This window comes from Eublepharis macularius, chromosome 12 (assembly GCF_028583425.1).
Source record: "Eublepharis macularius isolate TG4126 chromosome 12, MPM_Emac_v1.0, whole genome shotgun sequence".
NCBI classification, from domain to species: Eukaryota; Metazoa; Chordata; class Lepidosauria; order Squamata; family Eublepharidae; genus Eublepharis; species Eublepharis macularius.
In genome coordinates this window covers 2,896,213-2,957,160 of record NC_072801.1, presented here as the reverse complement: position 1 = coordinate 2,957,160, position 60,948 = coordinate 2,896,213, and the positions used below count along the sequence as shown (strand labels likewise).

At 48.6% G+C, this 60,948-nt stretch overlaps 3 protein-coding genes across 3 annotated transcripts; 1 reads left to right on the top strand and 2 right to left on the bottom strand.

Moving 5' to 3' along the window:
- Positions 1-1,826: 1,826 nt before the first annotated feature.
- Positions 1,827-10,161, bottom strand: RPUSD1 (RNA pseudouridine synthase domain containing 1). The gene is made up of 6 exons (XM_054992286.1): positions 9,905-10,161; positions 8,497-8,690; positions 7,923-8,046; positions 6,505-6,607; positions 5,815-5,916; positions 1,827-4,819 (listed from the first exon to the last, which is right to left on the bottom strand). The coding sequence occupies exons 1-6, from the start codon at positions 9,905-9,907 to the stop codon at positions 4,422-4,424; spliced, it is 924 nt and encodes a 307-aa protein (XP_054848261.1). The 5' UTR covers positions 9,908-10,161; the 3' UTR covers positions 1,827-4,421.
- Positions 10,162-10,313: 152 nt separating this feature from the next.
- CHTF18 (chromosome transmission fidelity factor 18) lies at positions 10,314-35,777 on the top strand. The gene is made up of 22 exons (XM_054993489.1): positions 10,314-10,523; positions 11,113-11,379; positions 12,013-12,157; positions 12,568-12,757; positions 12,901-12,990; positions 13,866-13,918; positions 15,395-15,542; positions 16,008-16,223; positions 16,920-17,017; positions 18,968-19,091; positions 20,021-20,166; positions 20,307-20,400; positions 20,522-20,620; positions 20,818-20,948; positions 21,266-21,434; positions 21,870-22,094; positions 23,447-23,596; positions 23,830-23,960; positions 32,283-32,427; positions 33,924-34,049; positions 34,971-35,028; positions 35,564-35,777. Exons 1-22 carry the CDS (start codon positions 10,433-10,435, stop codon positions 35,698-35,700), a joined length of 3,033 nt encoding a protein of 1,010 aa, XP_054849464.1. The 5' UTR covers positions 10,314-10,432; the 3' UTR covers positions 35,701-35,777.
- A 386-nt stretch (positions 35,778-36,163) lies between these two features.
- Positions 36,164-44,359, bottom strand: GNG13 (G protein subunit gamma 13). The gene is made up of 2 exons (XM_054995446.1): positions 44,257-44,359; positions 36,164-36,806 (listed from the first exon to the last, which is right to left on the bottom strand). Exons 1-2 carry the CDS (start codon positions 44,352-44,354, stop codon positions 36,701-36,703), a joined length of 204 nt encoding a protein of 67 aa, XP_054851421.1. The 5' UTR covers positions 44,355-44,359; the 3' UTR covers positions 36,164-36,700.
- Positions 44,360-60,948: the final 16,589 nt, after the last annotated feature.

The following is a 60,948-nucleotide window of genomic DNA, read 5'->3' as shown; positions in this document are numbered from 1 at the left end:
TGCAGCTGCAGCCGCCGGGATGGGGAGGACGGCCAGGCTCGTCTCTGCCCTCGAATCCCGCCCTTCCGTGGGGCTGAGGGCTGCCTCTGCGGGTCGCCCTCCTCTCCCAGACCTACGGCCCGAGCCCTCCGAATGCGCCGGCTGCCCCAGCGCCTCTCCCCAGGAGTCGCAAGAACCCCCGCCGGCGCCCCTCGCTGGCCGGGCAAAGCAGGCCGGCCCTGCTCACTCGGCCCCTTCTGCACGGCATGTTTTCCACACCATTTGACCAGGCACGGGGGCTCCAGGCCTGCTGCGAATGCTCGGCTGGGCTGGGCTGGGCGAGGAGGGTTCAGAGACCTTTTCTCCCCACTAGAAGGGGCACCCAATGAAGTTAGATTCAGGACAGACGAAAGGAAATACTTCTTTATTCCAAGAGCAATCGCCTTGTGGAACTCACTGCCCCAGTATGTTGTGATGGCCCAGAGTTTAGAGGGATCTGAAAGAGCATCTGGCACATCCGTGAAGGTCAGCTCTGCAAACAGGTTTTAGGGCCTGGTGGGTCCGTTTGGAAACCCCCAAATCCTCCACAATCCCATGTGGAGATTGTTATCCCTGTAAACTCAAGAGGGGTAACCAGTCTAAGGAATCACATGCTCCAACAAACTACTGATCTCAACAGCCGTGTTTCTCCTGTGTTTTATTTCAATAATGCCCACAAAATGTGAAACAATGACTAGAAAGATTTCAAAATCTTACAAAGTGACACAAACACACCACATCACATCTTAAAATGCACAAACCAAACTGAGATGGCCAGCAAACAAACAACTGTAAACTAGAAGAGCAAGCATGGCGGATTGTATATGGCAGGAAGAGACGGCGTGCAATGGTTACAAAGGGGCATTGGCCAACCTCAACGTCTTTACCATAAAATAGATTTTTCCATCCTGCAATTCATAAAATTTCAGTTTAAGGAAAATATATATATTTCTGATCCTTGAAGGATTACACTCGAGCACAAAAAATATAAACCAAACACTCCGGAACATACTATGAGGTCCAACGGAGAACGTCTTCCATTCAAAAGAAGTCACGTTCACCCAACTCCAGAAAAACAGCCACTCCTTGTTCCAGCATGCAACCCTCACATGATGGCTCCTGTTTTCCACGGTCATCACAGCTGGGCTCAAGCTGACATGAAGCTTGGTTGAAATTGCTCCCCCTGTGCTCCGGTGAAGGGAAATCATTGATGAAAAAGCCCAGGGCTTTTTTTTCAGGGGGAACGCGGGGGAATGGAGTTCCGGAACCTCTTGAAAATGGTCACATGGCTGGTGGCCCCGCCCCCTGATCTCCAGACAGAGGGGAGTTGAGATGGCCCTCCGCGCCACTGAGCGGCGCGGAGGGTCATCTCAACTCCCCTCTGTCTGGAGATCAGGGGGCGGGGCCACCAGCCATGTGACCATTTTCTCCAAGGGCAACCCACTGAGTTCCGCCACCTCTTTTCCCAGAAAAAAAGCCCTGAAAAAGCCCTTTTCTAACGGTGGTAACACTGTCAGCCAAAATTGTACTGTTCAATATGAATTTTATTTGGACCTTTGGTAAATAAACATACACTTTTACATCTCAGTGATTCAGATCGGATTAGCCTTTCCTTCTAGTTAGAACAGTAAGACACAGACTATAGAAGTACGGCAAGTTTTATATAAATAGCAGGATTTGAGTCCAGTGGCACCTTGGAGACCAACCAGATTTTCAGGCTGTAAGCTTTTGAGTGCCAAAACACTCTTCTTCAGGTACAGGAAAGCTCCTGTATCTGAAGAAGGGAGCTTTGACTCTTGAAAGCATGCACCCTGAAAATCTGGTTGGTCTCTAAGGTGCCACTGGACTCAAATCCTGCTGTTCTGCCAGATGGCAGAACCAGATGGCTATCTACCTGAAATTTTTTTATATAAATGTAACTGTTGTGGTTTCTTTCCAAAATTCCTAGGAATTGTTTCACAAGTGGTGTGTGTGTTGTGTTTACAGATCCATCACTTTCCTCAGAGAACTACAGGTCCAACGGTTCCCAGCAGAGAGAGAACAACTCTTAAACCAATTTGCGTGTGTAGTGTCACGTTGGAATGTAGTGACCTTCAGAGAAAGCCGCATTCACAGAAAAACAAGACAACGTCAAGCAGCCTACACAAAATGGCACCTGTAGTCCACCTAACCCCCTGGCAAAGAACATCAGAATGTCTCCCACGGAGCTATAAGACATTGCAAAGGACTCTAGGAAATACCAAAAGCCGAGCAATACAGAGGAGGCCCTTCCTCTTGCAGAGATTTGCGTGATCATCCTGGTAGGAGAGGCCAAGCTGGTTCACCATTACTGATTTTCTCATTAAGGAACCGTAACAATTTCCGAAGGAACCCAAAACTTGCAGCATCCATGCTGTGTGACGGACGCGGGTCTCAGGATGCCACCGGGATTACGAGGAATGACAGGAGTGCTTGCAAAACGCAAAGTCCTTTACTGAAGCGGCTGGTGAGATTTATCCACCAAGTAAGCCGCGGGAGTTGCATCTTCTTCCCAGAGGATCACTGTGGTCTCACAATTCCACCAAAGCACTTCAAATTATTGTTCATTATAAACAATGGAATGGATGTTTATCGCATTTCCCAAGGCCATTTTGAGGGCAGCAGGGAAAGGGATGGTATTCAAGTAGCAAAAGCAGAGTTGATGGGGGAAGTCGCAGTTTATACATCCTGAGAATAAACGGGGCAGGCTTCGTTCTGACCACTCTTCCTGCAGTTCCACTTTGGTAGATACGGACCCATCTTCTTGTTCACTAAGGTGCAAGGTGGCCTCAAACCTCTCCTGAGCTCAGGCTGCCGAGATTGTGGGCTGTATCTCAGCAGGGGAGACGCTCTTCTCTGATGCATATGGGAAGAGAGCCCCACCCTTAGCTGAATGGACCTGCACAATCCAGCCAGACAATGTGCTACCGTTTAAATATCTCTGCATGTCTGGCCAATATTTTTAAAAACCCTGGTCATCAAAAAACCCCACCCCAACCTGAACTTGCACCTCTGGACCAAGTCAGACTGCTAGAGCTGAGAAAAGATTTCAAAGATGCAGGACAATTTGGGTAGATGAAAGTGTTCTAAAAACTCTGCAACAACACCAGCTTCAACAAAAAAATCGGTTTCCCATAAATTCTATGTGCAAGACATGTGCATCAGCTTTCACAATATACACGACACTTCGGTGCAACTCCTCTTTTTTTTTTTGGCAAAGATTCAGGTTTCAGGAGACAATTAGTATTATAAGGAGAGGATCTGTACTCTTTGTGGAAATTCTATGTGATCCTGGGAGCTCCCCGCACATTTTTAAAACTCTTTTCTAATCATGACCAGATACTTCTTTTTTTAAAAAATGAAGTAAGAATAAATCTCCACCATTTCTGTGCCGAAATGGGAAGTTCTATGCATCACAACTGTCTGGGTTTCCAGGAACCCACAAAGATCCAAAGAATATGGTCAAATTAGTTCTAAAGTTAATGCTGAAAAATGCCAATAGAGGGGGAACACCCTGAAATGACAGTCTGGTGTGCATCCATTGAACTTCCTAGAGGTCATCCTAAAATCCTACACATACAAAAATGCAGACTGGTGGCCATTCTCTTTTTAAAACGTATTGTGGAACAGGTTACCACAATGCCTTAGAAAAATATTATTATTAAAAAGGTCTGCCGTGGATGAGACTGCAGTGCCGCTTAAAATTTCCACTTTCTCAAACATCCCTAAAAATATAAATTAATTCCTGTTGATTTAAAATAGGCAATAAAATTCTTTCAAAAAGCGAGTGAGGACAGAGGTCTAAATTCTTTCAAAAAGCGAGTGAGGACAGAGGTCTTTTGGCAAGGAGATGGTGAGGAAAAGGAATCCCAAGAAGAAACAGAAGGGAGAGCCTCCTAGCTTTTCAGGTCAATCCACTAGTCTGCTCTTCATTTCAGATGCAAGCGAGAGCCAGTCATCAAACTTCACATTCCCCACCCCACAGCCGAGGAGAGGATTGGTTGATTCTCCTACGGCAGGCAAGTAATTCCCTCGCCTGCTTCAGAGATCCCCTCTTGACAAGTCAGGTACAGCCTCTGCCAGCCTTGATTTCTCAGCCAGGCAGCGCCCCATTAGGTGAGGTTTAGCGCCAACATCACAACACAGCTGCCCCCAGACTCTCCGTGGTGCACGACCTTCCACACCCAGTGACTAGGGCATGCTGGCGTGAAAGACACCAGTTTCGAAAACCTGTCGAGCGCAGAGTCAGCTTCTGGCTAGGAACGCAGCTTTCAGGACTGATGCTGAAGAAGGCTGGGGTCACGAACAAGACAGGGGTTGGCACCGGATCAGGTCTGGTGGAAAGGGACGGCTTTGCTTGCAAGCATGCGAGGGATCCTGGCGTCTCATTCCAAGGCCCACTCAGCCAGCCATTGGTCACAAGCCGTCGGCTGCTCTTCTGCTTCCAGGTGCTCAGTCTGGCATGGGACTTCAGGGCCTGGTTCTTCCAGCAAGCTCTCCTGCCTTTCTTCCTCCACTGCACAGATGCTGGTGCCCTTCAGCTCCTCAATCAGCTCGTCCAGCTGACGTGCCGCATGCTGCGGGGCCCAGTTGCTGTCCAAGGTGGGGACAAAAGGGTCCGGCGCACTCACCTCGATAAGCTCCTGGCTGGTTGGGATGCGCAAGTAATAGGCATGCAGCATCATCCGGTAAGGGCCACTGTCTTGCTTATGGCTGTAAGTGAAGTCTCCGACTATCGGGTGCCCAATAGCACGGCAGTGGACCCGAAGCTGGTGTGTCCTTCCTGCAGAGGAAAGAGAACACCAGTCCTGGAGCACAGGCAAGGGATTCTCAGGCTGCTACTACCAGAGGCATATTGGTTTTAAAGTTGAAATGTTAACGTTTTTTATAATGTATAAGACGTAATCCGCCCTAAGCCCACTGATGTGGGGAGGGCAGAATATAAATCAAATATAAATAAATAAATAATCATAGCTATTGAAATATTTTGTCTATTTTACAAAATACAGATTTTAACAGTTACTGAAGTTAAGCGGTTGTCGATACTATCAGCAAGATATTACCACCCTTGTCATCTCCCCTCCCTGGATTCTCTGGGCTCTCAGCAACTCGAGTGGCTCATTTCTCCCTCCTCCTTTGCCCTTTAACTTACACTCTGCTGCTTTTGTTACCCTGTTTCTCCTAAAACAGGCTCAGTCCTCAGAGGTCTGATATTTATGGATTCTTCTTTTCATTTTGGCTAATATACATGTTTTTCTGCATAACCGGAGACTCACCTAGGTAGCAACAGACCCCCTGCTTGTCTATTGGTGGGTCTATCACGTGGCTGTCCTTGTCCACACAAGCATCAACCAGTTTACTGTAAGAGTGATCTTTAATCATTTTTATTTGAAATAATTTAGAAATCATTAATGCCAGCAGGTAAAACATAATAAAACTCATGCATTAAATACTTCTAAGAATTACTGTCTGAACTAAAGTATGCCCTTTTTCCTTTTACGTGCCATATCAACCATAAAAAGAAAACTATATTTGGGTAAAGTAAAGCAATCTAAGAATGCACACTATTAGGCGCACTTAGTCAGGTGTAAGCCCTATTGCATACAGTGGCACTGACTCCTGAGTAAAGAGGACAGCACTATTCTTTAGGCACCAAAAGTCCCTGAGATGCAGGGTGGCACAGGGCTGACCTCTGTGGGAAATGCTGGCTTGGCTGGTCACTAGGGCTGCAGGCTCGGCATTGCCGGAAAAGGACTGGGGGGAGGGGCATGCCTTTACCAGTAAGAGGCTGCAGGATCACTTTGGTCACTGGGTCTCCGCTGTACAGCCCGTGTTCCAGTACAATCAGCTCTGACTGGCAAGGCTTGGGGTTTTCACAACCTGTTAGAAGAAATTAGAAAACGACATTATGCATGCATCCCACCCCTTTCCCCAAATGTCTGAAGCACTTCACTGGCATCTTGCGAGACTGCAAACGTCTCCGTCGCTACAGCCGCTCAGATCCTGTCCCTCTGCTCAGAGCCTTCGAGCACAGTTGGCAGACAATTTCACAAGTAGACTTCTCTGAAGTGGACCAATGCCTCACCACTGCACACTGCAAATGGGCCAGGTCCACAACTGAAGATGTGGCTCTCTGCACAAATACCCTCTGGCAACTGAGAACCACAACTGTGCTTCTGCAGGGGTCCCAAGCTGCCGCCCTCCTCACTCAGGGCCAACCGATGCCACAGGTTCCACCCTACAGCCTACAACCATGTGCCTGACAGTATTGTATCTAAGTTTGATTCATTCGTTAAAATGAACATCGGTTCGGGTGCACAATGTACGCACTCACCGTGAACTGGCAGAGCAGAGCTCCCTACATTGTAGAAATGTGGATCTCCAGCTTACCGGGAACCAAAGTTTTTGAGAATGCAGTATATTGAGGACAGCCTAGAAAAGAACCCAGACCGTCCTGGGGAGCCTTACCCTCTGTCCCCTCGATGCACATCATGTGGGTGAGCCCCTCCGTCGTATTCTTCCCAATGGCGTATCGGATTGTCATCCTTGGCTCCTGGACGTGCCCTCTCACCTGCCAAGCAGAGAAATTTCCACGGGAAGCACAACACAAAATATCCACCTCCTTTTTTCATTTGTAAAATGGTACCCATTCCACGTTTGGAAAACCTGATATATTAAAATGCAAACTGCCTTTCAAAAACCACTCGTTACATTTTCTGACCTCTTTATTCAAAGCAAGTTCCTCAACCTCGTGGTAGTTTTCAGGAGACCAAAGCTGAAAAAGAAGGGCCTACTACAGTCCTGCAAAGTCTCAAACAGTCACATGATAACTTTTCAATCCCAGGCTGCAAAACAACATGGGGCATCTCGGGGAAAGGCTGGATTAACAACAACAGCAGCATTAGATTTATATTCCGCCCTCCAGGACAACTTAACTCCCACTCGGAGGGGTTTACAAAGTATGTCATTATTATCCCCACAACAAAACACCCTATGAAGTGAGTGGGGCTGAGAGAGCTCGTAGAAGCTGTGACTGACCCAAGGTCACCCAGCTGGCTTCAAGTGGAGGAACGGGGATTCAAACCCAGCTCTCCAGATTAGAGTCCCGCACTCTTAACCACTACACCAAACTGGCTCTCAGATTATTCCCTTTGTTTTCACAGAGCCTGGAAAAATCCAGTTTCTGTTTTGGGGCTAGGATGATTTCATCGGCCGCAGATTAGGCCTGTCTCCTGGAGAGAGTCCACATCTGCCAGGACCCTCCACCCTCCTCCTATCTCGCAGCCTGAGCTGGTTGCTTAATATCCTGCTTTGCAAAGAGCCGTGCTACTTTCGTGCGTGCAGGACTAGGCTGCTGGATGTTTGCTTGTGGGAGGATGGGAGGGCAGAGCGTAATCCGCCCTGAGCCTGCCAGTTTGGGGAGGGCGGAATAGAAACTGAAAGCAAATAAAAATAAGATAAACATATTGCAGGGGCTGCTGCAGACATACACAACGTCTCTACGGGCACCGTCACTCTGCCGGTCCCTAGCCACATTGTGCACGTGGACCAGAAGTTCAGGGGGAGCAGAACACAGAAACACCCTTATACACCTGGAGAAAAACTCAAGGAAGGGAGCGCTCCAGATGCCTGCAGCCTTCCAGGGGCTTGGTGCTGGACATCCACTCTGAAGGAGCCCAGCCTTTTCTAGTCACTGCATGAGCAGAGACACTGTTAAGATGCGTCACTGAAAAAGCTAACAAAATACCTTCCCTGCAGCCTGAGAAGGACCAAGGGGTGGGGGGAGGTGTTCACTGCCTTAAGCTGCCGGGAAGGAGGACAGGATCATAACCAGGTGTATTTTAAACAGACTTCACGGATGCAAGTGGACCTGCGCCGGGGCTCACCAGGGCAAGGTAGGCCTTGGTCACCATCCGCTCCTTGAAACACTTGTAGGCACTGCCGGCGGCTGCTTTGTTGAGTGCCACACAAAGGGCTCCACTGGTGGAGAAGTCCAGCTGGTGGCAGAACCTGGAAGATCAAGAGAGAAAGAAAGAAAGAAAAAGAAAGACTTCTTGTCGCAACTTTCTGTATTCCAGCAGCTGCTTTCGCACAACTAGCATCTGCCATCTCCTTCCATTTGCTACAACCCTCTTGCAGTCCACAGGGACAAACTTCCAGTCACTCTGGACACAATGCCATAAGTTTCTCTTATGTTAAAAGGACAATAATTTGGGAGGGGAGTGCCCCTGCTGCTTGCTTTAAATTGCAAAGCACTTTGCATTCTTCAGTGTACAAGTCCCCACAACAGCCCTGCGAGACAGGGATTTAGAATTCCTGTGCAACAGACGCATGCCTGTCTGAAAGTCGAAGAGATGACTTGGGGTGTTCTCAGATAGGCAACTGTGAGATCCAGATCTCCCCCAGTAATCCCAGGCACAACCACCTTGTCAATGAGAGACTCTCGTCTCCATAACTCACCGGAAGCCATAATAGGTGTCCGGGTCAGCAAGTTCTGGGAACCGGTGCTTGAGCTGGCTCTGCAGGGTAAGTTTCTCATACCACATCTTGCTGTCGATGCGGACATCCCAGTGTTTGTTGACCACAATGAAGTCCGAGCTCTGGTACAGAATGGACAGGTTGTCAATGCTCACTGGCTCCATAGCAGTGGACTCCTTGGGAAGGAAGACGGGCAGAGCTTAGTTCTCAGAAGAGTCACCATCACCTCTGCTACAGGAGGTCTTCAGGCCAATCTTAGGTATTTGGGGGTGATTCAGTGGGAACAGGAAAGCACTCTGAGCGTGTTCAGAGGCACAGTTCACATGCTGTGGCATCAAAACACAGCTTTCAAGCCACAGAAGGAACAGCAAGATAAAAATGTTTTAAGAAATAAATAAGGACTTGGTTCAAAAGATCACTAATAGATGTGGTGGCTAAGGGACTAAGCTAAGGATCAAGGAGTTGTGTTCAAATCTCACCTACCATGACTCACTAGGGAGCCTTGAGTAAGTCTCTTTTTTGGGGCCCTTACTACAATATATCAGGCTACCCCAGAGGGCTGTCGTCATCATATTTACGACAACCCACTAAGGCAGACCAGTATTCTGTAAAGAGAGGACCAAAAGAGAGGCCCGCTTAAAGCTCCCTCGTTATTTATCCACTCAAGTTGTCTTTCCACCCAAATAGGGTCCCCAAGGCCTCATCAGTTCTTTAGATGCTAAGGGCAAATGCGGAAAGGGCCGGTGCTCTGATCTCTCACCCCCATGCATGCGCCACTTCAAATGGTGGAAAAGTTCCCCTTGAAATGGCTCATCACCAGGCTGCCACGTTGAAAACGCATTTCATCAGCTAAAAAATGCTGTCCTTGGCATATTGATGGGAAGCACCATTGAAACCAAGAGGATTGACTGCTGAACAAACAGGCGGGAAGCCTAAATCTCCTCCAGCCCGTGGGGGGGGGGGTTCCCAAGGTCAAACGCGGGAGGCCTGAGCGCTCGGCCGCGCCCACCTTCCCTTCTGGCACCTGATTGGCCGCGTCGAAAACAGGATGCTGCGCTGGCTGGACCAGCATCCGAGCTGCCGCGGCTGCTCTTACGCAACCCGGTTTTCGCAAAAGCATCGAAACCTCCACTCCGTGGCTCGGTTGCAAGCGAGGGGCGATCTCCGGAGCGCAGATCTTGGGACGCGGACAAATCCCAGCCTCCAGCGCTCCCACCCCCTGCGCAAGATCTGCGCTCGTGTCCCTGTTACTTTTCATCCCTTTTCCTTCCCAAACCGTGGCAGGGGAGGGGGAGGTCTGGTCCTCGAGCAGAAGGCGACGACCCCCCCGCGACCCCCCCGTTCAGGAGCCCTGCGCCCCCCCGGCCCCCGCTGCCGCTCGGATCCTCACCATCCGAGCAAGCGAGTGCCTCGGCTCGTGTCGAGGGGCCCGCCAAGCAGGCAGGCGAGTAACCCCACCCCTGCGGGCATCACGGCCTCCCTGGGGCTTGCAAACGTGTAACACGAAGCCGCCGTTCCGCTGCACTTGTGCACCCGCGCCCCCTGCACGCCCCGCTCCCGGGCACGACGGGCGCCGACGGGCACGGGCTGACCCACCGGCAACTTTTTGCAAGGGATCGCCCGAGCCCCGTGCGCCATTCAAGGCGCGCGCCCGTCTGCCCGCCCAGCACCCGTGAGTCGCGCGCGCGCTCAGGCAGCCAATCAGCGCCCCGTAGGGAGAGAGCCTTCACCCGGAACAGGAATGGGCGCGCGCCCGCCCCGTAGAGCGCGCTGGTTTGCAAAAAGAGTGAAAAGGTCCGCCGGTTCGTTGCTGCAGGTTGTAGTTGCAAGGCGAGCAAGCAGCCGTTGCTGATTATTTTTCCCCCTCTTGTATTTTTGCGCCCTCCTCTCTCTGCATCGCAGACAAACGAGAGCGCCGATGGAAGAAGAGGAGGCCGAGCTCTACGGCGTCGAAGATGAGTTCGACGAGCAGTTCGCAGACGAGATGGAAGTCCTGGCCGAGCTGGAAGGTGAGAGGCGGGCGGGGCCCCCCGGCCTGAGAGGCGGGCTCCAGAAGCGGCAGGCGCGTTCCAGAGATTTGACAGTATTGCTCTTAATAATAATAATAATACACTCGTATTTACAGCACTGCTTGACTCGTAGAGTAGTTTCCTTCGGGAGTTCCCTGGCACAAGCTGTAGCGACGGCACTGGCAGTCTCCTTTGGAAGAGATTAGGCAGCTGCATGGAGGAAGGGCAGTCAGTGGCTGTTAGCCACAGCCGCTCCATGTGCACAGGCAGTGCACGTTTGAAAATGCAAACGCGGAGGGAGCGAAGGCTTCCGCCCTGCGGTTTGTTGACAGTCTCTCCTCCGGCGCCCAACCTGGGCAGCTCAGGCAAGATCTCAGAAGCTAAGCAGGGGTGGCCTTGGAATAGTGGTTGGATGGGACACTGCCAGGGAGGACCAGGGTTGCTGTGCAGCGGCTGGCAGCGGCAAATCACTTCTGTTAGTCTCGTGCCTTGAAGACCCCGGCAGGAGTGGCCATAAGCCGGCTATGGCTTGACAGCACTTTCCACCCCCACCACAGCAGTCACTTTCTTTCCTCCCTCTTTCCTCCAGAGAAAGGACCTCCAGCACCATCCTATAAAATCTCTGAATTCCGAAAACACAAGAGAACATTTGAAGAGGCTCTTGCAGCAGGGGATCTGGTGAAGGCCTCCAGTGCTCCATGCCAGGAAAAGGACTCCAGTGCTCCATGCCAGGAAAAGGCCTCCCCCAGGGAGAGTTTGGACGATGCCCATCTGGAGCTAGAAGTTCTCTCCGCGTTCAGCAGGACTGAGGACAGCTCTGGGGCTCTGCTCCCCCAGGAGGCTGAGGGGACTCAGAGTAGGTTTGCAAACCTGTGCTTCTGGGAGGCTTAATCCAGAAAAAAAGGGGGGGGCATTCGCTTCCCTTCTCTCACTCACCTCTTGAGTATGGTTGGATGAGTCCAGGTGTAGTTCTCTTGGCGCCTAAAAAGTAGAAACGGATTGTGTCAGAAGTTGTTCTGAGTGTGGCTGCATCAGCCCAAGTGGGCTATGGATCACAAAGGTTTACGCTGCAGAGAATATGCTGCAGCAGCAACCAGCCAACAGACACTTCAGTAGAAAGAGCGTCTCTCTGCCACCTTCTTCCCCAGTACTTTGGATGCTTTTTCAGACATGTCCAAGACACCAAAGTAATACCCTGAAAAAAGTAGTCTCCAGGGTGCTTCCTATGGGGACTTCCTTTCCCAGCATGCACCTTTGCATCCAGGATGCTGCCAAAATGACAACGGGGGGAGTGGCTTGAAGGGGAAGACTCTGATTCTGTCGAAGAACTGTAGTTCTCCCTTTGGTGTTGAAGGGCAGCATTCCGAAGTTTGGACGCATGTTTTCCAGGCTCAGAAATTGCGATGAAAGAATTCCCCAATGGTTGGAAATTTGGTGTTATGCCTTCCCGTGGTACTGCTTGTAAAAGCTTTCCCCTTGACTCTGACAGCTCCGAGGCCAAAGCGACAGCGTCTCGAAGCCATGAAGAAGCTGGACTTTGGAACGGACGTGGGGACGGCCCTCGAAGACTTGCCAAAGGATGGAATTGCTTTGCCTCTTTCTCCAGGAGCCTGTTCGAAACACCAAGAAGCAAGGTGAGCCATCAGGGGAGGAGAATGCGGGGTGCTGATCTCTTGTTCTCTCCCCAGGCCACTCACAATCTTGGTGTTGGCTGCGCCAGCATTCTTGGGGAGTATTTATAGTTAAACACCCCAAATTAAACAAGTTGTGTGGGCCCAAGAGGCTTTACTGGCTCCTGGACAGTACTCTGCCGAGCTGGAGAGCGTCTAGTGCCTGTGCAGTTCTTAGAGGCTTTCTAAGGACCTTGGGTTGGGCCCCATCCTGTGTTGCAGGGACAGATTAGAGCAGCCTGGCGAATAAATTCACAGGCTTCCTTTGCCCGAAGTCTAAATCACTGCCAGAATGTCTTACAAAACTGAAGCCTGATCTGTTAACTCCAGCAGTGAGGCATTCTCCGTTTGCTTCTCTGGATTTTATCTTGAAGGACCCCGAGGCGCAAGATCCTGGACGTAAGTGACGTGCTTCCACTGCATGTGACGCCTCCAGAGGAGAACACCTCGAAGAGGGTCCTGAAGCGCCCACCCATCTTGGAGGACTACATCAACGTGACTTCAGCCGACGGCACCCGAGTCTTCATGGCCGTGAGGGAGGCTTGCTCTGGCAGGGCGACTGAGGTAGCGTCTGCTCGAGGAGGAGGCTCAGCTCTCCGAGGGCTTGCGGAGGCATCTCTTTTGGAGGCCACTTATTGCCCGAGTGTGGCTGGAAAGTGTTTGTGTACCAGCATCTAACAGTTGGACTTCCTTTCCGGTTTCTGCAGCCTTCCAGTTCTTTTGGGTGGAACGGACACAGGCCCCCTTGTTTATTGGGGGTGCCTTTCTCCTATCTCAAGGAGCAGGTGGCTGAAGAGGTACTGCTCTTTCCCTTCCCTGCTTGATGTTTGGTCCCCAAAACACACTTTTCCTTTTGGATCACCAAATCCACGCAGGGCCAAGCTTGAATGTTTGGGGGAGGGGCAGATTATGGAGTTTGGGCCTTTAATGGCAGCTGGTCCCAGCCCGGCGAGGTGGCCCCCTCTTCCTAGGGCCAAGGAAACGGGCAATTCTGCAGTGGGCTAACAAATTTCCAAAGGATGTGCTTGGAAAAAAACTGCGACTGAGGGGCTGGGAGCGCTCTACTGTTCCTGCCTCTTGCGTGTAGGGAAGGGAAGCCCAAGGGAGGAGCGGCTGGTATGTTTAGGGCTGTTTGGGGGGGGGGGGAGTACAGGACTGACACCAAGAAAGTATCCTTGGCACAATGCATAATGTGTGGTACTCAGTTCCACAAAACAGTCTCTAGCCTACATGGCCTAGATTAAACAGGATTAAACAGATTCCTTCAGGAGAGGCCCCTCCACAAGTGTGAGCTGTGATGGCTGAACGAAATCGCATTCTGAGTCTGTCTCTCTGAGTGGCAGGGGGGGGGCACGGTTGCCTGCCCACCCTGGTTGTGAGCCCTCCTGGGGGAGCTGCCTGACCCTTGTCAGAAGCAGAACTCTAGGCCTGGAGGACCTTTCGTGGGTCTGATCCAGCAGGTCTTCAGTGCAGGTTAGTCATATTCTTCTTCCCCCTCTTTCAAGTAGGCAACTGTGGAGGGAATGTAGAGGAGATTCCGTCTAGGATGACCCAAATGGAAGGCTCTGTGCGTGCGTGCGTGTGAGAGAGAGAGAGAGAGACAGAGACTGTTGTCTAATCCATCCCTTGTTGAGCATCTTGTTCTTGGTTGTGCTCTGTTTTTGTGTTCCAGCGCCGGAGACACGTTCTTGAGACCTCACGACAGCTGACAGAGCTCTTGGACAGGTGGGCCTCTCAGAGTCCTGCTGCTGGAGAATGACTTCTGGCCCGCCGTGCTTTCCTTCCCCTTCGCCCAGACAGCTGGTGGGCGGGCTCTGGGGTGCAGGGGGATGTTGGCTGGTCCTCCGCTGGGTTATATGCTTGGGCCGAAAAGGCTCTGACCCTAGGCAGGGTTGTGAGTGTGCCGCAGGCTGCAGAAACCTGACAGAATTCTGAGAATTTTGCTTTGATGTAGACGACCCAGTTTCTAAACCTGTGAACATGTACTTTTCTTTTTTAAATTTTAATAATTTTATTAATGTTAACAGCTATCATCAAACAAAACAACAATATACTCAAATTAAAACCAAAGATTGATACAAATGTGAACATGTACTTTAGATTGTTTTGGACAACCTCTGTTGAAGCCCAGAAGCCAAAGAGGAGACGAAACGTGATTTCCACAGTTTGAGGCTGGCACGTTTGTGCCCTGCATAGGCCTCCTAGTCTCTCAAGCCCCAAGTAAATTGTGGAAGTTAAATGCAATTGCCCTTAATGCACGTAATTTGGACATGGTGCAGAACAGGGATTTTCTTGCTGCAGAGTTTCTGTTGAGTGGTGGGCCTGCACATCCCAGGAAAGAGCCAGAGGCTTATGGGCCACTGAACCCGCTCTTCTCTCCATGTCTCTCTCTTCCAGGGACTTGTCACGTGCCATTTGAGAGCTTTCAGTCCTGTGGTGGTCTGAATTGACTGACAGCAACATGCCAGTGTGGTTGGAGGGGCACTAGTGAAGCTTCTAGAGGGGTAGCAAAAAAAAAGAGTGTGTGTCTTGTGGCTCCTTAAAGACTACGCTTGGAGATGAGCGCCTCTCTTGCTCAGTCCGTAAAATGCAAACTGCCAGCTGTTCTGAATTGACAGTAGAGGCTCAAAGCGGTCCACGGATTCCTTAGGGGAAAGGATCCGCAGAGTAGCCAGAGGCTGGGTCATGGTCTCAGTCTAGGCGTGTAGCCGCTGGTTCAGCTGGCAAGGCTTTCTCTGCTTAGCTCTGGGCCAAAACATCCTGTGGAGGAGGACATCTGATTGAGCCTGGAGCCTGCAAAGCGTTACACGCGCAGGCGTCGGTAAGGCTCAGTAGCTGGAATACAAGCCGCTAGCCTGGCGTTTTGTGGTTGCTGAGCTGCCTCCTCATGGGCCCGACATTTGTGCCATTCCCAGTGGGTGGGAAAGAGCCCAGGGGACTGGTGGTCCGGCATCTGTCCTTGTGAGGACGGGAGCTGGCTGCCCTGCGGTCTGGCAGGTTGGCAGCAGCATCACCTGGAGCCTTCAGCTAAGGCCCCGGGTTCTGTGCATATCTCTGTGTAAAGTTCCAAAATACATTAAGACATTTGTGACAGTTCTCTTTGGTGGCTTTTGAGTTTCTGCCCCAGTCAGTTTGTGAAAGACCTTCTCCTTGGCCAGGGTGGTTGCAGTGACAAAATGGCACAACTCCTCTTTTTCGCAGCTGTCTCGAAGATGAGAGAACCCAGCCTGCGACTGCAGAGTCCAGGGAAGAAGGTGATGGCGTGGCGGAAGAGGATGAGCTGACTCGGGGGTCCCTGTGGGTGGACCACTTCACTCCCAAGCACTATGTGGAATTACTCAGTGATGATGTAAGCACCTTTGGCCAGCAGCTGTTTCTGTGTGTGCACAACCGTAGCTTCACACAAGGACAGAAAGAGCAACTGACAGCCCAAGATTTATGGAGAGAGTCTGCTGTTTTTTCTTTTAAAAGTTTCTAGTCTGTATAGCTGCAAAATCAGCTCTAAAATGTGCAGGCAGCATGTGATGGAATTTCTGAAACAATCGGGGATTCCATGATGTCAAGGAGAAGAGGTGGGGCAGGGAGCTTGCTGCCTTTCCCCAGGAGACCAGTACTTCTCTGTTCTGTGCCGTTCTTGGAACACAGTTTGCCATGCAACTTGTCAAGCTCGGTGAAAATTGGTAATTTGTCTTCTGCAAGTCCGTATAAAATAGTTAGACTAATTTCTAGTTGGAATGGCTGTGCAGGATTTTGCCAACCAATTTGTTTGTCAGTGAGTTTTGCCTCCAGCTTAACCTCCATCTCTGGCTCCCAGTACACAAACCGCTGCCTTCTGAAGTGGCTCAAGCTGTGGGACGTGGTTGTGTTCGGGAAGGAGAAGCCTGCCAAGAAGGCCAAGCCGAGCGTGGAGGCCCACCCACCCTCCAAATACCCCAAAGAGCGGCAGGGCATGTGGAAGAAGAGCAAAGCCCAAGTGACAGAGGAGGCCCTGGAGGCGGAGTTGGACCAGCACAACCGACCCAAATTCAAGGTGAAGGAGATTGCTTTGAGATCACAGGGCAGGGAACTCTGTACCCAGTGGGCCTTGTGTATGTTTGATCTTGCTTGGTGCTAGTCTAACCGACTTCTCACAAGGTTGTTGTGAGGATAAAATTGGGAAGGGAAAACTGCATATGCCACTCTGTGCTGCTTGGAGGAAGGGAAAGAGAAAAATGTGATGCAGATAAAATATAGCAGCGTTTGAGTCCAGTAGCACCTTAAAGACCAGTACGTTTTTCAGGGTGTACAAGCTTATGAAAATCTTGTTGGGCTTTAAGGTGCGACTGGACTCAAAATATTTCTGTTCTGCTGCAGCCGCACATGACTGCCCAACTGAAACAAAGATATAATAGAGTTGTTCAAAGGTGTGCCTGTGTACCCTTGTTAAGGCAGGCTGTTGTTATGCCCACTTGGAAGAGGTTTCTGGCCTCGACATGCTCTGGGGAGGTCCTAGCAGCAGAAATAAGTTCTGCGCAGTTGTATGGGGGGGTTTCTTCCCAAGTAAGCATGCGTAGGAAAGCATCCCTGCTGCAGAGTTCAGGGGAGGTCGGAATTCACACCAAAACAGAGATTTGCCTGTCCACACCCAAGCGAGAGAGTCTGTTCTAGGAATGAAGAAGCAGGAACGGCTGCTGCTTGTCTGTCTCTGAGGCCCTGGGAGTTTGCCTTTCTGTCATCCTTTCTGCAGGTTGCCCTGCTGTGTGGCCCCCCTGGCTTGGGCAAGACCACCCTGGCACACATCATAGCGAAGCACGCTGGATACAGTGTGGTGGAGATGAATGCCAGGTGAGCTGGCAGGAGGCGCTGAGGGCCTTTCTCTTGATTCATTCTCTTCCGCCATTCTGCTTAGGTGTTTGGGAGTCCGCATTACTGCTGCAAGGCTTAGAAAGCCCCAATTTCTAGCATGATGCACTGGATGCAGCATTGGGTTCGGATGTGCAAGATAAACCAGAATATTTATTTATTTATTTATTTTATTCGATTTATACCCCGCCCTCCCCACAGATGGACTCAGGGCGGCTAACAACATTTTAAAAATACATTTAAAGTCACAAAAACATAAAATCAATAATAATTTTTTAAAAGTCATTAAAATAGTCCAGGAGCAGGCTATATAAACAAATATTGGGGAGTCCGTATACGGGCATAGCAGATGGCCGAGGGCAGCCCCAGAAGAAGTGGTGGTCTTAGATGGAAGAAGGAGGACACCCGCTGGCACTCAGCCGAAGGCCTGGCGGAACATCTCCGTTTTACAGGCCCTGCGAAACTGTTAATTTGTCCTGCAGGGCCCGGATCTCCAGCGGGAGAGCGTTCCACCAAGCCCGGGCCAGGGCAGAAAAAGCTCTGTCAAGCCAGTTGTCCAGCACCCTGCCTCACGAAGTGGCCAGCCACTTGCTCCCAAAAGATCTACAGAGCGTGACATGGAAGCTCACGTTTCCACCTTTTCGTTGCCCCGTCTAGTAGTGCTATTCAGAGAACTGTGTGATCATGGAGGTTACATTTAGTTATTGTGGCTTACTAGTCATCAATGGCCCTCTCCTCTGTTAGTTTGTCTAATCACCTTTTAAAGTTGTCTAAATTAGCGGTGGCTAATTCTACAAAGCTAATCAATCCTTGAGTGAAGAAGTGCATCTTTTTGTTTGTCTAGCATTACGAGTTCAAATCTCTGCCGAGTTCCACAGTTGGGCTTTTGGGGCCATTCCCGCAGTTTGTAAAATGGTTATGACAACGAGGTAACCCACAACGAGGTAACCCACAACGAGGTAACCCTAGCCTCCACCCTGCAGGACTGAAATGAGGAGCCGATAATATTACAGCAAATATCCACAGTTTGGAGAATGTCACTATACCTTTAGGAATGTCACCAATTCCAGTTTTATTTTGTTAACAGCCAGAAACAACAATAAATTTCTTCGTGTTTATGCACACCCGTTAATGGTGACTGTTGGATGCTGGTATATGCCTTGAATTTTCAGATATACACCAACATTCATTTGGAATTACCCATGTTCTCATGCCTATGTCAAAGAGTTCTCCAGATTTAACCATTTGTGACTGCCTGAAAGAGATATTTTAAAAACGAAAGAATTCAATAAGGTCTTTTTAAAAAAAAATCATACTATTAAACAATAGAGTAGGATGAGGAGGTCATTTACAGTGCAATCCCAAGAAGAGTTACTGCAGTCTAAGCCAGTTGATTTCAATGAGCTTAGACTGGAGTAACTCTATTTAGGATTGCACCGTTAGTCCAAGACTCTCGTTCCATCAGCCTGGCAGAATTCACCACAAACCAGCCTCTTCCCCAACAGACATTTATTTATTTAGGAGGGTGTTTCTGTGTCATCTCTTCAGAGTCCTAATCAAAGCACTTACAATTTTAAAAAACACAATATTAAAAAAAAGACATCCAAAAAAGTGATTGGACATCAGCAGCATAAAAAGTATCCATAAAACAGAAGCAGATCATTAAAAAGATGATAAAACTCCTAGTTAAAAGCCCTGATAAAAATATGTGTTTTGGCCTAGAAAGAAAGTGAGGTAGGAGCCAGTTTGGAGGGCTGATTGATAAGTAAAGTTTATGCTCCAAAATAACAGAAAATCTTGTCACCAACAGATTTATTATGGCATGTATGAATTCTGAGCCATGTATGAAGTATAAGGGGAATATTTTCCTCCCCACCCACCCACCCCCTACAAAGAAAGACAAACTTTCTAAACCCAACATTTTTGTTTCAGTGATGACCGTAACCCAGAGGTCTTCAAAACCCGGATTGAAGCTGCCACCCAAATGAAGTCTGTGCTGGGAGCCAACGAGAGGCCGAACTGCCTAATCGTTGATGAGATTGATGGCGCTCCAACAGTAAGAGGGTCTGTCTGGTTGATGGGGAACTCCCCCCACCCCATCTTCTCAGGGCTTGCATACCTGTGCCAGGAGAGCAGGAAAAATCTTATACTTTGACTCATATCTGCCATCTCTGTACTCTCTGAGCCCCCAAAAGAGAAGAATATTACCTGTAGGTGCAGCTGGTAACTACCGTGGAACTCCAGAACACTAAAGATTTGTGCCAATAGCCTGCACAGTTTTAAATACATCTTAGGTGTCATATGGGCTAGAAATGTACCTGTTTTTTTTTAAAGTATGAAAACTGAGATTAGCAGGTTGTGCTTTTGTATATGCATACCTTGTATATGCGTCCCAAGAATATAATTGCCAGATAGATCGCAGTAATGCTTTGCGTCAAAACAAGAATTCTTTCTTCCATAATGGCAAAACTATTCAGCGGGAGGAAAAGTAGGAGAAGCCACAGGAATTAAATTCAGGAACAAGCTGTTTGAGGTCTACATCAACACCCCACCCCATTTTTCTCTGTCTCATAATACTAAAACTAGGGCCCACTCCAAAGAAGCCAACTGTTTTGCCTTGAATAGCTTGCCAAAAAGAAATATGTGCTGTTGTAAACACATAGTTATCGTACAGAATTCAATGCCACGCGTCATGGAGGCAGCCATTAGCTTCAAGAGAGGTTGGGCAAATTAATGAATGCTCAATCGTCTCAAATTCTGTTAGCAGACTAAATAAATAGGACCCCTGTGTGTAGGACTGGAATACCAGATGCAGGGGACAAGAAATTGCAGGGTGGGGATGGGTTGGCTGTTTTTTTGTCCTGCTTGCGAGTATGCAACAAACACAGCCCTGTTTGGAAAGAGGATGCTAGACTAGGTGGACTGGTGGATGTGATCCAGGAGGGCCCTCTTGATACCCCAGTGGGCTCTCCTCCTGTGGCCCAGGCGTCTGTCAATGTGCTGCTGAACATCGTCAACCGGAAGGGTGCTGAGGCAGAATCCGAAGGTGCCTCCAGAGGGGCAAGCGGGAAGAAGAGGCGGCAGGAGGGCAGCCTTCTTTTGCGACCCATCGTCTGCATTTGCAATGACCAGTAAGAGGCTCCATCTGGGGAAGAAAATTTGTGTTTGGGGGGGGGGGTCGCTCCCAGCTTTTGCAGATCCCTCTCCGTTGTTGCCTCCCAAGGCCCACCTTTCTCACCTCTCACCCACCTGATCTCTCTCCGTTTCCTAGGTATGTTCCTTCATTGCGGCAGCTGCGGCAGCAGGCGTTCCTTCTGCACTTCCCCTCAACAGCCCCATCCAGGCTAGTCCAGAGGCTGCAGGAGGTGAATTCCCGTCTCTCCCCGCCCAGCTCCCAGTGACTAATTGAGTAGTGTGACTCCTGTAGGCTTCCTGGCACGGCTACACAGGCAGCGGCTGCAAAGAGGGTTAACTTCTGTGTTTCAGATTGCCATCCAGCAAGGCATGAAAGCTGACACCGGGGCACTGATGGCGTTGTGCGAAAAGGCAGAGAATGACATTCGCTCTTGTATCAACACTCTGCAGGTATGTAGGCGCGCGAGCCACCGGAGAAATGCCAAACCCGTAAACGCTGCTATCTCATTGTGCTGCACGTGCCGCCTCTCGGGGTCTTGATGAATGTACTCCTAATTAAAGGGATTCCATCCCCTTCTCCTCTGTTGTCCCCCTCAGACCGTAAGACACACTCAGATTCCCCTCTACCACCCCCCCCCACCCCCCAGTTTCTCCACAGTCGAGGCCAGAAAGAGCTGAGTGTGCGGATGGTGCAGACCGTGACGGTTGGCTTGAAAGACCAGAACAAAGGGCTGTTTTCCATCTGGCAGGAGATTTTCCAGCTCCCAAAGATGCAACGGTGAGAGGGGACCTGGAACGACACATTTGGAAAACCCCTTCCAGGCTAACAGAGTGGAGGTGATTTCAAGCTGCCTCCAAAAAGAGCATTTCAGCGCACCCAGCGGCGCAGCCTCAATCGGAAGTCCCTTTTGCAGTGGGCTACACTAGAGGGGCGCTCCCTTCTCTTGGGCTGTTTGACTTGGGGTTGTGTTTATTGGTCTCCATTCCAGCCAGCCCCATTGACTGCCCTCTGGTTCTCGATTGCGGTTCCCTTTCTGCGTGTGCGTGCTTTCTTTTTCTTGACTTCTGACAAATATCTCCTTTTCCTTCCCTAAGGCACAGGATAGGGATGGACCCATTGCATCCGGTCCCCGTTCTCACGAGAGGCGGGGACGACCTGTTTGGCCCGAACACGACCCAGACCTCCCTTAATGCTGCTGCCCAAAGATTCTACCACATCCTGCATCTCAGCACGTCCTGTGGAGAACACGAAAAACTTACCCAGGTATTTGATTCAGTGGCAGGTCTCGGTTTCAAATGGCTATCCAGAACTGGCTAGCTCGATAGATTTTTTCGTCTGCCTTCTCTTCCGGCCCTTGAACTTGCTGCCATAGCTGTTCTGCTCCCAGCGCTTTCCTCTGGCCGAAGAAGCCCTCTGCTGAGGCACTGGTGCCAATGAAAATACAGGTTTAAAAAACAAGACTACACCCTGAATGTGCCTTGCTCCATTTTTCAAAAGCTGACCCACATGGAGGAGTTCTACAGAGAGTTGTTCAGGGTCTGAATGAAAACCTCACGGCTGGGAGTTGCCAGGAGGGCATCTGCCAGCACAGCAGCTGAGGGCGAAGAGGGCCAGGGCTGGTGTGTCCAAGAGGGCACCTCCGGCCGTTTTAGCAGAGCCCAAGCAGTTGATCGCCCCTTGCCTTCATTTCCCTTGCAGGGCTTGCATGATAACTTCATGAACATGAAGATGAAGGATTCCAGTTTCGGCTCCGTCTGCCTGGCCCTGGAGTGGCTGGGCTTCTCTGATATGGTGAACAGGATCGTGATGCACAGGCAGAACTTCCAGCTCTTGCGATATCTGCCCTTCCTCCCCGTGGCTTTTCACGTGCTCTTCGCTGCGTCCAACGTACCCAGGCTGCAATACCCCAATAGCCAGACTGAGGCATGTATGAGGAGTGGTCCAGGGGTGGGGGAGGACTGCGCCTGATGCTTTCTTGTGGTCCCCCCTGGAACGAGGCAAGTGGCGTTCTCAGTTGGTCACAGACCTGCCCTCCTCGTCCCCATTTGCTGCTTTTAGACTCCTGTCCTGGTCTATGTCCCCTTATAAGATGCCCTGAAGCAAGTCAGACCAGGCAGTGCTCCATCCAGCTCAGTAGTGGCCCTGCAGAGTCTTGGACATAGAAAAGTCTTACTCATCCTGTGCTACCTGAGATCCTTTAACTGGAGTTATCGGGGACCTGAAACAGGCACCTCCAGCATTCAGTGCATTCAGCAAGAGATGCTCTCTATCTTCAAAACGTCTTTGGCTACCCACTTGCTTACTGCCAAGATCCCCTCTTGGGTGGTGTTATTAGTCAAACTGACCCCTCATGTCTGCTGCAGAAGTTGTGCAGCTTGTTGATGTTCTATAGCACCGTAAGAAAAAAATGCTGGAGCCACATCACTCACCAGTCCTAACTGCTTTGCTTATGGTAGCTAAAAAGGCAAATGTGGTTCTGGACTGCATCAACAGAAGCATAGTGTCCAGATCATGAGAAGTGACAGTATTGCTCTACTCTGCTCGAGTTAGACCTCGTCTAGAGTATCGTGTTCAGTTTTGGGCACTACAATTTAAGAAGGGTATAGACAAGCTGGAACGTGCCCAGAGGAGGGCAACGAAGATGGTGAGGGGTCTGGAGACCAAGTCCTATGAGGAAAGGTTGAAGGAGCTTGAAATGTTTAGCCTGGAGAGGAGACGACTGAGAGGTGATAGGATAGCCCTCTTCAAGTATTTGAAGGGCTGCAATATAGAGGATGGTGCGGAGTTGCCCCAGAAGGTCGGACCAGAACCAACAGCTTGAAATTAAATCAAAAGAGCTTTTGGCTAAACATTAGGAAGAATTTCCTGACAGTAAGAGTGGTTCCTCAGTGGAACAGGCTTCCTCAGGAGGTGGTGGGCTCTCTGAAGGTTTTTAAGCAGAGGCTAGATGGCCATTTGACAGCAATGCTGATTCTGTGAACCTGGGCAGGTCATGAGGGGGAGGGCAGAATGGATTACATCAGGGCTTAGTTCTCATGGTGGCCCTTCTTACATGCCCAGGGTAATGCTGATCGCCACCTTGGGGTCAGGTAGCAATTTTCCACAGGCCAATTTGGCTAGGAATCCTGGAGGTGTTTTGTCATCTTCTGGGCATGGAGCAGGGGTCACGGGGGTAGTGGGAGGGGGGGTAGTTGTGAACTTGCATTGTGCGGGAGGGTTGGACTAGATGACCCTAGAGGTCCCTTCCAACCCTACGATTCTATGATTCTGTCCAGGCGCTGGTTAAACTGACCCAGGTGCAGAACCTCGTTGCTTCCATGATGTCTGGGATCACGCCAAACGCCCGCAGCCGTGTAGGGCCTCAGTCTCTTGTGCTCGAGGCTCTTGGCCTCCTCTTGGACATTCTCTCTCCCAAACTGAGACCGGTAAGGAAGCCTCCTTTTCTTGCTCCTCTGTTATTTCCTGTCCGGTGAGGGGCCTGACGCTGTGCACGGTGATGGGTAGCTTAGCCGGTGGCTCCGCGTTTGCCGGGGTAGATGAAAAGGCCGTGGCAGAGAGCCTGTTCTCTGAAGTGCGTTGCTAAGAGGTGAGGAGTTCTGCAGCAGTGGGAGTGAGAGAGGAGATTCTTGCCAACGCCCTGCGCTGTTCGTGATTGCAGGTGAACACTCAGCTGTACAGCCAGAAAGAGAAGCAGCGCTTGTCTGACTTGATCGGCACCATGCTGGCGTACAACCTCACCTACCACCAGGAGCGGACCCCCGATGGGCAGTATGTCTACAGGCTGGACCCGTGAGTCAATCTTGCATTTTTATTCTGCCTTTCCTCCATGGAGCAAAAGGTGGGGTAGGTGGTGACCTTTCCCAGGTTTGCTGCAGCTTTGTTCCAAACCACTAGCCAGTCCCTCTGCAGCTTTCCAACAGGCAGTGCCCCCACCCCCACCCCCGGGGCTTTCAAGCGCATCTTCCCAGTTAGAAGGAACTATAAACTCACGTTTAAAGAGAGAGAATTCATGTTCTGAGAAACAGGATTTTGCACCGCACAGTGCGTTCTGTTCCTCTTTGTGGGATTGTGGCCTGTGGACAGCCATGCTCACTGCCCCGTGATCTGTTACTGGTCAGTTGGACAAGAGAGTTTCTTCCAAGCTACAGTCTCCTTATAGAGTTTGAGGGGGTTGTAAAATACATATATGTATATTGTTGAGATTTATTTATATATAGTCCCATCTTTCTCACAGAGACCCAAGGTGGATTATACAGTGTAGGTGAAATACAGTATAATCAACCACTGGGACATTCGGTGAGGAAAGTACAGTAATAAACAGTTAGGACATAACAATGAACAGATACAATAGGATACAGTAGCACAGAATTTGAAAACAAGCATAAAGCAGAGCACAGAGATGAAATCTTTCTAAAACAAAGGATAGCTAATTTACATGGCAAGTTTACCAGCGTGGAAACTCCCTAGTAGGCACATGTCTACATCAGTAGACCGTACCCAACAGAGTAGCATATAGTCCCTGCCCCTACCAAGGCATCTGTCTGGGCTACTTCTTACAACACAGCCCTGTAATCTGGGTAGAAAGCCCTCCTGAATAATTCCGTTTTGCATAGTTTGAAGACAGCTGGGAGAGGGGAGCTTTCCTGACCTCCTCAGGCAGGCCGTTCCACAAGGTGGGGGCTACCACAGAGAAAGCACATGTGTGGGCCGCTGTTGAGTTTGCCCAGCCTATCTGCAGAAGGGCTTGTTCTGATGAGCAAAGCTGCCATGGCAGAACATGGAGGGGGGGGGGCATTGCACAGAGGAGAATATCTGCCTTTTAATTTATTTACTTCGGACAGCTCTGAAGTTAGCCCCAGTTCATCTTTGTTGCAACCCCATTGTGTTTTTGAAAAAAATAGCAGTGGTGGGGGAACCTTACTAAATATCTGATAATCAAGAGAAAAGAGCAAGAGTCCAGTAGCACCTATACGACTAACAAAATGTGTGGTAGGGTATGAGCTTTCGTGAGCCACTTCTTCAGATACAACTAGAATGTGAGTCCATCTGTCCTTATATCTTGGAGAGTGGAGTGATCGCAGATGCTGAATGACAATAGTTGGTGAATGACAATAGCAGGCGTGATTGAATAGGGTGGGTTATGCAGAGGGCTAGTGGATGTGGAGAAATCAGCATTGGCAATGAAACAGGAAGCCTCTGTCTCGATTCAGTCCAGGTGGATGCATTGTCTTGAGCTTCATTCCCAGTTGCAATTAAGCAATCTCTCTTTCCAATCTCCCTTTGAAGTTCCTCTGTGGGATAATTGCTACTTTTAGGTCAGGAGAGAAAAGAAATTCAAGCATTCAGCTAAGCTCTTTTATGTCTAACTTGAACAAAATTTTCTGGAAATGCTTGAGATCTCTCTTGCCACTCCCATCCCTAGCAAGTGGTGAGCTGACAGTGAACTCACCAATTTCTGACCAGTTCTCCTCCCCTTATTTCCTCCCCAGTTGTTTTATCAGGTTTGATCTCCTTTGACCAATCTGTCTTGTATCTTCCTTTGTGGGTGCGCATGGGTGCACGTGCGCATTTTAAATTCTTTTTGCGGAATTTGTAGGTACTTTTGGACTGTGCACCCATTTCCCTTCCTCTATGTTCAGCTCTGCAAAAGCTTTAACGCAGAGGTGTGGAACTCACTTGTTATGACGGTTGGATCTGACATAAATGTCACTTCGTTGGGCCAGGCTGGGCCATCTGTACCATTAAAATCTACTGCCAGGTACCCACAATATAAACTTTCTAAAGGACATAGGCAAACCCAATTAATGATATTACTTTTTACTCAAAATACAAACACTCTGACAGTATTTCCAGTCTTTGATAACCAGCACCTCTTGCTCTGAACTCTTACATCAAATGTGGAGTAGAAGTCTGTGCTGTAGCAATTTTGAGTATGCTGTTCAGGTGTGTCTCTGTAAGCTGAGTCTGTACTTTTGATTTATTCGTTACAGAAAAGAGTTGTTCACAGGTGTACATTGTCCCAAACATAGACAGAATTTTAGAAGCAAAAGCTTTGAGTTGGGGGCAATTCAGACCCCCCCAAATGGTAAAATTTGCTAATGCTAACTTAAGAAAGCTTCTCTGCAGATCAGCTCTTTTCATCTGAAGCTCCTCTGAAACGTCATGGACACCCACAGAAAACGGATTATGGAAAACTCCCAAATCTCTGTGGTGGTTTCTGAAGGCAGGAAACCTTTCTTGGAATTCATTTTTTGAGTTCAGAAATTTTCCTCCTGTTCTTTTATATGGATATATGATCAGATTACATGATGGGGAAAGTGTGCCAAATTATTTTTTTGAAGTTGCTTTTCCCCAAAAAGCTTTATCTCAAAGGCACGAATGCTGTCATAAAATTCTCATAATTTTGCCTGCATCTTTGTGTCGAGGCAGTTCAGGTGTTCTGTAATATCCACCATAATAGTGTTTTACTGCAGTGCACAGAGTTTCCTGATGTAAAATGCAATGAAAATTGAAAAAAAACGGCTTTTTTTCAGCTGGAACACGGTGGAACGGAGTTCCGGAACCTCTTGAAAATGGTCACATGGCTGGTGGCCCTCAGCAGCGCAGAGGGCAATCTCAACCCCCCTCTGTCTGGAGATCAGGGGGTGGGGCCACCAGCCATGTGACTATTTTCTCCAAGGGCAACCCACTGAGTTCCACCACCTCTTTCCCCAGAAAACAAGCCCTGGAAAAACTTGATGGTGTGGGTTTGCAGCTACCAATTTTTCTCTTGAGTTCTGCAGTAATTCCACTTTCCCTCCCACCGTCTGTGGTGCTCTTTTCTGTGGCCAGATTCCCACTTTTGCCCCGTTGGCACTCACGTTATCCAGAGCTCCTACCATGTTCTTGAAGATGTCGTCACCTGTGGTTGTGTCGTTCATTGGAACTGTTTCTAGAAATTCTTCTGCAACAGGCATCTTTTTATCAACTACATGAATAAAAATTGCAAGGTGTGCTAAATCAGCATCATCTCTGCTTTCATCTTTGAAGGGAGGTTTGACGCTTGACAGCTCATTCCCTGGAAGTCTCGTTGGTCTCCAAGGTGCTACTGGACCCAAATCTTGCTTTTCTACTCCAGACCGGCATGGATGGCTGCCCACCTGAAACTTGTTTCTTAAGAGCCTTATATTTGCAAAGGCCTGCTGCTGATTTGGGCAGACTTGTCCTGCAGCTATTTGAAGGAGAAGCGGAGAAGATGAGGGGAGAGAATCTGCAGAAATGCTTCACTCTTTCCTCGCCTGCCTTTCCTCCACTCCGGATAACTTCTCCACTGATGGGGTTCAAACCCTGTGCTTTTTCACTCATACACCATGTCGCACCACGGTGGCTGGTGACATTCGAGGCGGAGTCTGGGGACAGGGTGTCAGCCAGCAATGCTGCCTCTGTTTGCTGCTTCCCTGTCCCTTTGCTCACATGGTAGCCCCACCTGGTTCAGTGGATTTCAGACCCAAGTTAAACGCTATACAGAAAAACATTCCTTCAAAGTAACTTTCGAGGGAGGGAATGGGGCCTTTGTACGTGTGCGGTGTGCGCCCCCCCCCCCCCCGTCTGAGGGGGTGCAGGTAGGGGCTCTACCAGGGTCTGGGAAACAAAGACCCGGATACCACCACCACCACCACCCAGTCTTTGCCCTCAGGCCAGCCACTCTCTTCAAGCCCAGCCCACCTCAGGGGGTGGTTGTTGTGTGGCTAAAAGGTGGGGCCGTGTGTGGCCCTCCAGTCCCACTGGAGAAAGGGCAAGCGAAGAAGCAGCAGGTGGATCGAGTCTTTGAGGGGGGAAAGGAGCCGTGTCAGCCTTGTCTCCCCTGCTCTGGGCCACTTGCACCCGCACCTGCCTGGCTTCTGCCAGTGAACAGTGGCACAAACCAAGCACGGAGGGAGCCCAGAAGGGAATCAGCTCACCATGCCTGCCGTGGGCACCACAGCGCTTCGGGTGAGGCTTCGGGGTGCCACTTTTGGACGGGGCCAGGCGTACTTCTGGGAAACAGGGAAGCAAGTGAAGGTGATGGCAGAGGAGCCAGACAGCAGCTCGTGACTGAGCAAGGGGGCCCTGGGTGACCAAAGGGCAGGCGGACCACGGGCTTGGCTTTCTGCCCCGGGGCTGCTTCGATGCCAGGAACGGGGAGCAGCATCTGAGGGGCAGGAGCTTCCTCCACCCCAAGAGCTCCTGACATGCTTCCTCACCTGAGCCTTGGGGCCCCAAATGGCCCGGTAAAGGGCTCTTTCTTGCCCCCGACGCCCCTCCTTTCACTCAGCAGTGCTTGTTAAGGCACGTGCAGTCACGTCCCAGAGCAGCCTCTAGCCCCCCTGCCTTTCTCTTCAGTGACAAAAGCCCTGGAAGGGTTGGATCTGGCCCACGGGCCATGGGTTTGTCACCCCTGCTTTAATGAATGGAGGAGAGGACTTGAAAAGCAGCTGGTCACCTATAGCCATTTTAAAAAATCACCTTTAGGTGACTGGGAGGGGGAATTCACAGATCAATCAGCCTGTCTCCAAATGACTAGCACAGGTCTGGCCGGGGCTTTTATTCCAGGAAAAGAGGTGGTGGAACTCAGTGGGTTGCCAGCACAGGGAGCAACCCTTTGCGGGAGGTGGTGCCCCTGGTACCACATGCGCAGTTTTTTAAAGTTTAAATTGCCCTTGGCGAAAATGGTCACATGGCCGGTGACCCCGCCCCCTGATCTCCAGGCAGGGGGGAGTTTAAACTCCCCCCTGCCTGGAGATCAGGGGGCGGGGCCACCGGCCATGTGACCATTTTCGAGAGGTGCCGGAACTCCGTTCCACTGCGTTCCCGCTGAAAAAAAGCCCTGGGTCTGGCAAGAATTACGGAACGGTTGTGGGCTTATGGTTTGGTGCTTGTTTATAAGATTGGCCTCATAGTGTCAACATTACACTGGTGATTTTCTCCGACCCTATTACAGCCTGTGAATTAAGCCACAGTGAACCTGTTTCCTAGCCTGCTGGCCCACATACCCTTGTGGAAATCATTTTCGAGGTAATGATAATAACTGTGCTTATATACCACTCTTCTAGACAGATGAGTGCCTCACCCAGAGCGGTGAACAAGTCAGTGTTATTGTTATCCCCACAATCCAGCTGGGGAGCTGGGGCTGAGAGGAGTGGCTCACCCAAGACCACCTGCAGAGCTCAGGGCAGTAGTGGGATTCGAACCAGCAGGGTGCTGATTCGCAGCTGAACCACTTAACCACTGTGCTGGCTGGCTAAACAGGAGAACAAGGACCCAGCCCTTCCCTCTTTGATCTTAGAAATGTTTCCCTTCCTCGTTGCCTGGAGGAGCCATTCAGTTTCTCGCCTGCCGCAGGGGACCTGCCAGCCACGGTTTCTGCTTAAAAGCTCTGTCCAAAGCTTGACAAGAGACTCCTGCAGAGCACTTGGGGCTTTTTGACTGGGAGGCGGCGCGACCTGCTTTCTAGTCCTGGATTTGCGCATCTGGGTTCCTCTGTGCCTCTCCTCTCCCTGTGGCATTTATTCATTTAAAAAGCCATCTGTTCTGCAAGATCATGCCCAAGGTTAATAGCTGCTGAAATGTCCTTTCGATCCAAATCCCTCGCGTTCATCCAGAGGGCTTAGCGGTGCCTGTCTGGCTTCTTCCTCTTCTTCTGTTTTTGAATACGTATCGGTTCTCTCTCTGAGTTTGCTCCCGCCCTCTGTGCTGTTCCTGATCTGCCTCTTTCCAGGAATCACATTAACGTGGCAGAGACCTCTCCTTTCCTCTCAGCCCCCTTGGAGAGGTGTTCCCTCCGGAAGGGAACAACCCAAAGGACTTTCTGCCTTGGGCTCCCTCTCTGTTGTACTTGAGCCCTGAGCCCGCCTAGACTAGCGTCTGCTCCTCAGTCCGATGAAAGGCGGGACAGCAGGTGCCCCTGAGGGCTTTTGCCAACGAGGGGCGAAGAATCTGGAGGTGGTTCTGGTTTCCTTTCCGCTGGCAGAATGCTAGGCTGCCTCTTGGGCCACAGCTCCTATGTTCCAAGCCCGCTGCCAAGAGACTTTGTTCATCACGGACTGGGGGGTGCCGTTGGCCATTGCTCTGCTGCTCCTGGGCTTGATATATCTCTTTATCTACTTGCCAGCCAGTCTCCGGCAATCCTTGGTGGAGGATGTGGTGAGGAATTTAACGGAGAAGCGGGGTTACAACAGCGGGGACTTGGTCAAGCAGTGACGGTCTTCCAGGTGTTGGCTCCCTTGCCCTGTGGATGCTGAGGTTCACCCCTTGTCACCTCACATCACAAATTATTTGGCAGCGGTGGATGCTCATGTAGCTACGAAGACTTGATCTCAGGTTGGAAAGAGACCTGTTTCCATGCGAAAATCTCAGGCGCAATTTCTATGAGCTGGTCACCTGCCACGGAGACCGTTTGTTGATCCTCCAGCTGACCAAACCTCTACATGTCTCTTCAGATCTCCTGAAATGCTTTTGCCTCTCATCTGTCCCCAAGTCCGTCTTGCTAACTCCAGGAGGAAAGAGGAGGCGCAACATCCGGACACTTCATCAAAGGCCGAAGTTGGCACCATGTGGGAACTCATCTTTGCGTGCTTGCAAAGTTGCTGAGAGGGGCAGGAATAGCTTGAACATTTGCCTGTGGGAAAGCTTCTGCCTTGAAGGTCAAAGGATGGCGCTGAGAAAAGCTGGCAAGGCGGCTTGTGCAGTAGCTCTGCTTTGGTAGACTCCCACTTTTCAAAGCTTTCTAGTGCAGTGGCAAATGCACAGGTTGTGCTTCACAACAACACCCAGGGACCCAAGGGCCGTGCTTCCAGGTCACCCCCCTATGTGAAACAGCAAAAGATGCCGAGTGATGGAATTAATCTGTTTTTTTTCCTAAAGAAGTTTTAATTTATTTGCTTTTGAATCCAGTGGTTGCATTTAATCTGTACGACGGACAGGCGCGCCTACAAAAGTTAATTTTTGTCTTGTTAATGTCTTTCCCATTTTGTTTCAGCTCCAATTTGAAATTCCACATTTAAAATGATAGTCGTTTCTTGCTGGAAGTTTTGTGTTTAAAACTTGAATGACAAGTGGGAGCTTTTTGCAAATTTCCTTCCTCACCTGCATGGCACGTCCTGTAGTTGGGAGCTGCTGCAACCGTGGAGATGTTCTCTCTTGATTCTCGCTTGCTGTTTGCTTGGAGCTGCTAAGGAGCAATAAAGCTACAGTGTGTACCCCGGTAGTTTGCGAGCGTCTCAGTTCCCCTGGCAGTGCACTTACTGGACTCCTTCCTGTTCTCTCGCGTTCAGTTCTGAAACTCTTTTTCAAATTTATAACAGGGCTTATGGCATAGTCTACACTAGGCTGCACAAACTCAGGAGTTTCTGTTCCCCATCTCAAAGAAACAGGCACTCTTGTCACTTTGCAAACAGGTATTTCACTGAATTGTCGGTTTTGTATACCTGGAGTGCGCCTCCTATCTTTGCTCCCTGACATGCTACAGAACTCACTCAAACATTCCAACTTCTGGTGATGAAGCTGTTGGCAATAGTGTGTTAGCTAGTGATGGTAGCTCCATGCAGGGAGAAGTGAAAAGTCAGTTTGATTGAGGTTGTCTGTCATACACAGAAACTGGTCATTTGTGGTGCAAGGGTGTAAGAAGTTCATGTTTCACATTTTGCCAAAACCTTGGCTAATTTTTTTTTTTTGTAATTATTGTTATTCACCAGCGTGGTGTAATGGTTACAGTGTCAGACTAAGATGGGGAGAGCCAGGTTCAAATCCCCCGCACTGCCATGGAAGCTTTGCCGGGTGACCTTAGGCCAGTCACATTCAGCCTGTTCGGCCTCACAGGGTTGTTGTAAGGATAAAATGGAGGAGAGGAGAATGATACAAGCCACTTTGGGGGAAATATAACTTTCTATCATCTATGCAACAGGAGACAATTCATCTGAAGCCCTCAAACTTCATAAAGTTACTGAGTTTGCAAAGAAAAAAAGTAGCATGTCCTCCTTTGAAACATACGCTACTGAATTAGTATATTTTTATATTGGAGCACGTAGGTTATTTTGAGCGTGTTTTTGTGATGATTTTTTTTTTATACCCTTGCCCTGGATCTGCAAACCCTAGAAATGTGGAAGAAATCTGTCGATTCCCAGACCTTCCTGCTCGGAAGCAGCTGACTTACCAGGCCAAGCAACTCATTGCCAGAGAAATAGAACTGGAAAAAATGAGGCGGGCGGAAGCCATGCTGCAGGCGCGCAACTCCAGCCAGGTAGGGGCTCAGCGGTTCTTGCATGGCTAAGTGGAGAGTTTAGAAGCAAAGAAATGGAGAGTGAGCCCCTGGAGAGGGACAAGATTACACCAGTGAGGGGGAATGCATTCTTCCCCTCCTTTCAGAAACAGGCCCATGCATTCGAATGAATTCTAAGCTCCTTCCTTGTGACCGGCAGGAATTTCAAGCACAATCAGTATGGAGACTGACCCCAAGTCTAAGATCATCTCACTCAGATCACCTTGAGAGCATCTTTTAAGCAGCGGTGTGGGGCAACCCCCCCCCCCCCCCGTCTCTCCCTGGCCCGCCAACCTAATTAAAGCCACTCACCTCCTGCCTGCCAAACAGCCTTTTTACAACCCTGACTATCAAATGGCATTTGGGGAGATCCTGATTTTCTTTAGGGAGTGCAATCAATAATACCAGAATTCCCCAGGAAAACAGCTTGCCTGTTGCCAGGGCTTTTTTCCTGGGAAAAGAGGTGGTGGAACTCAGTGGGTTGCCCTCGGAGAAAATGGTCACATGGCTGGTGGCCCCGCCCCCTGATCTCCAGACAGAGGGGAGTTGAGAGTGCCCTCCGTGCTGCTCTGTCTGGAGATCAGGGGGCGGGGCCACCAGCCATGTGACCATTTTCAAGAGGTTCCGGAACTCCGTTCCCCCGCGTTCCCCCTGAAAAAAAGCCCTGCCTGTTGCCAAAGATACGCCCCTCCCTCCTGCGAATAGGGGCTACGAGGAGACCCTGCCCCAAGTGGCCTGAGTTCTGGGCCAGATTCCTGATTCCATGCTTGCTTAGAGAGGCTAACTGTAATAACAGGTTTTGTATGGAACAGTTTCGCAGCATTAACTGTGGTTAATGCAAAGAGCAAAACCCAGACTTGTTAGGCACAGCTAGCTCAGCTGTCTCTCTAAGATGCAACCCCTCCTCCCCCCTGCACACCTTTGGCACAGCAAGAATACCCTGGAAGCTGACCTGCACTCTGCTCTCCACAAGAGGGCAGCATTTCCCAGCTCAAGGCCGGATCTTTAAACCTCCTGCTATTAGGTGTGGGAGAGGCCATAGTTTTATATACTCTGGTTCCTTTCTGGGAAGTTCAGTCCCCTTGTGGTCAGGGGCACTTGTTTCCTAGTTAAGTAGGCTGAGAACTGAAGCTTTAATCGGCTTAAAATAGGCTGGCTAGAAAGGGAATCGCAGAGGGCTCGTGGAAAAATAGCCCATCCTGTGGTCAGATCGGCTAGGAAATGTGCCTGGAGAGCCTCAGCTTCCCTGTGGGCCTTCCTAGGGGTCATTTTGGGGTCTCCTTTAGTTTTGTTCAGTTAACAGAAAGCAGTAGAACCATTTCAAAAATTAAATTTTAGAAAAACTATTAATCTGCTTAATGGTGCGTGGATGTATCTTTATATGCTCGTGTTTCGGCTTGTGTTTTGTGCTAAACCAGGGAATAGTAACCTCATATCCTCTGTGGGGGTTCTATCGGCATCTTTCTCCCTCCCCATAGGAGTTGGTTGTGGGTTTGCTGGCAAAAGAAAGAGACGAGAAGCCGAGTGCCGAGTCCACGTCCAGAGTGTGGAACCATAAGCAACAGCTGGACGAGATTGTGAAGAGAGCCAAGGTGGAGGAGAAGGTGAGGAACTCTCCGGAGCGGGAGGGCGACACCCCTGCAGTGTCATGATGATCCAGGGCCAGCGATCCTATAGCAAGACGATGTTTCTCTTGTACAGACTGTGGGCTGTTAATAGTGCCCTTCTGCCATGGTGTGCCGAATATGTGGGTAGCTTTTCTCTTCTTTGAAGGGTTTTCGAGGTCATGGCAGAGGCAGGAGACTGGGTCCTCGTGCCAGAGAAGGATTGAAATAAATGGGCTCTTTTCCAGGCTGCAAAACAACTGCTGACCTCCTGCTGCAGCTCTGCCATCCCAACTTTGGTCCTTGCAAATGATAAAAACTGTTCCTAAGCCAGCTGGATCTCTTGGCAGCCGTAATCCCCTCTGAGGGAAATCACTTTAATGGGGCAGGGGCGGCAAGCCTGCTGCTCTGACAGATGCAGGATAAAACTTGCAGATCTAAGATATGTTTGGATTTCATTTAAATCAGGTTTTCAGTATTTTTTTTTTAAAAAATCAAGTGTGTTAAATGTTTCTTAAAACTTGAGTAATACAAACTTGCTCATCCCCAGTTTAATTTTTGAACTGTTCCAGGCAAAACAAAAGGGGGGGGGGCTGCCCAGACTCTGCTCTCCCAGATGTTCAAAGGCTCCAGGCACCATCAATTCATATGGGTATGATGAAGCTTGAGAATCAGTGCCAGCCTGTTTGAGGCCACGTGCACAAGTGACGCCACGACTCGTGGAGGGAATTGAGCAGAGCTTCCTTGAACTGTGTGGGGAGGAAACACCCCTGGGTGGGAAAGTTACAGCCTGTCTCTAATCCACTGTTTGGTATACAACTAGGAACCCACAAAAGCAAGCAGAGACCAAGATTTTGCCCTCAAGCCAAAAAATGTGTTCACTCCTTTATCATCCCCTCTTCGTGGCTTCTGTTTCCACAGCCAGAAACCGATTTCTTTGGCCGTGTAATTGTCAAGAAGAAAGCATCTCCTTTAACAGGTATGTGTGTTTGGCTGGTGGATAAGATTGTTTGTTTGTGCGTGTGCGTGCGTGCGTGCGTGTGTGTGTGGCCACTTTCAAGGATCCCACAGGTGTAGGACCCACTTTGCAGAATGACCGAGTTAGCTGGGAATAAATTTAGAGCTTCTCTAACTCTTCGGGGAACAAGTTTTCTTGTTGGCTGACAGCCTGGACAATTACACAGAATAGTTACTGATATAGAATAGAGAGTCTTAGAGCTTGCAAGAGGTATTTTTGGCTTTAAAATAGTTAATTGCATATAGTGCTATGCTATTTCCTTACAATATAAGAAATGGTTATTAAAAACACAGCCATCAGCTCACCAGCCCTGCGATTTGGAATCTTGTGCCCAAATTGAGAACAGTTATCTAGCACCACTTGGTTACAAACCTGCTAACGGATGTGTCCGTATCATTAAGGCCAGCCTCTCGGCCCTGAGCCATTCTTTCTCCCGGTTCTCATTCTGTACTATGGACGTTCCCCCATTTTTAACATTTTCTGCTCCTTCCGGCAGCCAGCCAGGCACCTGAGAAAAGCACAACTGAAAAACATGTTGGGAGGGCTGTCGGACAGAGCGACGTCTGGTTCCGGTTTAATGAAGGTGTATCCAACGCTGTGCGGAGAAATATTTACATTAAGGATTTGCTGTAGCGATTAGAAACTCAGATGTGTATATGCATCCCGCCCATTAAAAAGCCTCAGATCTTTTGGCACTGTGTTGGATGATAATCTTGCTATCTTTTGTATCTAATACTTTTTTGTAAAAATAAATAAATTTTGAAAAATACACGTTGTGTTGCTTTCTTTATTTCATTTATAAACATGTAAATGTTCCTTGGCATTTTTTTAACTGCAAAATTGTAGATCCTACAAGATACAAAAAAAAAGTATTTAAAACCATTGAATTTTTTTTATAAAATTCTTGAATTCCTTTCCCGCAAAAAAAAAGAAAAAAAGAGAGAAGAGAGACAGAAGAGGTTTACATGAAAGAATGATTTTGAAACTACAAGGATCGTTAAAACTCACACTGCATCATTTCCTGTTGCTGATTCTTCCATCAAACAATAGATAACTGGCAGTACCAAGGCAGAGGGCTCTCCTTATATTCTTACCTCCTCCTTGGGCAAGTTAGCTCAGCAATTCCCAAAGAGTCAGCCCTGCAGACCACCGTACTGTGACATAAGAAGGGTTAAACAGAGGTGTCCTTGGGATACATAACAAGCCACTGTAGCGGATGTGTCTGCCATTCAGTGCCCATTGAAGAAGGGAACCCCCAGCCCTGCATTGATTCTCCTCCCTCCGTTTGCAGACAGTGACATCATCCTGAGAGAGGATACACCAGGATTCCCCCTCTGTGATCTGTGCTGCAGCAGTTAGGAAGGGGGAAAACCTGGACGCCTCCCTGTGGCCCCAAAAAACACAGCCCCGTTCCTGAGAATGTGGGTGTGATGGGGCCAGCATGCCTCTGTTTTTAATCTGAAGAGAAAACTTTGGAAAAGACTGATGGCCACCCTCTCGGAAGTGGAGGAGGAGGAAGTTGGTCAGTTTAGCCCTAGAGGAAAGCAAGCAGCAACAGGACAGCAGGCGAGTCAGCCTTCACACAGGCTGGAGCATCAAAGGGAAGCCATTTTTCCACCGTGAGTGGGAGGGGTTAGAGGAGGGTGCATTTTCCTTTCTCCACCCAGGGGTTGTTCTTCATCAGTTCTGGATTCAGAAACGGGTCGTTTGGAATGCCATCTTCTATCCACTTAAGGAATCTGGAAGGGAAGGAAAACCAAAACTTATCAGCAAATCTCCCTAATAAGCAAATCTTTAAGTGCTCATATTTAAACCAAAACACACAAAATTCTGGGAGTCACAAAGCACGGGAGGGATGTCTCAGAACTAAGTGCAGTCCCTGAGCTGCTTGAAGAAAAGCTAAGAAATCGTGTGACTGAAAACAGAGAGGAGGTGGTAACGCTGCTTCGCTTACAACACCAAGCCAGCCAACAGCGGGGAGCCGCCGAGAGCAGAAGAGGAGACAAGCCTCGCATGAGAGGACCGATACCGTCAGGTGAGATGGAGAGGAGAAGGAATCAGGGTTTGTGCCTAAAGTGCAGCCGGGCTGGCCACTTCACCGTGGAATGCCAAGGGTTGAGAAGAAGTCCCTCCGAGAGAAAGTTGGGGCCATAGAGCTGCCTGGCCGGGAGGAGCAGCAGCCCCAGCTCGCCTGAGACTGGGCAGAGCAGCATCCCAAGCACGTGAGAAGGCCGCGACGGCCAGGATGGGAGAAGCACCCGAGAGGCTGGGAGAGGGATCTCCTTCCAGCAGTGAGGAGGAAGAGCCGGCGGGAAACTGCACAGACCTACTGTGAACAGGCACCCTTCAGCAGGTCAAAGAAGAGCACGTACCAAGCATGGTGAGAGAAAAGAGAACCTTATTTTTCCTCCCCATTACAATAGTACACCCTAGAAGGGGGACGCATATTAGGGTGAGAGCTTTGATCAGTCCAGGGTGCAGCAGGAACCTAATTGCCCCAGTCTGAGTCACAGGTCTGGGATTAGACCTGGTGAAATTAACGGAGCCTATTAGATTTGAGCAAATGGATGGCTCTCCTATGAAAGGGGCTCCCTGCAAGTATGAGACTGAACAGACCCAAGTTGGAATGGGGAGTCACTGGGAGGAAAGTGTCAGGTTCTGCCCCAAGCACCGCTATGCCGGGTGCCGGTGCACCTGATCTTGAATCTGGGAGGGCATCAGGGACAACACAGGCTCTCGCTCTGTGGAAGGAGGGGGGTATACATCACCCTCGCTCCCTCTCAGTCCACTCGCAGGCCTGCTCAACCTGATAGAGTCCTGGCTGCCTCCCCTTCTTGCCTTCCACAGCCTTTGGCCTCCTTGGATCCTCCAGGCTCAATCTCCCTCCTCTCCTCCATCTTCCACGTTCTTCCTCCTTCCAGCTCCTCTCTCACTCTACTAAACTCCATCACGCTCCTACACAATACACACTGTCCTCATCCTCCCACTTCCTGCTCCTAACTCACCACCCCACCTTGTGAGAGAACTTCCCTTATATCCCTTCTCCCATTTCTGGTTCCATCTACCAACCACGCCCCCCAGCCCTCTAGCCATGGCCATGGCTGTCTTAGGCAGCCACACTTGTGGTTGTTTCACTGGCTGCTCTGGGCAGCCACACCCACACCTTTGCCGGCTGCCAAGCTTCCTCTGCTGAATGCTCCCAGCCTCATCAGGCTCTTGTTAGCTCCTTCTAGCCTGCCTGCAGGTTGGGGCATGCCCCTGTGCTGCCTTTCCTCCACTGCAGGTAAGGTTGCCAGCTGGCTTGCTGCTGGCTGGCCATCCCTGCATCTTGTGCCCTCTCCCACCAGTGAGGTCCCCTCCTGGCTGTCCTCATTCCCCCTGTCTGGGCTCCTAGGCTCCCACCAGAGGGTGGGACTAGCTGGCTTCCACCTGCTCCATCTGAGTCTCTGAGGCTTTGGTGTTTCTCTCCCACCCTCTGTTGCTGTTGGGTTTTGGTCCAGGGTGTCAGTTGGGGCGGCTGGGTAGCTGTCTCCCGGCTGTCTCACGTCCTGCCTCCCGGCAAGTCCAAGGGCTGGGCCTCAGAACCTGGACACAAAGAACTTTTGTAGTAAGCCCAACTGCAAAATTTCCAGCAGTTTTAGGAATCAGATGGCTATATGATCATGACCCTACATACAATGGAAGATGGGGCAATTATGTTTCCCCACTGAAGATTGCTAGGAACATGTAGAACCCCCAATGAAGTGCCACTCCCCCTCCCATGCCTAAAACTGTTTGCCTAACAGGAGATGTAATCCCCTCTGAGTACCAAGACTTAAGTTGAGTCTTTGAGGAAGAAGTGGCTGATGAATTACCTCCTCACAGGGCAACAGATAGTGCTACTGAATTGATCCCTGGGCTGAACCTTCCCAAGGGGAAGCTGTATTCCATGAGCCCAGCTGAGCGAATAGAGCTTCACAAGTTCGTTGACGACAACTTGGAAAGAGGTTTTATTCGACCTGCAAGTTCCTCTCATGCTGCCCCAGTGTTGTTTTGCAAAAGGAAGGATGGGGGCTTACGTTTGTGCACAGATTATCAAAGGATTAATGCAGTGTCTATGTCAAATGCATACCTGCTTCCCCTCATTAGAGATCTGCTGGGAGTGGTGGCCAAAGGAAAAATTTTCACCAAACTGGACTTAAGGGATGCTTGCTTTGGAGTACGCATCAGGGAGGGGGATGATTGGAAAACGGCATTTAACACCCCTCTTGGACAGTTTGAGTACCTAGTCATGCCGTTCGGACTTCAAGGGGCACCTGGAGTTTTCATGAATCTGATTAATGAAGTGTTGTGTAAATATCTGTATAAAGGGGTGGTTGTTTATTTAGATGATGTTCTGATTTATTCCAGTGATTATGACTCACATGTGAAGCTGGTATGAGAAGTTTTGAGCACCCTTTATAAGAACAAACTATATGCAAAATTGTCAAAGCGTGAGTTTCATAAAACTGAGCTGGACTTTCTGGGCTACAGTGTGTTCAAGGAGGGACTTGGAATGCGCCCCGCTAAGGACAGAGATGTGTTGGGATGGGAGACTCCTAAAATGAGATGGAAATTACAATCTTTCCTGGGCTTTGCAAATTTTTTACAGATCATTCATTAAAAACTTTACCCAAACTGCACTACCTTTAACAGACTTGTTAAAAACAAAAGGGAAGGGCCAGAAGGAATAATACCAAGAGCTTAGATGGAGTGGTCAAATGAATGCCAGCAGGCATTTGAGAGGTTAAAACCCCTGTTCACCTCTGAACCTGTGTTATGCCACCCAGATAAAAACAAGAAGTTCATTGTACAAGTAGATGCAAGTGATGTAGCCATGGGAGGTTGATTTTACAAGAGGGCTCTATTGGAGAGCTACACCCCTGTGGTTAGGCATCCAAAAAGCTATCAGAGGCAGAGAGACGCTGGTCAGTTTGGGACAAGGAGGCAGCAGCCATCAAGTTAGCCCTATCCACTTGGCGACATTGGCTGGAAGGAGCAAAAATACCCTTTCAGATTTGAACTGATCATAAAAATCTAGAAGCACTTAGATCACCACGCAGGTTGGGGGCAAAGCAGCGACAGTGGATGGAGTTCTTCTCAAAGTTTCAATTCACACTGAAGCATCTCCCAGGGAAGTCAAATTTCTTAGCAGATGCTCTGTCCCACCTCCCACAACACAAAAATCAGAGAGAGGAAATTGTTGACAGTATCTTTACACCCACACAGTTGGGAGGGGCAGCATTGATGCGCAGGCAAGCACAAAAACTCCTCACTTCCCCATCGAACTCCTGGCTGGAGATAGTCAAAACAGAACAGAAAAAGGAGGGGGAGGAGGGTTTGCAAGATTCTCTGAAGAAGGGGGAGGATGGATGCTGGTTCCGACAGGGCAAAACTGTACATACCAGCAGTTCCTGAGATGGTTGTTGTGGGTTTTCCGGGCTGTATTGCCGTGGTCTTGGCATTGTAGTTCCTGACGTTTCGCCAGCAGCTGTGGCTGGCATCTTCAGAGGTGTAGCACCAAAAGACAGAGATCTCTCAGTGTCACAGTGTGGAAAAGGTGTAGGTCATTTGTATCTACTCAGGAGGGGTGGGGTTGAGCTGAGTCATCCTGTAAGAGTTTCCCAGGGTGTGGAATGCTAATGGCGGGAGGCTTCACTGTGTCCTGAGGAGGTTCTTTTGCATATGGATTGGTACTTGATGTGCTAATCTTCTCTGCAGGGCTATTGTCGGGGATAGAATGTTTTGTTAGCCTGGTGTTTTTCAGAACTGGAAACCATGCTCTGTTCATTCTTAAGGTTTCTTCTTTCCTGTTGAAGTTTTGCTTATGCTTGTGAATTTCAATGGCTTCCCTGTGCAGTCTGACAAAGTAGTTGGAAGTGTTGTCCAGTATTTTGGTGTCCTGGAATAAGATACTGTGCCCTGTTTGCGTTAGGCTATGTTCAGCCACTGCTGATTTTTCAGGTTGTCCAAGTCTGCAGTGTCTTTCATGTTCTTTTATTCTTGTCTGGATGCTACGCTTCGTGGTCCCGATGTAAACTTGTCCACAGCTGCAGGGTATACGGTATACTCCTGCAGAGGTGAGGGGGTCTCTACTGTCTTTTGCTGATCGTAGCATCTGTTGTATTTTTCGGGTGGGTCTGAATACTGCTTGAAGGTTATGCTTTTTCATAAGCTTTCCCATCTGATCAGTAATTCCTTTGATATATGGCAAAAACACTTTTCCTGTAGGAGACTGTTTTTCCTTGGTTGTTTGATTCATCCTGGGTTTGATTGCTCTTCGGATTTCATTTCTGGAGTAGCCATTTGCCTGAAGTGCGTGGTTTAGATGATTAATTTCCTCATTGAGAAAGTGCGGCTCACATATCCGTCTTGCATGATCCACTAATGTTTTCATTATGCCTCTTTTCTGTCGGGGGTAGTGATTGGAGTTTTTGTGTAGGTACCGATCAGTGTGAGTTGGTTTCCTGTAGACCTTGTGACCTAACTGAAAGTTTGCTTTGCGGATGACCAAGGTATCCAGGAATGGGAGTTTTCCCTCGATTTCTTTCTCCATTGTGAACTGTATGTTCAGGTGGATGTTGTTGAGATGATTCAAAAACCCCATCAATTCTTCCTCCCCATGGCTCCAAATGATAAATGTATCGTCCACAAACCGGAACCATACACTAGGCTTGTGGGGTGCTGATTCTAGAGCTGTTTTTTCAAAATGTTCCATGTAGAAGTTTGCTATAACTGGGCTGAGTGGGCTCCCCATGGCCACCCCATCCATCTGTTCATAGAATTCGTTGTCCCATTGGAAGTAACTGGTTGTCAGACAATGGTGGAATAAGGCTGTTACATCCTCTGGGAAAATCTGATTAATAAGTGCAATAGTGTCTTTTACTGGAACCTTGGTAAACAGGGATACAACATCAAAACTGACAAGTATATCTTGTGGATTGAGTTTCAGAGAACTGGTTTTGTTGATGAAATCTGCTGAATCTTTGATGTAAGACGAGGTTTTCCCGATGTGGTCCTGCAGGAGATCTGCCAGATGTTTAGCTAATTCATATGTCGGTGAACCAATGGCACTCACAATGGGTCGGAGTGGGACTGAATCCTTATGTATTACAATGCCAAGACCACGGCAATACAGCCCGGAAAACCCACAACAACCATCGTTCTCCGGCCGTGAAAGCCTTCGACAATACAGTTCCTGAGATGTTATATCAACTATCAAGAAGATGACTGGGTGGAGTTCTTGCTTTATGCAGAACACTGCTACAATAATAGCCTACACAGCTCCATGGGCAAAACACCCTTCCAAGTGATTCAAGGTTTTGGGGGGGAAAACCTGCCAATACTAGGCACAGGCCCAGATGTAAAGGGAGGTGATTTGAAAGACTGGTGGACTAAAATTGTGCCGCAGTGGGATGTAGTGAAACAAACGGAGAGAGCTAAACATAATTATAAACTCCAAGCCAATAAGAAATGTTCACCCCCTTGGGACCTGAAGGTGGGAGACAGTGTTTATATATCCACAAGGAATTTGAAATGAGCACAACCCAGCAAAAAACTAGGATGGAAGTACCTGGGTCCTTTCAAAGTAAACTGTATGATCAATGATGTTAGTGTTGAACTAGAGTTGCGGGAAAAAATGAGGCATGTACACCCAGTTTTCCATTTCAACCTCCTCAAAAAGGACCCTGGACTTGACAAGTGGCACCCTGACTTAATTCAATGGAAACATTTTCCAAAAAGCCAGGCTGAATGGGTTAAGACTACTGATGTGTGAGACAAGAAACTGGTTCGATCTTTCCATAATAAATACCGGCGGGGGGGGTGATCTTTGAGGGGGCAGAATGTCAGGTGCTGAGGTCACCTGTCATATTCAATACTCCCTGAAGCTGATGCGGTTGGGGTGATTCTGTTATTTGAATACAGGGTGGGAAACTGGGAACGGGAGGTGTTTGTTCCTGTTGTAATCTCTCCTGAGCCTGGGAGCCTGCTTGACCTTGAGCAGGCCATGAATCACACAGCCTGTTTTCCTGCCTGCAGAGTTAGAGGACTGTTAGGAGAAAGGTGGGTGGGGGGAATTAGGAGTAGTCTTGGGGAACCTATATCTGCTTGATACTTGTCTGTAGCTGCCAGTCCTAGCAAGGATGGTGTAAGTGTATAATACTGCCATCTTATCAATAAAGAACTTTTACTCCTGAAGTGAAGTCTCTTCAGAGTTGCCTGTCATCCTTACAAAAGATACATAAACAAAACCGTGCAAAGACTCCCCACCAACAATGGCTCAAGCCTCAGCTCATCTATGGAATTGCTGGATTGGACCCTGTGGATCCTTTCCACTAACTGTGACCCTTTCCTCCAACTCATGGAGCATTCTGCTGTGGCAAGAGGACACGGGAAGACCCCTTGCAATGGGAATTGTTGCTTATTACGCCGTGCGCGGTCGGGATTCTCTTGTCTTTTACAGCATTATCTTCTGGTTTTTGTAATCCAGTTTTTCACTGGTTATAGTATGTCTTATACTTTTCTACTTTTTAAAGATATGTTTTACAAATTTTTTGCAAGTCACAGCAAGACACAGAGGAATATAAATAAACAGAATCACATCAATTTTCTATTTTTGTCACCTGCCATCTAACTAAATAAAGCTTCACCATTAATGGAACAGATCCAAGGGATCTAACCCAAAGGATCTACAGGCAAGACTGCCTGCCTGTCTTCCGATAGGAAAGGTGGATACCTCCCTTGGCTGGGTTAAATGACAGCATATAGAGAACCTTGACCTCCCAATCCTTTAAAAGTGTCCCATATACACAGGGCTGTGAAAGCTCCAAGCTGCACCAAGACGTGAGGAATGCTGTAGGTTCTGCAAGGTGGCTAGATGCGGGGGAGGACAAGAGGTTGTATGCAGAGAACTGAACGTCCCCCTTGGAATTATGCCCAAGTCTGCCTCTAACTTGCAAATTTTTACCAATGCAATCTTTGCAGCTATAAACACTGAGAGTTTATGGCTGATGAAAGCAAGTCTTCTCTTTGAGATTGCAGTTGTACTCCTGTGTCCCATGTTCCCCACTCCCATGTGTGGAATATAACATGAATAAAAAGGGCAGGGGGTGTTACCGTTCCCCCAGAAAGAAACAGGGAGGAGAGGAGGGGGCTAATGAGAGGACTCACTCAGGGATGGTTTTGGAGGACATCTCTCGCTTGTAAGCCAGCTGGTACTTAAGGCTTTCGATCTCTTTTTTCCACTGAGGAGCATCCCATTCATCCATGGAGGCCGGTCTGGGTGGGTCCACTCACCAAGCACGGAGGGAGGGTGGAAGTAAACCTGGACCAGAGACCAAAACAAAACAACGAATAGGCCACAACCTTTATCTCGTATCTCGTACATTTTTATCCTGTCCAGGAGCAGGAGCTGTCTAAAAGTTAGCAATTCTCCATAGAAAGGTAGGAGGTGTTAAAATCCTGAGATGATAACTGATGCAGCCAAGGTATTGGGGTTATCAGCCCTTTGCCATCTCTTTTACTTCGCTGGCCATGGACAATCAAGACACTCGTCAGTTTATACAATCCCCGAATGCCTGCTGCTTCCCCTGCGGTCTCCAAACTACAGGCACTGGAAAGTCCGTTTTCCCTCTGAGACACATTGGAATGTTTTTCTAATCTACATTCTGATCCCAGCCTGCCTGATATCACTTAGAACAGAGTATCTCAGAGCAGAACCACAAGTGACAAAAGGCACAGATTGGACACTTGCCAGCTTCCTTCAAGTTTTGATGGGAAATGTAGGCAGCTTGGCGGAATGTTGGACAAGTGACCGTTGAAAAGTCCATTGGACAGCAGTCGGAGAGCCAAGCTGCAAGACTAGGATGCCTACATTTCCCATCAAAACTTGAGGGAAGCAGACAAGTGTCCAATCTGTGCCTTTTGTCACTTGTGGTTCTGCTCTCACATAGGGACAGAAGAGGCACTGAAAATCCAGGTGGGGTTGCCTTTCTGTTTTGTTTGCATTCGACAATACATTGCTTCTAAAATTGCTCTGCATTGGTCATCTGGCAGAAGGGTAGCCATGGGGTCACTCTATCACAGCTACCTTCCCCCAATGCAGATGTTCTAGAGAAAGCCAGTCAGTCTGGAGGAGCAAGAGTCACCACGTCATTGCTGAGGACCTCTTGACCAACAACAAAGGGACTCTGGAGAAGGCAATGCAACAGTACTCTCTTGCACCTTGCTTCAGTTCTGGCCTCTATACTCCTCTCCTGTTGGGAAATGAGATATCAGTCCGACACCTCCAGCTGGGGGCAGGCCCTCTGCCAGGATGTGTGCCTCAGCAGGTGCCCAGGCAATGCTTCTCGTGGCATACCAGCTCTGACTGCATCGACTGCACGTAGCATTCACATCTTGGCCATCAGTATCTCCCCACAACCATAGACTAGAACTGTGTGTGTGTGTGGGGAGGGGGGGTTTAATTCTCAGGAGACTGACTTCTGTGTTGGCGCTGATTCACAGCATGCACGCAGCTCTTTTGGCCCCTGTCAGCTGTGCAGCTGTGTGTGACCTTAAGATCCCCAAAGGGCTCTGATGCTGTACTTAGTGGAGCCAGTATGGTGTAGTGGTCAAGAGTGCGGGACTCTAATCTGGAGAACCGGGTTTGATTCCCCACTCCTCTGCTTGAAGCCAGCTGGGTGACCTTGGGCTAGTCACAGCTTCTAGGAGCTCTTTCAGTTCTACCCACCTCACAGGGTGTTGGTTGTTGTGGGGATAATAATAACATACTTTGTAAACCACTCTGAGTGAGCGTTAAGTTGTCCTGAAGGGCGGTATATAAATTGGATGCTGTTGTTGTTGTTATAAGTATATTCTTCCAAACTTTGAAGCTAGCACAATGTGGCCCTTCCGCTCTGCATCTGAAGGCTTCTCCAAAGCAGGGGGCTTCTGGGTAAGCCAGGCTCTCCTATCTCCTGATTTCCATAGTTTGTTCTCGAGGCATTCGCATTTGACTACCAAATCCCTCTAAATGCTGCTGAAGGGGATATGGGGAGAGTGAGTGGCTTGGTTTGACCTGGTGGAAATAAAAAAGATTAAATCTTAATGCAAATCTCTTTGTCCGGAGTTTTGACTGAAGCCCAGGTGCCTGTTGGCTCGAGCATCCCTGAATCAAAGATGGATGATTTTGGCAACTTCAAATCCTGGCCACCAATCCAGCTTTTTCAGTTCTGAGTGCTCCAAGATCCCTGCCAGAGAAAGGTCCCTCCCCGGCATCTAAGATGCTTTAAAGTGGAAATGCCCAGACCTGAACCCAGGATATTCTGCAGGCAAAGCAGGTGCTGTACCAAGACTCTTCTGTAGCACAAATTTGTTTGTGGTGCATACACACAGACATAGAATGGCAAAACTGAACACTCCCCAAGATTTACACTGTTTAGGGTTTGTGTGCGAAAGTCATGTATCAGGCCAGCCCAAAGTTGTTGTTGTTGTTTTAATTACTGGGACTCACCTGGGAATGGCCCCGCCTTCTCCCTTCTTGCCTGGAAAAGAAAGTAAGCCACATAAGTTTCCTCTGAGCGAATATCTCGTTACCCCTGTAGCTGTTCTATAGCGCCCTTTGAGAGATGGGGAGGGAGCCCTGTGGCATCATAGGATCCTAGAGTTGGAAGGGACCTCTAGAGTCATCTAGTCCAACCACTGCACAATGCAGGAAATTCACACATTCCACCACCACCCCTGCACGCACACACCCAGTGACCCTGACTCCATGCCCAGAAGATGGCAAATCACCATCAGGATCCCTGGCCTGGGAAAATTTGCTACCTGACCCCAAGGTGGCGATCAGCCTTACCCTGGGCATGTAAGAAGGGGCCTCCGAAGAAGGAGAGACCACCACCTCCCGAGGAAGCCCGCTCCACTGAGTGACCGCTCTAACTGTCAGGAAGTTAGCATCAGCACAAATCATGCCTTTATTATGAATTGTGAGCTTACTTTAACTTGGGCAATGAGGCGGCCTTCAGTCTACTCTTCCAAATTTGCACCAAATTTGCACAGGAGAAACAAGGGGAGGGGAGGGAACACCCCCCCACACACACACACACGATTTTGTTCTGAATCCCATTGATCTAAGAACACAAGCGCAACCATGCAGGATCAGACCAGGATCCAGCTTCCCACAGCAGCCACCTGAGGGCCCTCAGAAGGCCTCCAAGTGGGGCGTGGAGGCCAAGCATCCAATTCTTTCTACACCCCCCCCCCACCCTCCGGGCACCGGCATTTAGGAGGGTTACTGCCTCTGGCCATGGAGGTTCTATTTAGTCATCACAGCTAGTAATCATTGACAGACCTTTCCACCATGAATGTGTATAATTGCTTTTTGAAGCCAGCTACAGTGGTGGCCATGACTGTATCCTGTGGTGCTGAGTTCCACATGTTAATCGCTTTTGGAGAGAAGTACATCCTTTTCTTGTCCTAAATTTATTGCCCATCAGTTTCATTGGGTACCCCTCTGAGTTCAGGCATAATGGGAGAGGGAGAGAAAGTCCTCTCTATCCATTTCCTCCATTCCATGCGTAATTTCATAAACATATAACATGTCCCCCCCCACCCAGTCACCTTTTGTCCTAACTAAAAAGCCCCCAACTGCACAGCCTTCTCTTCACAGTTAAGGTCCTCTGTCTCCTTAACCATTTTAGTGTCGTTTTCTGCACCTTTTCCAGATCTCCAGTATCCTGTTTGAGACCCAAATTGTCCACAGTATTCCAAACGCAGCTACACCATTGATCAATAGAAGGACTTTGCTTTGTTTTCAACCCTCATTTGTGGCTCTCCCGTCAATCCAGGACTTCTTTGGGTTTTGTTGGCTACTAGCGGAGTCCAGTCTGAGGCTAGCCGAGCTGTTTGCCAAACTCAATATGATACTTTTCTTAATTATCATTGGAACAGAGTCTTACCTGAACAACCTACAGTTTGCCCTGGAGGGAATGCTGCGTCCTTCTCAGCCCTGCAGGGAACGGACTCGTCCTTGGCATGGATGGTGGCCCATGGCATCCAAAGAAGCAACCCGGCATGATTTGATTGCCATTTGCATTGTGCTAATACTATCCAATTCAGGGCGGAAAGACAGGCGTTGTTTGCATGAGATTCCACCTCCACCCCTCACTTTCTTTTCATTTATGTTTTATTTCTTAACATTTTCTTTCATTTTTTCTTCCCTCCCTCCCCCACCCCTTTATTTAGGGCTAGGAAACAGGGTGGGTTTATGAGAGGGAAAGGCTTTATATTGTATATGAAAGAAACCAGAAACAAGTTGGAAAAGAAAGAAGAAGAGCTGCGCGTTGGCCTCTGTGTCTTCTGCTGGGTTTTGATGTAAATGTTTCAGTTATGGCCACAACGGATCCCATCCATGTCCTCTTCCTTTCTGTTTCCCACACAGATTTTGGTTGAACATTAGAAGAAACAAGGAGTCAGTGATTGGGGGCAGGGGGTTCTGCTTGCTTGAGGTCTTGCTTAAGGGATGCTTGAGCTGTAGATTTCCTGCTCTGCGTAGGGAGTTTAAGGCTGCTTCAAACTCTAGGACTCTCCAGAGGGAAGCAGAGAGAGATCTGGCGTGCGTGGCAGCAATTGCATCCAGTACAGTTTCCTTAGGAGAAAACTTCCCCTTGTATTCCGTCTCTGGCGGATAGCACTGTTCAGATTGGCTCACAGCATGTTTCTCTGCTTTCTGGGGCAAGCATAAGCACCTCTGGCAGCATGCTGGTCCCCTGCTTCTGGCACATGGTCTGGGTTGCTTGGGTCAATGGATTAGCAGGCCACTCTGTCTTGGAACAGGCCCTTGGGTTCTCTCCAGGGATGTGTGTCTCTCCCTGGCTTTAACCATGAAGCCAGCCTAAGTCCAGGAACCCTGTGCTTGCTCAGCCTCCTCCTTCGAGATCCCTTCTGAACTGTCCAGCCCTTCCTTATCTCCAATCAGTCCCTCCACCAACTCCCCTGTGGTTGGTGCACACAGTGTGATGACTTGCAGAAGGGAGAGCTGATGACCACCTTGGGCAGGCACACAGCATCACCTCCAGTCCAAATGCACTTGCACCAAAAGGACAGAGCAACGGGGGGCTCTGAGACCGATATACTTGCAGTATTAATCCACAAAGGCACTGAGGGCTTTCGCCAGATTAATGTTGACGCAAGTGAGATCATAAATTGGGCCTGCCGCATCAGAGATAACTATGAATTGACTTAGTGTTCATTTCAAACTGTGGGCTTGTGACCTAGTTGCAAGTACCTGACTGGGCACAACATAATTTTGTTGATTTGTTGGCCAAAAGCTAAAGAGGTTTCTAGTGGCTGCCTTTGGCAGCATCTAAATTTCCTCTATAGAAGGTGGTGGTTAATAGAGAATTTATTCTGAAAACACCAAACAAGATCTTAGAATTGGAGAAGTAAGAACTGTGCTTGCTACATCCCATTCTGGGGAAATTCATGTTCCCAAATTATTCCTCTCTAGTCCTGTCCACATTCAGTAATGAGTAGCCACCAACAACCACATAAATAAGCATGTTCTGCCCATCAGACATAGGTACAGGAGCATCTTCAGCTCAAAGATAAAGTGCTCTCCACACAGGTGCGTCTGTTACCTTGCTTGCAACCTGCACTCACAAACAGGCGGCATCGATTCAAAGTGACATTGCATTCTAAACTGATATTTATCAATAAACACCTACAGCAATCTTACAATTATTTTAGGGAAATGATTGATGTTCCTCATTTTTGGCTCAATCGAGTGCAAAGATACATTTGGAAATATGACTGCTTTTGCAACTCTCAAAGTACCTAGATCACAGAGCACGGATTTCTGCAAGAGCCATTTTCTTTTCTCTACACATTCAAGGGCAAAACGGTCAGAACAAGACTAAAAGCAGTGTAGACAAACCATATTCATCAGCGGCACAGGAGCCTGTGAAAACTGTATGCCGATTCACAGTATACAACTTCAGATATGAAAACCAGGCACCTAGTAAGAGAGCTTGAAAGGGATTAATCAGGGGCACAATTCAGCCCGAATGGTTCTGGTTTCTGATTTTCATACATTATATGGGATTTTGATGGTTCTGGGTAGATAGAAACCTCCTGAATACTTGAAAAGCGGCGCATACAAATGGAAGCAAAAGTAGTGCAAATAATTAGACAATTAAGCACTCAGCCCATTTATTCCAGGGAGGCTGATGTCCATCTTGCATTGAAATCAACACAACTTCAATCAGATTTAGTTTGATTATAGCTTATCAAATGTTAATGGTCAGCATGGTTTATATGTCAATGTTATACTGACTGCTTCTGCTATTTTAGTTTATGCTGAACTGCAACCACTTTGATACAGTGGTTAGAATGTTGGACTGGGATCTGAGAAATCCAGGATCAAACCTCCACTCTGCCATGCAGTTTGCCGAGTGACCCTGGGCCAATCACACGCTCTCAGCCTAACCTACCTCACAGGGCTGCTGTTATGATAAAATGGACAGAGGGAGAACAATGTAGGCTGCCCTGAACTCCATGGATGAAAGGCTGGATTTTAAAAGGCACTAAATAAATAAATTCATGCATACTACTAAAAGTATATTGGTAGATGCTCTGCACAAGAAATTCCAGTAGATGTGCATTTTTTATTCATATCTGTGCCCAAGTTGTTGTCCAAGAAGACAACTCCAGAAAAAGAGAGAGAAAATCCCCTTCTTCTTCCTGCCATCCTTTTCCCTCTGGTTGTCCTATCCTTCTCCCATTTCCGTACTTTCTAAGTGAAACACACCCAGGGGTCTCAGAGACTCTCTACACAATACTTTTGACACATATTCTTCACATGGCAGGAGACATAATGTTAGCCAGGAAGTGTAGTTTTGAATGACAGAGCCACTGGAGATCACTCTGGAGGGGACAGATCCTCTCACAGCCCTCCACCGCCTCTGATGTCTCCCCTTCCAGAGCCGTTGCCCTGCTGAGGCTTGGTTAATTCAAAGTTTTAAGCAGCGAGGACGGCAGGGTAAAAGCTCCAGAAGGGGAGAGAATCCGGCACGCCAGAGGCAGCAGAGGGCTGTGAGAGAACCCGTCCCTTCCAGAGTGATCTCTGCCGGCTCTGTCTTCCAAAACTATGCTTCCTGGCTAACATTGCAACTCCCGATACTTGATGAACATGCGCCCCAGCATTTCGTGTAGAGAGACTGTGTGGCTCTCCTGGCATGTTTCACTTTCCAAAATCTGGAGCTCTTGGTGGCATTATTTCCAATTTGTTAATATCCTCCTTGAGCATTTGAAATCCCCAAGCAAGTATCGGGCTTTGCTCAAGTGCTGATGGGATATATCTCCATCACAACATCCTCAACAACAAATGTCTCAGAGCACCAGGGACCTCAAACAGGTTCGTGTGCAACGCTCAGCATGCCGAATCCAATCCATTCGGCATCCCTCTGGGTAAAAACATGGCTGAAAACAAACAGCCTTTCACATCCCAGATGAAGTCTCCTTGGAAGTGGATTTAAAACTTCCTTCCTACCTCACCGAAAACCCTTTCCCCACTCACTTGCCTGCCAAGGAAGCTTTGAGTGACGCAGGCAATTCTGGTAATGTGTTCCAAGACGGGCTCTCAGGCCTGTGGATTTGCCGTCAGGAGGACTGTAGAGTGGAACTCTAGGATCAGGACTGACAGATGGTACCAATATGCCCACTGAAGAACTCTCCAAAAAAACTCTTCCAAGGAACTGCCAGCTTCCTCAGAATTCAGGTTGAAAACCACGACATATGAAAATGGTCACAAAAAGACTGTCCCTGTTGGTGAAGATCTCTTTGTAAATAGCCGCTCTCCCGCTCGTCCACTCACCCATCTTTTTCTCAGCCTTTTTTTAAAAAACAAAGCATTTACAAGATCTCTCAAAATTATTTCCCAGGAATAATTTCCCTGCCTACCTTTATGCCTGAATTTTTTTTAAAATCACATTTTTAATCTCAGTAGTGAAAACATTATTCAATGTTATCATTTCATTTTCGGCCAGCCGGCGTGATTCCATATCCTGCATTTCTAGCTAGCCTGCCTTCAGTACAGATGTTGGGATCCATGTGAAAAGATGTCAGCACTAGAACCAAAACATGATGTCTTGGGCCTCATAAGCACCAGTGCAAACTGATTATTTAGGGCACCCAATCAAGTCGATGGTAGTAAATTCAAAAGTACTTCCTCACACAATACATAATTGCCACATATGCTCTGAGGCTCACCAGCACAGATGGCAGGGGAGTGGAAAAATTCCTGGTGGTTAGCCGTGGTGGCTAAGCAGGACTTTCATGGCCACATACCATGAAACTGCTGGGGGGCAACAAAAGGGAGGTTTTGTGGTCCTGCTCTGGACATTTCAGGGCGTCTGCTTGGCCATAATGTGATACATGATGTTAAATTATAGGCCTCATCCTAAAGGGATCTTTTGATGTTCTTCTCATTGCAAATCACCAAGGCCACTGGTTTCCCGTCAGGATCCTCTGGCTTTCAATTGGATAATAATTGGAGTGATTGACAAGTCAAGAAGACAAATGTATTCCCAGGGTCGTCCTCGTTTTTTTAAACATCTGAAGTGGCATTAGAAAAGAATCAGGCCACCGGTTCGTCCAGCCCAATACTGTCTAGGTTGAGTGGCAGCAGGCCACCAAGAAACCAGCATCTTTCCCCTGATATAAGACTGGGAGTTATTAACCACACAGATTCTGGAGCAGCCCATGCCTGTGCTCCAAGTGTCAAGAACACAACGTCTGTATGAATGACACTCTGATTCAAGAAGCAAACACATTGGAGTGAAATAAAAAGGGAAATCATCAGAAATCAGAGCGCAATTAAGTTGCTATGAGGTTTGGGACTGTAATCAGTTTCTAAATACAGTATTTACTCAAATGTGTTTAGTTCATAAGGCTGACTGTATAACTAGAAATGTGTTTTTGTTTTAATGATGTTTTTAAATGTTTTATGGAAATGGAATTTTATTGTATTTTAATGGGTGGTGATCCGCCCCGAGCCCACTTGTGGGCAGGGTGGAATAGAAATGTGAAATAAATAAATAAAATAAATAAATAAGATCTCTGGCAGGCCCCAGGATTACTGGCCCAGATTCTTTTTTCTCAAGTAGAAGTGCCGAGAACGAAACTTGGACTCTTCTGGAAGTTCTTCCATAACGCTAGGGGACATCACGGGGCTTCCAGTTTGCACCACTAAGCACTGTGTGGGCTTGTGAGTTGGATGGCCAAGTTCCCTTGCCATTTGGAAGAAGATATTGGGTGCAAATGAATCCTGAAGGTTCCCTGCTTCGTTGCCAAGTCATCCCAAGAAGCTGCCACAAATTTGGGATTAGAGCAAATTTTCCAATGCACTTGACATTTCTCCCAGGAGGAAGGAGGGAGCTGTGCATTTCTCATACAGCTCAGCAATCCAAATGAACCCCAACATGCCTTTTAAATGAGTAAAAAATAGCACTCTATTACATTTGTGGATTTACTATTCCATGATATAGCAGATTCCCAAGCTTTTAAAACGGGTTTTTAATTTAGCAGCATCTTGCTTCCACCAATGCTTTTGGGAGTTTACAAGCAAAACATAAAAGTGATGGCCGCTTCTTGCAGGTTCCCCTCCCCGCCAGCATTATGGTCTACAAAGGTATACAGCTTCTGCATGTGGAGGTTCCATTTTGCCATCATGCTTCACAGCATTTCCTGCTCCATCGACTTTGCTGGCAGAAAAATTTACCATCCCCTCAACCCGTATCCGCTCTAAAAATTAATAAAACCAAATCTGTAACCTTACCTTGGAAGAAGCAGTACTGACTTAAGTTAACCCGCCACCAGGTTTTGTCGTTGTTGTTTAAAGGGCGTGCTGTTTCTCCTTGAAGGTTGTCTCCACCGCAAAAAACCTCAGCCGGCTCCCCAGCGCTTCCCCAGAAGACTGCCTCCAAGCTGGAGCTCTCGTCGCTGTTAACAATCTGAAATCCTGAATGTAATCTATTAATATACAGCCTGTCCAGCTGCTGCCAGCAAGGCGAAGAACAGGGATAATGAGAAATCCGCACCCCCCACCCCTTCTTTCCCGGATGCTGTGTTCTGTTTAAAGGTTTGGAGTCAAGATAAGCTGAAAGAGAGCAAGTGAGAGAACACTCTTCTGTGATCCTGCCATACACCCTTCCAATAACTGGATTCTGCAGAAACAGAGTCGCAGCATTCAGTCGCCAGGGTCGTGAGTCTCAGCACAAGAATCCCAGATGGGGGCTGTTGATGTTCGGGTGCCATAGATACCTTTTTCTCTCTCCTAAGAATGGCACCTTAATTGTATCCCTGGAGGTGGCAGGGTGGGGCAGGGTGGGGGAGAGGTAGTCTGCCAGCAACAACAATGGTAATAATCACTGGGCATTTCTTACTGCACCGACTCAGGCCCAACAATGAATTTTCAAATGAAATAATCATCATAGGCTTCAGCACGTGAACCAGTTTGCCCACAAAAATCTGTGATGTGCAGGTGAACCAACATGGGAACAATTTGCTGAGGGAAAACAGTATGAAATTTACCCATTTAGATCCCCAATGGATTCACCAGAGGACCCTACAGACCCAGCAGCCGAATTCACATTCTGTGGAGGACACTCCACTCGGCCGTACATTAAAGAGGTCAGTAATAGAGGAGCCTGAAAAACCGGATTAGCGAGCCATTTTGACATCAAATATAATCCCCACTCTTACATACAATTATCAGAAAGGATGGGGGCAGGGAAGGGGGGGGGTTAATGGCAAAGCAACGTTGGATGTGGGTTAGTGGATTTTCGGAAGCCTGCTCTTGAGGCAGTTAAGTGACATTCAGTATACTCACTGTGGGACAAAGAAAACTCACCCATGGAATAGCTGCCCAAAGAAAAAGTTAATTCCTTTCAGGCCTGCAGCCCTGGTTTCCAGAGCGACAGCTGACAAAATGGCTGCTCATTTGCTAAGAGTTCATTTGGCCAGCCCTCTATGCTAAAACAGGAAAGCTGGTACTTGCTCTTGATGAGTACCCGATTTTTAAAATAGGGCTATCCCTACAAATAGGGCAGCATAATCAGATTATTACTAAAAAGGTGAAACTTAACTGCTAAACTCAGAGAAACACAACCATTTGTTAACTACTGAGAAATAGCCCAGGATGAACTGATTTTTGCCTTTCTGAACCAGTTCTTCTTTCATAAAGATGTCTTGCTCTTCCCCTTTTAGAGTCTCTTCTCCCCATTAGGATGCTATTAATTTATTAGAATTATAAAGTACATCCATCCTGAAAGCTCACTGGAGAACTAGTGGCCAGTCTTGCGCCGCACGCAGTGTCTCTGAGCACCTTGGAGAGAGAGCTGGGAAAAAATGTGATCGAGTAGACTACAAATGTAGCCGTGCTGAGCTATGGCACCTGGGAATTTTGGGAAGAAAAGGCAGGAGTGATAAAATATACTCAATTGCAGTAGAGCTCTGAAAATGCTCAAAAGATTTTAACACGTTAGAGGTGCTCACCTTTATCACTGCTAAGCCTCAACTTGGCCAACCCCCTAAGTCCTTTTTTACAATTGAGAGGTATTTCTTTAATCACACACACACACGCACACACACACACTAATATGCAGGAGTGGCGCAAGGGTTTGTGGCGCTTGCAGCCGGCTGGGTGCACTCCCCACGCGTGTGCAAGTGCACGCTCCGGCCTGCATGATGATGTCACGCGTGATGTCATCACGGGAGCACGCGCGCTGCCGCCAGCCCAATCACTGCGGCGGGCAGCCTCCGAGCTCTCCCGCTCGGTTGCCTGCGCCGCCGCAGATGCCTGCCGGCAGCGGCTGTGCCCGGCCGGGGCCTTGTGCTGGCAGTGGGGCAGGGTGGGAGGGATAGGAGGCTGCTGCTTTGTGGTGTGCGTTCCCGCCCCCCGCGCCTCCTCTGGCGCTCCCTCCAGCACCCTGCACCTGAGGCCACCGCCTACCTGGCCTCAATGGGCGCGCCGGCCCTGCTAATATGTTCAGAGCTTTTTTTCTGAGAAAGGAGGTGGTGGAACTCAGTGGGTTGCCCTCGGCAAAAATGGTCACATGGCCGGTGGCCCCGCCCCCTGATCTCCAGACAGAGGGGAGTTTAGATTGGCCTCCGTGCCGCAGCACGGAGGGCAATCTAAATTCCCCTCTGTCTGGAGATCAGGGGGTGAGGCCACCAGCCATGTGACCATTTTCAAGAGGTGCCGGAATGCCATTCCACTGCGTTCCTGCTGAAAAAAAGCCCTGAATATGTTTATGCACACCATTTAAAGCAGAATAAAATTATGCTAAAATCACCATGGTCAAAGTAAGTCTCCTCTCAGCACCTCCCCGCCCCTGCTTTATCTGAGCCATTTGGACTACTTCTCAGGTTGCTTATTTCACATTATCTGAACCAGTAAGCTTCACAGATTAAGGAATTATGAACTAACCACATCTATATTCATGTGCGTGCGCGGGTGTGCAATATCATTATTGTTGTCCATCTGTTAATCTACCCACCAGCAGCAAGCTTCGTTCTTAGGGTTCTTAGCATAGTAGTTACTAAAAATGATTTGCTGGGAATTTTTATTTGGCAGACATCTCTAAAGTACTGATTAATCGGGAAAATGGTTGCAATTCTTTAAAGAGAGTGAACACAGAAGAAACTGCACAAGGAGGGAACTAGAGGCTTAATTTGACTCTAGGCTCACTGGGATTTAGTGAGGCACTCATTTTCACAGATGCAGAGGAGTTAGCCGTGTTAGTCTGTAGTAGCAAAATCAAAAAGAGTCCAGTAGCACCTTTAAGACTAACCAACTTTATTGTAGCATAAACTTTCGAGAATCACAGTTCTCTTCATCAGATGCATCTGATGAAGAGAACTGTGATTCTCGAACGCTTATGCTACAATAAAGTTGGTTAGTCTTAAAGGTGCTACTAGACTCTTCTTGATTTTACTCATTTTCACGGCTCAAGTTTCAATTTACATGAAGGAAAGAAGCATCACGGACCTTGTAAAGAGTAGATTTCCACCTATCTTTTGTAACCACAACCAACCTCTTCTCAGTCCTTTGATTGCCCCATAGAGAGCCCTTTAAGCAGCAGATGACTCCAAATTCTTTGTTGCTGGCTTTCAAGGAAGGGGGTGGCTCTGAGCTTTTTGCTCCAGTTTCCAAGAAGGAAAAGGCCACTGGTTGGCAACTCCACCCAATGCCTCCCATGAGCTAGCCTCCACAACCCTTTTCTTAGTCTTGAGGTCCTGGGCACTTCCATGTCCCATCACAGGCTACTTTGTTGCCCCTGATCCTGGCAAAGAAGCCAAGCCCAAGAGAGCTGGACACGGGAGCTCTGCTACAGACCTCTCCACAAAGACAACTAGCACATTTAAAAATAGTTCCAATGGCTAATTCTTAGAAAGAGACAAGCACAACAGATACAAAAATAAGCACCAACAGGGCAACACAGATAATACACTATAACCCTGGCAGGATCACCCAGACCCCAAATGCAGAAGTTTTGGCAAATCCAGCCTGGCAAAATTGATCAAAAAAGTCATCTCTCTCTCTTTCTCTCTCTCTCTCTCTCTCTCTCTCTCTCTCTCTCTCTCTCTCTCTCACACACACACACACACACACACACACACACACACACACACAAATGGGGTTTTAGATGCATATATCAAGACAAACATGGCATCACTCAAGAGGTTAATTCATGTCCTTGATAGAAAGAGTTTGGCCAAGACACGGGCGCATCACAGCCACTTGGGCTCTGAGAAGGAGCAGGAAAGAGAGCTGCTAGAGTGGTGAGTCTTTTTCTGTTGCCTGCCTCAACTGCTGGGGGAATTTCCTGAGGTTATTGTGTGGGAGGACAGTGTTAGGGGGTGTGTGAGTGCATAGATCCTGCTGTAAAGTGGTGCCAGTTGGTTCTGCCAACCTTTCACAAGTAGTCTTCTGAGGCAGTTTAGCAGGGGAATCATCCGGGAAGTACCATAAAACCCGAACCACCTTTGAAATAGATTGCAGCAGCATGGCGGGTGAGAGAGCTGAGGCAGTGACATGTACAGGCTGTGGCATGTTTGTATTCTTACCTGAGGGTAACAGCAACTACACTTGCAGCAAGTGTAAGTTGTTAGCCCTACTGGAGGAGAAGATACAGGGACTTGAGGCACACTTGTCCACGCTCAGTTTAATAAGGGAAGGTGAAGAGTACATGGACAGAACGCATGAAGCACTTTTCAGAGGGCAACAGGAGGAGGAGGGAAAGGTATCTCAGGGTCTGGAGGAGCACCCAATACAAGAGGCGGGCACATGGAAGAAAGTAGCGCACAGGAGCAGGATAACGAGGAGACATTCTGAGCCTCTGATGCTAAGCAATCGGTTCCAGGATCTCCCCATAGATATTGATTCTGGACCACCGGATCAAGAGTCCTAAAACTCCTCAGACTCCTTGAAACTTGAAAGAAATTTCTCAGGCCCCTGCGGATGAAAGGACTCGACCTTCCATTCCTCAAAAGGCATGTGCTGGTAATTGGGGACTCCCTACTGAGAGGGGTAGAGGGTGAAGTGTGCGGACCGGACTTGTCATCTCCAGAGGTATGCTGTCTACCAGGTGCACGCATCCAGGATGTGACAGAAAGGGTAGGAAGACTCATCAAGCCCACAGATTATTATCCCTTCTTGCTGATCCACGTGGGAACAAATGATATTGCCTGGCACAGCCCAGAATGCATTAAAAGAGACTATGTGGCTCTGGGGGGAAAGGTTAAGGAACGCAAACACCCAAAAGGAAGTGTGCCAACCAATATCAGTTCTCAGTTAATTCCGTATATGCTAAATCAGTTCAATAATCACAACATTATATACAGTTGCAATAAGTATTTTCAGTTAAATCCATATATGCTGAATCAGTTCAATAATCACAACATTATACACAGTTGCAATAAGTATTTAGTAGGGCAGTAGCCCTTACATCAATTCTTATGCGCAGAGAGACATATAGAAACGTCCAAATGTAAAGTCCACAAAAAACCAAAAGGTATATGAAGGTTCTGAGCTGCTGGTAGTTCAACTGATGAGTCGTTACTTCTTAACCACGACGCCGTGCAACCGCGATGCCGAGGAGAAGGCAAGGTAGGTAGAGGGTTGACACGGGGCACCGAGGCGGGCGGGTGGCAACGAGCCATGCCGGCCCAATCCTACTTCACTCGTTTCAGAAAAAATCCTTCATCAGGCCATCAATTTGTCACAATTCCAGCACATCAAATGGCAGTGGACACAAGATAACCATTTGTCTGCATCAATTTCAGTCATAAGTGGACCTTGGACCCCACTGGACACCTCCCTCCAATCTGATGAAACGCTATTGACCACCACTCTTTGGGTGCGGTCCTCTAATCAGTTCCCTATCCACCGAACTGTCCTATAGTCCAGTCCAAAGTCTTCCAGTTTACCCATTAGAATGTCAGGGGGAACCTTATCAAAGGCCTTACTGAACTCCAGGTAAATCACGTCGACAGAGTTCCCATGATCCAGTAAGCTCATCACTTGATCAAAGAAGGAAACCAGGTTGGTCTGGCAAGATCTGTTGGGGACAAAACCATGTTGACTTCCCCAGACTAAGTGGTCCTTCAGATGCTTACAGATCGATCCCTTTAAAATCTGCTCTAATATCTTCCCAGCAACAGAAGTCAGACTGACCGGCCTGTAGTTTCCCGGGTCATCCTTCTTCCCTTTCTTAAAGATTGGGATAACATTCACTCTTCTCCAATCTTGTGGCACATCCCCAGTCCTCCAGGAGGCCTTGAAGATGATGGACAGAGGTTCTGCAAGTTCTCTAGAAAGTTCCTTGAGCGCTCTTGGGTGCACACCATCCGGCCCAGAGGATTTGTATTTGTCCAGTGCAGCCAGGTGCCTCTCCACAACCTCTCTGTCAATGTCAACTAGTCCCCCCAGGTGTCCTGTCGTGTCTGCTACCATTTCTTGGTGGGCTCAAGTTCTTCAGGGAGAAAGAGGCAAAAAAGTCATTAAGCCTGTCTGCTTTTTCTCTGTCCTCCATCAGTTTCCCCTTCCACTCCCAACAGCGGTCCAATTGCCTCTTTTACCTTGTGTTTGCTTCTCACATATCTGTAGAAGTTTTTCTTATTGTAGCAAGCCCCCCTGGCCAGACCCAGCTCATACTGAGCTTTGGTAACCCTCATATACTCCTCTTTAGGGGTCTGTCCTTCTCTCCATTTCCTGAACATTTCCTTTTTCTCCCTTAGCTTATTCTGGAGCTCTCTATATATCCACATCGGTTTCTTGGAGCCCTTACCATGTTTCCGTCTTGCTGGGATAGTGAGGGCTTGAGCTTGCAAAAGCTCATGTTTGAGAAGGGCCCACCCTTCACTTGCTCCTTTCCCTTCCAGCACACTCCCCCACGGAATGACTCTCATCAAGCCTCTGAGTTCATTAAAGTTGGGCCTATGAAAATCTAACCTACGAGTCTGGCTACAAACTTCCTTGGCCCCCCACAACTGGAATTCAAGGAGGACATGGTCACTTCCCCCTAAGGTCCCCACCACCTTCACCTCATCTACCAATTCTTCCCTGTTGGTTAATGGCCAGTCATTGTCAGGTGTTGCAAGACACCTTGCTGAAAGTGCCTTCACTGGGAATGGGGCACATCATCCAAGCCAGGGCTGCTTAAAAGGAGCCAGATGTCCGGGGTCTGAGTCCCAGCCCCCAGACTTGCCAGGAGGGAGCAGTGGGAGGCAACCGGCAGTGGCCCTACCACCCCAGCCAGCAACCAGGTCCAGAACCTGCCCACTCCAGGGGGAAGGGGCAAAAGGCCAAAGCCTCAGAGGGCT

Excerpts from the sequence above, each read along its gene's own strand:
- RPUSD1 (XM_054992286.1), bottom strand. Across the intron at positions 8,047-8,496 it reads GACACCTATTATGGCTTCCG|GTTCTGCCACCAGCTGGACT; the intron begins GTGAGTTATGGA and ends TTGATCTTCCAG. Across the intron at positions 4,820-5,814 it reads GATCCTGCAGCCTCTTACTG|GAAGGACACACCAGCTTCGG; the intron begins GTAAAGGCATGC and ends TTTCCTCTGCAG.
- CHTF18 (XM_054993489.1), top strand. The coding sequence starts at position 10,433 with ATGGAAGAAGAGGAGGCCGAGCTCTACGGCGTCGAAGATGAGTTCGAC. Across the intron at positions 10,524-11,112 it reads AGTCCTGGCCGAGCTGGAAG|AGAAAGGACCTCCAGCACCA; the intron begins GTGAGAGGCGGG and ends TCTTTCCTCCAG. Across the intron at positions 35,029-35,563 it reads GAAAGCATCTCCTTTAACAG|CCAGCCAGGCACCTGAGAAA; the intron begins GTATGTGTGTTT and ends TCCTTCCGGCAG.
- GNG13 (XM_054995446.1), bottom strand. The coding sequence starts at position 44,354 with ATGGATGAATGGGATGCTCCTCAGTGGAAAAAAGAGATCGAAAGCCTT. Across the intron at positions 36,807-44,256 it reads TCCTCCAAAACCATCCCTGA|ATTCCTTAAGTGGATAGAAG; the intron begins GTGAGTCCTCTC and ends CTTCCCTTCCAG.